The following is a 72,089-nucleotide window of genomic DNA, read 5'->3' as shown; positions in this document are numbered from 1 at the left end:
AGTACATTTTATCTGAAATTATAATAGACTTTACGGATACCTAGATACCATAATTAATTATTTTAAAGAATTTTTGTAATTTTTTACAAAGAACAACTGCCATAGAAAATATTCGGAAACAGAATAGCAGTGCTTACCTCTTTACTGCAACAATCGCAGAATACGACATCCTCATCTGATCTAATAAAGTTCTTTCCTTTAATTCAATGTGCAAAGAGTACACTTTTGAAACCTTTAATTGGAGGCATATTAGAACCACATTAACACGCGAACAGAAAAAACAAACACATTAACCACTTACGAGGTTCAACACTGCAAAGACAGTTTAGCAAATGATTCCAATTTTAGAAGAATCTAAATTGCTAATAGTAGCCTACTGGAAAAGGGAGAGAATTTACAACTTCCTTGAAAGAGGGTACTTTTGACCTAAATTATTTGTCGGCAGGTTCCTTGAACTCTATATATTTCATTTCTACTATTCTCAAAATATCCATCGTAATAAATCCATTTATGACACGCAGTCTGTAGAGGATCGTTGGTAAAGTGTTGTAAAAGTGAACTTACGTCCAGGGAAAGGTCTTGTAATATTCTACGAAAATCTTAAGACTTTATTTCATTTTTATGTTATTTAGTTTTTTCCGTTTCCTTCTTCAATCCTGATTCCTGAAGCTAAAAGAAGGGACATAAAAATCAAGAAACCGAGGTGTCCAATCTAAACCATTAAAACATGCATTTAAACTGAATAGAATGTATATTATATGCACGATTAAGCTAAAAATAGCTTAGATATGTATTATGTATTTTTTTATCCCCAAAAAAGCCGAAACATGCAAATATGCACAGAAAAGTACACATATTTGGGACCGGAAAGTAATAAAATGGATAAGAAATAAGTTTGAGCTATGTCCTATGTTCCTATAAAAACATGCATTTGCATGGAATTCTCGTCTCTATACATGAGTCATTCGGGAGCCAAACCGATTAACTCCACTAAGATTTATCAGAGAAGATAGAAACTAAAGTTGAAACTTTCTTAAAATTTCATACAGTGATCAGCAGAGAGCGGATTTATATGCATTAGCGAATATATGCATGCATTTATGCAGTAAAAAGGTTGAAAATATGCTCTAAAAATTGAGAAATAAGACGCACAACAAATTTTGTTTTGTTAATGAAATTCACAGTTTCTCCATAACTTTACTGTGATAATGCAATGATAAGGGTGGAATGGTATTATTCTTTCATTGATGCTATTTAGCAATATATTAAACTATATATTTTTTTACATAATTGTCATTAATCCAGTATCAAATATCATTCACTAATCATTTCACGATCATTTCAACATCAGTTGCTTTTGTTATAATAAACAGGCAAATATTTGTCTAAATTTTCTGGCAGTACCACAGTCTAGTATATACAGTCACGAAGCTCAATACGTAGTAAATATGCATCCATAGATAGTTGCTAACCACTAGGGTCGCTACTATCGCCTCATTACAGACAATGCAAAATAGTACCGGCACAGTCTATTGTTTCTAGCACCCTCACAACTCAAGCTTCTTGACTGTATATACTAGACTGTGGCAGTACCGCAAAGACGTTATGTCACTGCACTCGCAGAATAAGAATTCAATTGTTTTCACATTCTCGGTGCTTTACCTTGCGACATTAGTTTTTTTTTTTTTTTTTCAGATTACATACTGACTTGTAACGATTTATAACTGCAGCTACCTGAACCACGCGCGACATTGTCACTACGGCGCAAAAGGGAAAGTATTTTATATACAAAGAAATACAGGCTTGTGTGCAAAAGTATTGAATTGCCTTGAAACTTGAACTGGTGTTTTCAGTTTCATTAAATTTTATTCTCACAGTTATGAAACAATTTTTATATTTCAACGATCGCTGGGTAAAAGGTGTAATATAGGCCTATGCATCCATATGCAAATATTTGTGGAATATGCACCAACCCCTTTAATATGCATTTATATGCACTATAAAACTTACCCCATTGATTCTCCATAGCATGATACACATTACTCTCATACATGGATTTTTTTAACCTTCAGGAAATAAAACGTGATGTGACCAGAATATTCTACGAAATAAAAATATAAACACTGGAGATTTATTTTTCGAAGAAGTGGAAAAATTCAAATATCTTGGAGCTACAGTAACAAATATAAATGAAGAAATTAAACACAGAATAAATATGAGAAATGCCTGTTATTATTCGGTTGAGAAGCTTTTGTAATCTAGTCTGCTCTCAAAAAAGCTGAAAGTCAGAATTTATAAAACAGTTATATTACCGGTTGTTCTGTATGGTTGTGAAACTTGAACTCTCGCTTTGAGAGAGGAACAGAGATTAAGGGTGTTTGAGAATAAGGTTCTTATGAAAATATTTGGGGCTAAGAGGGATGAAGTTACAGAAGAATGGAGAAAGTTACACAACGCAGAACTGCATGCATTGTATTCTTCACCTGACATAATTAGGAACATTAAATCCAGACTTTTGAGATGGGCAGGCCATGTAGCACGTAGGAATGGATATAGGGTGTTATTTGGGAGACCGGAGGGAAAAATACCTTTTGGGGAGGCCGAGACGTAGATGAGAGAATAATATTAAAATGGATTTGAGGGAGATAGGATATGATGATAGAGATTGGATTAATTTTGCACAGGATAGGGACCAATGGAGGGCTTATGTGAGGGCGGCAATGAACCAAGGGTTCCTTAAAAACCATTTGTAAGTAAGTAATATGCAAAAATTCCGCCCTCTAGTGATCAGTAAGCAGAACAGATTCTGCGAATTCTGTGACTATAGCTCAAATTATAGGTAATAGATTTGAAGCTCATCAATTCCGTTCTTAGATACGTTCTAAGTAACTCAATTACACAGGAGGTGGAGTTAGTTGATTTGGCTTCTGAACGCACCATATTCGAGTGAGACTAGTGATTAGCAGAGTAGGAAATTGGTATCAAAACTGTTAAATTGTGTGAGCTTGGAATATCTCTACCGAATGAAGAGTAATAGCGCATCTCTCATTGTCAGTGATCCAGAACGTCAAACATGTACAGCCAGGTGGTAACCAAACATGTGCTCCAATTGTCCACAGGCTTAAAATAAGAAAATAATAAACGAATAATATATATAAAAACAATAACTTGTAATTATGAACTAAACTAAAATAATTTACCCATACATATAAAAATAACATACATCGTTTATAATTATGATTCTAGCCTCATTATAATAAACAACAATGAAGATTTTCATTTTATCTAAAGAAATATTCCTTTTATGTTCGGAAAGAAAAATACAATATTTGTACTCTGAAAATATTCGTTCTACGTCACAAGACGTTATTAGAGCAAATCTGAAACATAATACATTATATCTTACTATTATCAGGTGAACAACTGCTGTGTAAATCTAATAGTGTATCTCGTCTGTGAATGAAGTCTATAATTTGTTTTCAAGAAAATTGTCCATTTCTATTGCAATGGCAGCTAGGAAGTCCGTATCGTAATTCCGATGTTGAACTTGGACTATAACGCAACCGAATGCAGTCGCGCACATTGTGCACTTGCCTCTGTGCGATGTGCAGTTCCTATTCCCCTACCTGGAGGGAGTGAATCGGCTTGGAGGGGAACGCGACAGGGCTGTACATTACCTGCAGTTGCAGAACAGCTTTGGTTTCAGTAACACAGATCAGTACGGGTGCTCATTGAGCTGTGATTGTGAATGCGTTATGAAAAATAAAGTGAGTAGTCCACAGATATAACGAAGAAGAGAAATCACGAATCATATAACATAATTGTTATAATGTTTTCCTCAGCCAACAGTAATTATTTTAAAATGAAAGGTTTTCATCATCTCATGTTGACCTAATAGTGATGTGAGAATTTAAATCAGATTAATAAAGTTCTCAAAATATGATATTCGCCAGCTCTTATTTCTTAATCAGTACTCTCACGGCAACACATCGTGACAATAGCGTTGTTTTGGAATCTGTACTAACACAGCCATCAATGGTTAGACGACTTACAACTTTTATTTGATAAGCTGATAAGTGATGAGAATATTGAGTGAGGAATACATATGAAGCTATTGAGGTTGTAAGGGAACGAAGAAAGCAACTATTTATAAGGCGGAAAAATTTTCTGGAAAAATGTATAATGGCGAATTTTCCATCTCACGTTACAATATTATGTTAATATACTTACATTAATAAATCTTTAAACCTGACATAAAGAAAATGTCCTCGCTTCACAGCTTGTGAACTACTCTTTTAACTGATTTCAGTAACGCTCCCAACTTTCTGATACTTGCTCTCAACGTTTTTCAAATAAACTATGTTTAAATTTAAATTCAAGCTTAATTTAGCCGATTTATTAATAATAATGTGACTTTATATTAAAATACAGTAAGGAAATGATTCCAGTGTAAAAGGCTCACAATGTCCTAATGCATGTAATTGGGAATAAAATATTTTCTTTAACATTTGTGCACCAATGGTCCCAGTAATGCTTGACGAACAATAAAAGAATATTACTTTGAAATAATCACTACCTACTACGTAAAACGAAATACTGTGTTCGTTTTTTGTTGTTTCGAAATTACTGCAATATTTATATTTTCTTCAAATACTGTATACAAACCATGTAAATAAACGATTCTTTACAAACTACTGCTTTGTGAATAGTTTCTTGTGCTAATATAGACACTGACAATAGTTGTGTGTTTGTCCTTCTGCTAAGTGTGTTTATAATGTCCAAATGTGAATTTTATTGAACACTAGAAGCGCAGAATAGCTTCTTGTACATCTCTCCGGCTAAGAACTGGTAAGAGCAACACGTGAATGACGCAATCTGCACAGACTGGCGTTCCGCGCACATACACTGGACATTCAGTGTTTGATTTCTGGAATGTCTGGCATAGCAGCACATGACGTCAACATTTAACGAAGAATAATCCAGAAAAAATAAACGTGTCACACACTTATTTGCATAATTATTTAATAACAGAGGAATTCACTTTTTTTTTGTAATCATCCATAATATTAACATTATATAGGCCTAAATAATACAATAATAACAGAACAGCTTACTTCGTTCAGAATCTAAAATATTAATATAAATTAATAATATTCTTCAAACTATTCGCTACTCTACGTAGCTCCACAGAAGGCCACTATGCGTTGTTTATGTGGACATACTGTAAGGAAAGTATCACACCCTGCATGCCGAAACTTGCCTCGAAACTGTAGTGGCATAACCGATGTGCTACGAGAAGACCACGTGCAAACTTTTTGCTGCCTGTTTTCACTGCAAGGCCCCGAAATCGAAGCTGGAATCCTTCTGTGATCAAACGATAACGCAACGCAGCTGGACATCTCTGTCTCACTGGCGAGCGGAGTGGAGTGCGCATGTGAAATGGAGTAAACTCTCTCGCGTCCCATTGTGTCATTGAAGCATAAACAAGAGACAGAAGTGACTCGTATTGATTGAATGTTGAAAATACAATTCTTTTCGGCACCATGCACAGCGAAAAAACACTTCATTGCGGCACTGTTCTTCACATTGTTTTTTCATCGTTTGAAGACAACATTTGAGGGGGACTACAAGTTCAGGAGGTCGTTCTGTGGTGTATCTCCTTGCAAACCAAGAATACCTTATCATATCCCGGAATCGTGGAGATGAAAATTGAAAATGGATAAAGGATTGCAATTTAATTATGGTGTTACTATGAAAAACTTCGGCGTGAATAACTTCGCGCGTCGCTATTTTTCTGATAAGCGGCGGTAAAGGGCTTTTCACTGCCGGAAGAAGAACTTATCGTGCGGTTGGGTTTTTCCCATAGTACCAAGAGGAATCTGGAGCAATTCGATGGTCTTTTAGCATGTTCAAAACGAGCAAATAGTTTCTTCTCATATATAAGTTTTTTATGTTCTATAGAATATGTCGTTATATTTTTCATCTGTTTCTTCCATAAATTTAGTTGTCGCTTTGATGTAACGCGACGGAAGTTCCTGCGAACGTATGATATTGAATGGCGCTTTTTACCACATTCGTTCAGCCAGAATTTCACAGCTTTCCTCTTGTAGTCCATTCTGACACCTACATTTACGTTTTTTTTTACAGGGGCTGCAACATAGCTTGAACTGGGACGATTTGCAGGGGGACTGACTGTTAGTATCACTGGCTTCTGGAGACTCACTGTCTGACTCGAATATCGAACTCGGGCCTGCAACATTACCTGTGGCAGGAGCAAGAGTTTGCGATCGGTATTACTATCACTTGAATCATAATCACTTCCTTCACATACATCGAGAGTTGTCTCCTCATATCGGTCCACTCCTGTACAACTGTTTTCAATCAGTTCAGTAATGAACTGGACCATTTCCTTTTCTTTCGCGTTTATGTTTCCCGAAGACGAAACAATATTCTTACGGAAATAACTCGTGGCGAACTCAAGTATATTCATCGAATTTACGTCTTGCTCCGTGAAACTCATTGCAACAATTCTTCTTTCAAACACAACCCTTAACATCATACTGGATAGAGGTGGGTAAAAAATAACACAACAGTTATTTTGGAACTGTTCCGGTCTCGGAACTGTTGCAAAAATGAACAGTAGGTCGGAACCTCCTGTTCCGAAATAACAGTGTTCCGACTCCGAGCTGCTCACTTGTCCAGCTGTTGCGGGCCCGCAGTACTGCGTTGCGCAAGGCATGTTCCGACTCCGAGACAACAGAGAACAGTCGGAACCTGTTCCATTGAACCGTGACAGCTCCGGCTACACTGTTCTCGTTGTTCTTTATGTTGTACTTGGAACAAGTTGGAACTTGGAACTCTCACGTGGATGGATGAGGAAGCATGGAAATTGAAATCCTTGTAGTGTGATCATAAGTAATGACAGAGAGGGAGGTGTGATGCGAAGTTTAAATTATTACACTTTGGTATAGATGCGTTTCTAACATTTTACTAAGTGTGGGAATTTCAGGTTTCACTACTGCTAATGTATAAATATATACAGTAGTTATATATTTTTATTATGTATCAAATTATAATGTAATTATTATTATCATCATAACTAAGCATTAAGAAACGTAAAAATAAAATTAATAATTTTAGTTCTTTTTTTTACTACGGAACACGGAGAACAAAAGTTACATACTACACGTTTTAAATGAGATGTTAAATTTTTTAGTTGGTTACCGTGTCTTCATGACTTTATATACCAATTAGTGTTGCAATCTGACCTTGTATTAAACAGCTGTTTATCTAATAAACACGAAGCTTCTGTCCGCATACACAGCAAGTTTCCAAACAGATTCGAATGTGCATTGGAATGTCATCTATTGAGAAACGTGTGCTATGTCGTCATGCCGATAACGTATGTGCGAGCTGCTTGGGGAAGAGGGAGTATATACTGTACGACTCCTCAAATGGAGCGAGAGTCAAAGAGATAGCTCGCATCAGTGAACGATTCAGACACATCTCTACTTGTAACTGTTATTTCGGAACTGTTATTTGGAACATAGTATTTTTCCGGAACTGGAACAGCCGGAACTATTCCGGGAAAAGAACAACTCCGCCCATCACTAATACTGGATACATTTAACATTAACCCTGTAGCCGTCCGCTTGTATTACTGACCTTGACTCACGTGCTTCTGTTCGCTGTGCTGGTTGCCACCGTACCACTGGTTTGCACACAGAAAGGGCTGTCCATTCCAACCTGTAGCGACTAGTATCCACTTCCCTATGCTTGTATGCATAATTCCGGAGTTTATTTCTGGGCCTTGCAGTGAAAACAGGCAACTAATATTTTGCACGTGGTCTTCTCGTAGCACATCGGTTATGTCACCAGAGTTTCGAAGCAAGTTTCGGCATGCAGGGTGTGATACTTCCCTTTGTGTATCGTCTGTAGCGGGCGGTAGCAGATCGAGGCGCGGGTGACATCTATATTCCTCGCTGTACTCAACTGAAATCTACTGTTTTTGTACGAACTTCCGAGCCATAACAAAATATCAGATTATGTCTGCAGAAATTGTGACTACTGACGTTGCAGCAACGCAGTAACTGTGTACGCTCAACGTGGAGCACACATCCCCTATTACGAACATAGGCAGTGCGGTTACAAGGTGCCGGGAGTTCAGTTGTTTTGTTCATGCATCTAAAAGAATGTATTCCAACAGAAGCATACCGGATGCAATTGCGAAAGAGTTGAACAGTAAGTCCTTTTCGACAGATGGAGAAGTAATTCAGTGTACGGCTTGTCATTCCCTTATAAGGGGACGGAAACGAAGGTATGTAGCTATATATATAAGAGCACTGCAATACGAAAAACCATAAGAACAATATTGAATTGATGGAAAGTAGGGATATATCAGATATGCCTTGCACGTCACAAACAATACTTGATAAGAAAAGTGACATGTTTTGAGAGTTATGTGAAATGATGGTAAATGCAGACATACCGTTATAAAAGCTGGAAAACGAACACTTTGTGAAGTTCCTGGAGAAATATACAGGAAGAAAACTTCCATCCCGAACTGCAATACGTGAGAGCTGTTTACCTTTATGCTATGAAAATGTGTTGGACAACACTATGCCTGGGTTAAATCCCAAATTTCTCCGCAGTGCATATGAAGAGAAGGCATATATCACTGTTGATAGTGATTCGTCCGTCGGACGGGGACGTTAAGCCTGGCGGCCCCCTTGGTGTTATTCGACAAGAATAGGCTACGTGCCGGCACCGGGTTTCCCCTTCTCCCTTCCTTATCTTCATCTTCATCACTCATTCCAGACACTACACTTACACGAACACTTACACATACACTCACCCTAGTACACGACATAACTCTCCACAGATACACATCATGTACAGTGTGACCCGCCGAAGTGGTGTGCAACTAAAAAATGGATTACAGCCCTGCCATCTATCCGTAATATGCGGAACCTGAATCACGTAAAGTGAAGTGGGTAGACATTGGGTTCATACATAACATTAGAAAATCTGTGACAGACAACAAAATTTGGATATCCTTAGATGAAACCATAGATGCTGCTGGGAGATCTGTGGGTAATGTTGTGTTAGGTATACTTTCTTCTGATGGACCAGAAAATACATTTTTGTTAAATACTGAAGAGCTCGATAACGTCAATCATTCAACAATAGTAAATCTTCTAGAAATATCACTCTATCTTTTATGGCCTGATACAGTTATGCGTGACAACGTCCTTCTGTTAGTGACCGATGGTGCACCTTACATGTTGAAGGCAGGTAAGGAAATACAGAAGCGTTATCCCCAAGTAGTTCATGTAATTTGTTTAGCCTACGGACTTAACAGAGTAGCAGAAACAATATGATCATGCTGTACAGGTGTGGACAGTTTCATATCTCAGTTCAAAATACACCTTCAAGACTAAGAAAATTTAAAGAAAAGGCGTCCAACATATATTTATCTCCAAGATCGATAATAACTCGGTGGGGTACATGGCTGGAAGCTGCTATATATTACGCGACGTATCCATATGATGGCCTGTGTCTGAGATGAAAACGCGTCACCAGGCTCACTGTGTGTCACGTGCATCTCGTGAAGGCTAAAAAAATAAATCAGAATTTATTCTCAGAGGATGAAATCTCTCACTCTGAGTTTTAATGAAATTTATGATAGGGGATATAGACATACTTGGAGAAAATCTGAGCTAGCATCGTTCAACACAAATTCCGTTTTCCTCGTGAACTGAATTCGTGTGTGAAGTAAAAACCGACGCACCAACCATTTCTCTGACGCACTGTCGTTTATGTATTTCTGATTTTGTTACAGATTGAGTATAAGAAAAAGAAGTAAAAAAATATAGCAATGCATATTGTCGGCTTACTTCTAAAAAAACACATAAGACCTATTTTTTCGGAAAGTCGAAATCTGTATACATTTTTAAAATGCGTCTGCTGATAGCATAATGCAAATATATAAGTTATGACAAATGCCTAACAGTTGTTAGTTGGAGTATAAAAATAATAAGTTATTTTGCTCTTATGTGCAAGTTCCTCATATGTAGTTACGAGGTTTTAAAAGTAAACCTACGATATATGTAACTGTTATATTACTTACTTATTTACAAGTGGCTTTTAAGGAACCCGAAGGTTCATTGCCGCCCTCACATAAGCCCGCCATCGGTCCCTATCCTGTGCAAGATTAATCCAGTCTCTATCATCATATCCCACCTCCCTCAAATCCATTTTAATATTATTCTCCAATCTACGTCTCGGCTATCCCAAAGGTCTTTTTCCCTCCGTCCTCCCAACTAACACTCTATATGCATTTCTGGATTCGCCCATACGTGCTACATGCCCTGACTATCTCAAATGTCTGGATTTAATGTTTCTAATTATGTGATGTGAAGAATACAATGCGTGCAGTTCTGCGTTGTATAACTTTCTCCATTCTCCTGTAACTTCATCCCTCTTAGCTCTAAATATTTTCCTAAGAACCTTATTCTCAAATACTCTTCATCTCTGTTCCTCTCTCAAAGTTAGAGTCCAAGTTTCACAACCATACAGAGCAACCGGTAATATAACTGTTTTATAAATTCTAACTTTAAGATTTTTTAGCAGCAGACTAGATGACAAAAGCTTCTCAACCGAATAATAGCAACAGGCGTTTCCCATATTTATTCTACGTTTAATTTCCTCCCGACTGTCATTTATATTTGTTACTGTTGCTCCAAGATATTTGAATTTTTCCACCTTTTCGAAGGATAAATCTCCAATTTTTGTGTTTCCATTCAATATTCTGGTCACGAGACATAATCATATATTTTGTCTTTTCGGGATTTACTTCCAAACCTATCGCTTTACTTGCTTCAAGTAAAATTTCCGTGTTTTCTCTAATCGTTTGTGGATTTTCTCCTAACATATTCACGTCATCCGCATAGACAAGAAGCTGATGTAACCCGTTCAATTCCAAACCCTGTCTGTTATCCTGGAGTTTCCTAATGGCATATTCTAGAGGGAAGTTAAAAAGTAAAGGTGATAGTGCATCTCCTTGCTTTAGCCCGCAGTGAATTGGAAAAGCATCAGATAGAAACTGGCCTCTGCTGTAAGTTTCACTGAGACACATTTTAATTAATCGAACTAGTTCTTGGTAATACCAAATTCAATACGGATATTGTATAAAACTTCTTTCTTAACCGAGTGATATGCCTTTTTGAAATCTGTGAATAACTGATGTAGGCCTACTGTACCCTTGTACGCCCTTTTTTCTCCAATATCTGTCGAATACAAAAAAATCTGATTAATAGTCGATCTATTACGCCTAAAACCGCACTGATGATCCCCAATGAAATTGTTATATTACCTTTATTATCTCTGTAGGCAAGAGAATGCGGTGAAGGATCATTAGAGATTTAATCTGGAAAGTAAATCAGCAGCCTTGATTATGTCATAGTCCAAACTCACGAAAGCCGTCGCTTCCTGGGTGGAACCAGGCAATGGTAGTTTAAATTTTTACGTTAGAAGCGCGAACGATTTAGCCTCTGTCACACATAAGTGCACACACCCACACACATGCACCACACGTCCACCTACACACCTTTCCCTATTCGGTGTTTTCTATCGCATGTTTGAATTTATTTAACCGTGTCAATTCGTCTGTGCCGTCGGTATTGAGAGAATGAATAAGCAACCCATTAAATACTCGTGATAGCTATTTAATTACTTAATCCTTGCAAATCTGGCTTACTGTGCTAATAGTCTGTTTCTACTCGCGTATTATGTCATGCACACATCGTGCTAGCTAGGTGTGTTTGTATTCTCTGCGGTGGAGCTTTGATGTTTAATAGGCCTATATTTAACAACTTATTATATTATATTGTAATAGCGATGATATTGTTAATGAGTTGAACATGTGCTTCGAAGGTGACACACTTTCTCATTGAAAGTTTTAAGCGATTCGTAGTCTAATAATTCAGTTCCTTTATCATGTTAGAATTATATGGCTGTTAATTGTTTATACGATTGAACTGGCATTTAAAATACACAGAAATAATTTTAAACATGATATATTTGGCATATATTTTATAAATAGTACTTTATATATATATATATATATATATATATATATATATATATACACACATACATACATACATATATTAGTGCAGTTGATCGATCAAAATATTTAATCGATTAACTATTTGAATATAATCGATTAATCGAGTTTTGATCGATTTGAAAAATACACACTTATTGTTAAATTTAACTTCTGTTCGGTGATAAGCATAAGTATTAAATGTTGTATATCTGTATATATTGTATCTTTATATTACAAAACAACTATTTTAATTATTTACTAACATACTTATTATGAATCTTATAATTTATTGTGTCAATTTCCCCGGGAATTTTTGAGACAAACATAAATAATGCACGTAGTGCTTTGTGTAATTCTAATTACAATAACAAAAAGTATGAAGACTCACCTAGTTATACTGCTTCATATTTTAAATACAGTGAGTAACAAAAATATTCGGACATCCGTCAACTAACAATTCAATTACATATATTTACATATAAATATATAAAAATAAGCTTTTCTTATTTTTTCCCTAAAAATATCCCATTTCATGTAAAACATTTTCAACACAATTCCAATTACTTTAATTTTCTTCTAATTATTAAAACATAAAGGAAAACATTTAATTTCTAATACTAACAAAAATATTCGGACACTTTTTGAAAACAAAGAATACTATTCCAGCTCATTATTAGTAACTTGTAGGACCACCCTTCTGTTTAATAACCTCTTTTTTAGTCGGCGTGGCATGCTATGTACTATTTTTTTTGTTATGTCTATAGGAATTTTTACCCATTCTTCTTGAAGTCTTCCTTTTAGCTCTTCTTTAGAAGAAATAGGCCTTGATCCAACCCTCCTGTCAAGTTCTTCCCATAAATGTTCAATAGGGTTCAAATCCGGCGATTGTGGAGGAGGATGAAGCACTTTAGGGCATTTGTAGAGCAGAATTTCTTCTACAATATAGGAGTTATGCTTGGGATCGTTGTTCTGGTAAAACATAAATTCCTTTTCAATTCTAAGCTTTTCTGCACTTTCACTAAATTATGTCGCAGGAGATGTAGGTAGTCTTCCTTCTTCATGATATCCTCGATGAACACCAATTCACCAACCCCAGAAGCTGACGTGCACTCCCATATCATCACATTTCCTCTACCGTTTTTAACAGTAACTCGCAAATTCTTGGTTTTCATTTCCTCCTTGGGCTTTCTCCAGACCATTAAGTCTACCATCGCTGCCAAAAACATTGAATTTGCTCTCATCAGAAAAAAGAGCCTTTTCCCACCAATTTTCGCCTTTATTTTCATATTCCTTAGCAAACTGAAGTCGTTTACTTCTGTTCCTTTCACTAACATAAGGCTTTTTTCGTGATATTCTTCCGTTGTAGCCCCGTTTATGTACTGCCCTTCTAATTGTTTGGGCATGCACTTTTTTACCCGTAGCCGATTCAATTTCAGAAGCTAACTTCGGGGCACTTATACGAGGGTTCCTTTTAATCTGTCTGATAATAAGAGATTCTTCTCTGTCTGTGAGGACTTTTCGGCGTCCTGTTTGCTTTCTCAGCTCTATTCTGTCCTCGTTTTTATATCTGAGAATTATGTCAGACACTGTACTTCTCTTCATCTGAAGTAAATCTGCATTGTTTCGAATGGTTTTCCCTTTTTCGTGATGGAATATCACTAACTGCCTCTGATTAAATGTTGTTTGCTTAACTTTACGCCCCATTTTGTGTTCCGGCTTGCTGAAACGACAGCACAAGTAAGACTAAGTACTCTCGCATATTATTGAAACTCGGTACCTCCACCTACGTGTAATATAAGTGATCAACAGGGGTGTACAGTATAGGACCAACAGGACTGTCCGAATATTTTTGTTATGCACTAAATTGTATATTTGTTTATTTTTTATATAAATATATTAACATACCATCTCATTAGCAAGCTCTTTTTATGTCCATGTTATGCAAATTGGTTTATTTGACTAGCCGCAAGCGTAATTTCTGCGTTTTTCCAAACATGTTTAGTAACATACACATAAACATTTGGAATATTAAATGTCCGAATAATTCTGTTATTCACTGTATGTGAGTGGATTTACATTCTCCGAATTAAGTGCCGCTCAATGTTTAGTAACAATGTTTCCTGCATCACTAAACACGAAAAAACTATTTTTTTTCTGTCTAGCACTTCTCCACGATCGTTCAATTTAAATCCAAACGTTTCACCGAGTTTACCTCTCAAACTCTCATATGACACAATGGAGTTTACACTTTTCACAGATCACAGAAAACTGATTTTTTTCTTTATCAAACAAAAAACACAACCTTCATATACAAACTCGGTACAGAAACTGCAACTACAAAAGTACAGCGGTCGAAACAGAAGACTGGCCCCTATTGTAATCGAATTACCAGATTTTAGAAAGAGAAAGAGATAGTTACGCTCTCACTTGCACACAGTGTAGACATGGCTATTTTATAAGGGATGAAGGGGTCGAATCTCAGAGAAGTATGTATTTAATATGTTAGGATGATGAGCTGACAACAAGATGGAAGTTTTTTTGGAAAACCATAAACAATTAATAAGGATTTCGCATTGTGTTTCAACTTTCAGTAGAGGTAGACTAGGTCACTGTCCTCATATCTTAATCTCTTTCTGAAGTGTTTGTGCAAAGATTTTCCCTACACTACCTGCTTTGCAGTTAGAAAATAACAGTACTATTGTGTTTTAAGTAAGCAATTTCCGAGAGATGAATATTGTCGGTATTTTTAGCATGAGTTTGTATTAACAAAATAATATCAACTACAATCGATTAATTTTAATTGATTCGATTATTCGATTAAATATTTTTGATCGATTAATCTTACAACAGAAATTGATATATTAATCGAATAGATTAATCGATTAAATCCCACAACACTAATATATATATAGGCCTATATATAATCTATTTTACACAATTTTTCATGAAACAGCTATAAAAATATTGTAATCATTTCTGATATTGCTATTTATTTATGAAAATCGACATTCAGAAGATATGAACGTAAATAGTCTATTTATGTAACTTGTGTGAAAAGTGAGTTCGGGACGTAACTTATTGTTAGAAGCATCTTCTTCATGAAATCAGAGGTTGTCGTTTGTAGACACAGCTAATTCTGAAATTCATTTTACCAATCAACGACCTAAATGTTAATTTAGAAAAACTAAAAGGGAAAAGCCGCTTGCCATTGTGCACCGCCAGAAGAAAAGCACTGTGGTTACGGAAAATTTTAAGAATTGGATCTCTTGCACGTTTTATATTCCTCTACCTTGTGATCTATTCTTTGACGTTTATTACATAAAAATTAAAGTTGAAGTTGGTAAGAGAGGAAGAGTTAAAAGAGATTAAAGGAAGAAAGTCTTTGCCGTTGCTCATTTTAGAGTATAATTACGAAAAGAATATCCGGCTACACAGTCCAGTGTTTTACCGCCGAGCCAACTCGCCCAGCATTGATTTCGTAACGTTAAGGAGCGACTCAACACTGCGAGAGTTGTCTAACATAATGCATAGCAGTAGTTTCCTAAAAACGCAGTCTATGTTAAGTAAATACGCAGTTATCTCTCCTAACAGTGTAGATTACTCTATTTTCGTGAGCATTCTAATCAATGTTTCAAAAACTGTAATGGTTTCGACTGGGTCAAGGCATCGATTTTTGGACAGTTTTACTAGACACTTCTGACATCTGTTGGCGTTATGCGGACCTTCTAACTTAGCAGGGGTAACTGCTTACAGTGCCGACCGTGGGTACGATAGGAACTATTGGCATAGTTATAGAGCAGTTTCATTCATGACTTCGGTTGAGGTGCGATGATCCATTCTAAAAACATCTGGCTGCCGGAAAGTACACTCTTGTAATGTATAATAGCATTATGCTTCGTAGAGGAAACAACAAGGTAGGCCCTATGTTCAAAATCAGTCCATAGAAATACTCATAAACATGTAATGATTAGTCGATAGTGTATAAATCAATGTAGGCCTATGATTTCTTATAGACGCAATAAAATTCTTCGGTTTTACGTTTATTTAACTACCAAAATGCATGTCATAATAATTAACATGGTTAGATTCCAGAAATGTTTTGTAGTTTTGTGGTGAGCAAAACTGCTGAGGGATAGGTTTTCTTGGCCAATATTCAATATCTCCTCACACCACACACGAGTTTCACGTGCGTTTCGTTATGGGTTAGGTAGGTTAAATGAAGGTATAGCGAAGTGACCTGAGGCCGAGGTATGTGACAAGGTTAGTGGGTTAGTTGAGGGGATATTCAAGTTACGGGAGGCCGAGAAATGTGAAAATGTTTTAATGATTTCAGTACCTTAATTTTACACTATTATGGTCCTGGAACACAACTGTGGTCCACGATACAACCATTCAAATTTTGCACTCTATAATTCGTTTATCCACATATTTGCTATACTGAAGTTTTAAGTCAAGTTACTGCTACTATACTGTATATGAACGGTCTATAATACTTCTACAATGTTTTTTGAATGGTGGTATTGTGGCTGTTGTGTTCCAGGACCATAGTTATGTGAAATTACAATACGTTTTATCTTCCGTGTGTAGTGTGGGGAGATATCGAAGTTTCACCTAAATTCGATATTCATACATCACTATTTTGTTCGTATTTACAGTGGAGCGTCTCGTTTAGGCACAGTGAAAACGCAAACAAAGTGCAGGTAACGTGTGGGGGGAGGACGAGCCGTACGATAAACACGAGGGATGCACAAGGTTTTAGTTACAACATTTATGGAGGAGCATTAATTGAAATTATATTTTCCAAAAACACACAAAACAAACAAACATAAAGTTATCGTATACACATTTTAACAAACAAGCAATTGTAACGTTGAAATAATTCAATATAACAAATCAAATTTTGCTACTTATATGATGATGCTTTCAAGCAGCGTTTTTACGGTCATGAATTTCATTCTCTGTATGACTAACATAATATCACCGTCTTTTGTGGTCGAACTAACAAAACTACAGTACTGTAATAAAATTACGTTTAGAAAATAGTGTTGTCACTTTAGACCCATACACTGTAGTTTTTTAATTCGGCCACAGAAGACCGTGGTATTATATTAGTCATACAAAGATAAAAAATGCTTCTTGAAACCAACATCATATAAATAGCAAAAATTGATTTGTCATATTGAATTATTTCAACGTTACAATTGCTTGTTTGTTAAAATGTGTATATGACAACGTTATGCAATTTGTGTTCTTTTATTTTTTGTGTTTTTAGAAATTATAATTTCATTTTGGAATCCGCCCCTGAGCACGAGTTCAATCTTTCGGGAGTGGGCTAAAATTTAATTAGTTTATATTATATTTTATGTAACAATTATAAATAAATATATATATATATAAATAAATAAGTAAATAAAAACGTAAATAAATAAATAAATGCTCCGCCATAAATGTTGTAACTAAAACCTTGTGCATCCCTCGTGTTTATTGGGCGGCTCGTCCTCCCCCCATATATTACCTATGCTTTGTTTACGTTTTCACTGTGCCTAAACGAGACGCTCTACTGTATTTCTGAGGGTATACAGGCTTAAACGCATTTCTTAAACAGAAACAGAGAAGTAATACGAGTATATCGCCGTTTTGTGAAGAAGTGCCATTTAAGTGTCTGCAATTTCGTAATCATTTCTTAAACTAACATCGTAATATGACAGCACAGAATATAAAAAAATAACAATTTGTTCGTGAACTAAATAAAGCATATTCGAATATATTTTGTCTCTGTTCCATGGTTACCTGCTGTTTCCCTTATCTTGTTACATTTCATGTTGTCTTAAATTTGGTCGTGTTACGTGTTAACCACATAGGCATAGAATCCTTCTACCTCTGGATAGTTAAGATTACGGAATGGCTCGAAGGGTTCAAACTTTTAAGCTAAATATTGATAGTATTGTAGTAGTGACTATATCATCATCATCATCATCATCATCATCATCATCATCATCATCATCATCATCATCATCGTCGTCGTCGTCATCATAAACAACATCAAAATACACATTAAGTGAGTTGTAGCCTATAGAACGTTTACAGAACTTTAGTTGATGCAAAAGTAGAATATTACAGAGCTTAGCTTGGCTTGACTTATGAAGGACTAGACTCGGGACGGATCCATGCACCTAATCACTCATTAGTAGACGGCGGGCTTGGGATACCTTTACGGCGGCAATAGGATGATGCACAACGGAGCTTAGACATCTGACGTTTCTCTCGTAGGTACGGTACATTTTGTTAAGAAAGCAAAATGACTTTTCAGTCGTCCCGTTGCGCGCTGTAGGAACCGAACCTAAGCCAGCATAGTACTGTGCGCAGTCAGAGTGAACAGTTGTCTGACGTTAGTGTCGAGGTTGTTTGTCACAGTGTTTACGTGTACAGTAGAGCGTCTCGTTTAGGCACAGTGAAAACGTAAACAAAGTGCAGGTAACGTGTGGGGGAGGTAGAGCCGTACGATAAACACGAGAGATGCACAAGGTTTTAGTTACAATTAATTATATTAATTAACATTAATTTACATTTTCCAAAAACACACAAAATAAAACAACACAAATTGCATAACATCATCATATACAAATTTTAACAAACAAGGAATTGTAATGTTGAAATAATTCAACATAACAAATCAAATTTTGCTATTTAGTCTATATGATGTTGTTTTCAAGCAGCATTTTTACGGTCATGAATTTCAGTCTCTGTATGACTAACATAATATCACCGTCTTCTGTACTGTACCTGAATAAATTGAACTTTGAAAAGGGATAATTACTATGTTTAGGAAATAGTGTTGTCACTTCAGAGAAATATACTGTAGTTTTGTTAATTCAGCCACAGAAGACGGTGATATTATGTTAGTCATACAGAGAATGAAATTTATGACCGTAAAAAATGCTGCTTGAAAGCAACATCATATAAGTAGCAAAATTTGATTTGTTATATAGAATTATTTAAACATTACAATTGCTTGTTTGTTAAAATGTGTGCATGATAAAGTTATGCAATTTGTGTTATTTTGTTTTGTGTGTTTTTGGAAAATATAATTTCAATTAATGCTCCGCCATAAATGTTGTAACTAAAACCTTGTGCATCCCTCGTGTTTATCGTACTGCTCGTCCTCTCCCACACGTTACCTGCACTTTGTTTACGTTTTCACTGAGCCTAAACGAGACGCTCTAGTGTATTTGGTAACGTGCACAAGTGCAATGTCGAAGCACCGGTCGTATTATTTGCATTCACCATTGACATCCTGTGGTGTTGAACGGTCGTTCTCAAAATATAAAAACTGTTTGAGTGATCGCCGCAGGACGTTTCAGTTCGCAAATCTTCGGATGTATTTTGTTGTTCATTGTAATGGCGGCAACGAAACCGAAGAAGACGGAACCTTGCATGTATAAGGTATGTATTCATGTACTTTATTTTCAATCATAACCAGACTGTACTACCTTTGTTTATATCCGCAGTGTGTGTCCAGTACCGAGTGTGTAAAAGCTATAGTCAATGCTTGCGTTCATTGATTGCTAAAGTATCCCGGTTCCACCCTCTACTCATTAGTCAATTGTGCGCCTTACTTATGCGATAATTGTCCAAAGTCCATGGGTGGCCTGGGTGACATTTGTAAATCCGATGTGTCGAGAGACAGATTCAACACATGAACTCCTTATGTAGATATATGTTACAGTATTGACTGACGTAACGGGCACAGAAAGCTAGTGTTCCCCTTTAGTGAAATTGAAAATACTGTATTTGGGTTGCACTTGATTCGTTTATCTTTTTCCTAAACATAGAATAGTTACTCTGAAAAGTCTCCTGCGGTGGCTGAATGGTCAGACCTCCAGCCTGTTACGCAGGCGGTCCGAGTTCGAGTCCCCGTAAGGTCGGGGGTTTTTCATTGAATTTATCATGGCAGTTGGGTATTTTTGGGGGTTCTCCCGATTTTCCCCATATTAGGCATCTACTTCATTCCGTCACCATTTCTCCATTTCGTCATTATTCCATAGCATTTTCCGATCGCCGGGTGGCGACGCACGAAGGGGGCTGGCCTAGGGATGAGAGGGTTGCCTGTTCGAAACCTGGATACGCATAGAACCTTAGCGTAGTCAGCCGGTGTGGGTTTGGGAATGTGTCTAGTTTGAAGGTTAGCGCAATAGATCGTAACAGGTCGCAGTGCTCGACCATAGTGCTCCCTCTCGTAAATTTCATTTCATTCCATACTCTGAAATGAGTCTTCTGTTAAATGGTGCAACCAGCCCAATATTGTGTGTCAACATCAATATATGAAGGGTTCAGAGCCATAGTGGGCTAAGCGCCATTTGAAGATCTCCCTCAAAGAAGGTTGTATATCATATACTTTTTCATATGATATACAACCTTCTTTGAGGGAGGTCTTCATTTATTAAAAACGGAGAAAGCAAGGATTAAAGTTAAGTGAATACCATAGCTTAATGAAGATTGACATCATTTAGTTTGAATGTGTATACTTTATTTTACTTGCTATATGTGTTCATTAAATTATAGTGGGTCATTCCATTAAAAAAAGTATGCTTTGAACCATGATGTCTCAAAAGTTAGAAATATTGTAGTACGTTATTTTGTATGCTCTAAATATGAATTTCAAGCAATACGATATTTATATTTTTCATAGTTTGGCAGCAATCAGAATTTAAAATATCGGTTTAACAAAGAACACGGTTTCATTCATTGAAGTTTTCTTACAATTCGAAAAAAGAGAGCCTTGTTTATAAATCCCCTAAAATTGAAAAAAAAAAAAATATATATATATATAATTTTTTAAATAGTTACCCACCGTAAAATAATTAAAAAAATATAGAACACAAAATGCAATTCATTTTTACATACGAAAAAACGTGTTTAATTCTTTAGGGTATATTGATTCCATTGTGAAAATTTCAGAATGTTGACTTAAATATCATGCCAGTTTTTAATAAAAATAACTCACCGGTACAAAGGAGCTCAGCAGGTAGGCTCTCCCGTCGTACAGAATGTTGCGCGATCATGGTCAGGGAGACGGACGTTTGAGATTACTCATCGTTATGAAGTCTCGCGAAAGCTGCGACCGCCACACATAGCAAGCAATTTTCAACCGTCGGAACAAAAATTAATAATTTTATTAATTTAATTACTCACAGGTTTCTTGAGATAATGTCACAAAACTTGGGAGATGGATTAGGAATAAGATTTTCTTTAATACGAGTGTAATTCGCATGAATTTAATTTGTTGCATTCGAATATAAAACTATTTACTTTTTTCAGTGAGGTGTTTTTATGAGCATGCCTTAATTTTATTCGGATTAGTCTTTAAGGTATTAAAATATGGTTATTCACGTTTACAATGGCGTCCGTTTAGTTTCGATGATACTTCATATAGGGTGTCTAGAATATTTTAAATGATGGATAACATGTAACTGCCATCCATTTTTCAGTCATCCGTATGACTAAAATATTAATGATATGGCGGTCATAGATGGTAGTTTAATTTATTTTCATAATAACATTACTATATTAAAAGCCCAAAAAAAAAAAAAATTAATGACATCGCTGGCATATTCTTAAAATTTTGTATGGACTGATCCTGCAGTAATAATTTCATTTTAACCCTTGTTCTACGGTTTTAGTAAATGGCGCTTCGCCCACTATGATTCTGAACCCTTCATATATTTTCCATGCGTAGTAGTTGATGCAACGTCGTTAAATAAGCAGCTAAATACGAATATATGTGAAACTTTTATGCTTGATTATAAAATTAATAAAATGTTACGAACATTTCAACATCTGACGTCAGTTGCTTACAGAGGCAAAGAGTTGCGTCGCACTATTCTGACGCAACTTGCTTAGCAACGAATTATTCAAAAGAAACACAGTAATTGCATTGTAATTACCTGAGCAGAGACATAATAATATTGAATAAAGAAATAAATGAAAAATAATCAATAATGCAACACATAAATTGTATTACATTTACTTCACTTTCAACCACATTCACAATCCTTATAAATAAGAACCAATTCCTTAAAAATCTAAATATCAAAATAACACCCACCAAGAACATATGCGTATCACGCAATTATAGGGATCCTATGAATCTCTTGTCACATTATAAATCTGCTATCCATTGCCGTTGAGATTGTTGATGACACATGCGAAAAACAAAATTCTCGGTTTAGTTTAATGTGAAATTTCTGTATTTTGATGTGAATATTGAAACAAATCTGAGAATGGTGTTACTCTGTTTTTAACCTCGAATCTCCCACGATATAATAAAATAATCACAAATATTTTTGAATTATGAAATTAAACTATAAACTCAAAGGAGAGGAACGTAGACTGAAAAAAGAGAGAGAGAGGGAGGGGGGGGGAGGGGGAGAGGGAGAGCCTAAGGGGGAGGGGGAGAGGGAGAGGGGGATATATATATATATATATATATATATATATGTGTGTGTGTGTGTGTGTGTGTGTGTGTGTGTTTCTGTTAGAGTGTGAGCCGAACAGATCTTGATGATATCATATGATGATGTGATGTAATAGGGCTAAGATATAATATAAATGTAGCAGAGAAAGAGTACAATGACATCTTATTAGCTGTAGCCCTAGGAAATTTGCTTTGAAATCACTGTTCATAAAACTGTGGATGAGACCCCTGGCGTACTCTGCAATATTCTGTGCTGTTAATGATGCGTAGGCTATAAGTGAAGGTTTGTATACGTAAATTATATATGGCATAGAACAAATACATACTCGTACATGCATTCCATTTAAATATTATTCATACTCATTTTCAAACAGAGACGGGGGATTTTTTTCTGTGCATTATTGATCTCTGCACTATGAGGAGGTGTTATGGTCACCACCTCGCTCTGCTGGCAGGTAATTTTTGTTATTACTGACCACGGCCCAAAACAACAGAGGCAACTCACAAAACTGCCTCATTTTTTAATGTTACTAGAGTTAGTTAAGATAGAAACACATCAACAGACCAAGTTTATATTTCATCAGATATAAATGATGCAGTAACATAGGCACATAACCCTTTCGTGGCTGAGTGGTCAGATCTTCAGTCTATCATGTAGACGGTCCGGGTGCGAGTCTTTGTCAGGTCTGGAAAAATCCTTAGTGACACTTGTGACGGACAAGGTTGCAGCTGGAGTTTTTATCGGGGTTCTCTCGCTTCCCCATATTAGACATCTACATCATTCCGTCAACAAGTATCCATTTCGTCATCATTTCATAGCATTCCCCAAACATCGGCTGGCGACGCATGAAGGAGCTGGCATAGAGACGAGTGGGGTCAGTTTCTCGAAACCTAGGTACGCGGAACATCGGAACATTTTTTATTGCATTTATTCAGTGCGAGAAGGTTTGCTGTCGTTACGTGAAGATCACAGTGATTTTGTGGACGGAGCACTCCAAGCTATATGGATTCCAGTTTCTATTGTTGACTGTGAACGTTTTTTCACAGTTCTCGTGTGTGCTAACAGATAGAAGAACAAACCTTACAATGACAAACTTAGAACTGTTGTCTGTGTACAATTTTGAATGTTCAACGCAAAACTTTGAATATATAATTATAATTGTCAATTATCTTAAGCAACATAATAATTTAATAAAACGGGGTGAATATTTCAGGTTTACTCAAGAAATTTTCGTTTTCACTCCAGAATTTTTATCCTTTTTAACGAAGAATTTTAGCTCCTTTTAATCAAGAATTTTGACTGTCTCCATGAATTGTAAACCGGAAGGTAGTGGAGGTAGCGGGTTAGATTTCCGAAGGGGTAATGGATTTTACCCATTGATCTAATCCTTCCGACCACACTATAGCCCTAGGGCTCACTCAGCCTCTAAAAATGAATACCAAGAGTATTTCCTTGCTTGTAGAGGCAGCCAGCACTTGAATGAGTTTAAGCTGAGATTAAATTAACTTGTGAAGTAGCAATTGTAAAGGAGATAATATTCAAATTGAGCAAATATTTGAGCACTTTTATATAAATTGATTGAGCATTATTTTCTACTTCTTTGTTCAACATGTTTGCTGGCATTGCACTGCACGCAATAACAACTTTTTTTTACTGAGTCTATACAAATGTGTTATGTAACGTGTATACGTAATACAATGCAAACTGTAATTGTGGAGACCTTGATAACTCTACAATTTGTGACAGAACTCAATTTAAAATATGCGCCCCCACCTAATATTTCTCTCACGCAAGGTATTATAAACTTTTAGGTGAAACAAGTTATCTCCAATACATAGTTTATCTCACATTCATAATTGACAGTTTTCATCCAGAATGATCGAAACACCACATTGATCATCTATATACGAAATAAATTCTGGAGGTTGTGTGGAAAGAAAGCTGTCTTAAAACGTTATTCTAAGAAAATCGAATTAAAATTTCAAGCACGTGTACAAAATCCCCTAAGTTTAAAATATATTTTTATTTTATTGACGTTCAGTTAACAGTTTTTAGTCGAAAGAGATTTTAAACAAAGGATTTGACAAATGTGACTGAAACTATAAATCGAGTTTTCTCAAAATGATGTTTTTTTTTGTCTTAACCGCTTATCCGCACGCAAACGAAAGTTGCTACTTACAGAAGAACGTAGAAGGTATAATTCAACATAAGAATACATTTATTAATTCTGTTTTAAAAGTAACAACGTTGTAATAGAAGAAGATTTGTAAGAGTTTCAAAAATATTGTTGAGAAAACTAACTTTTTATATATGTTTAGTATGTGTCTGTATATTTCACTATCTGGAAGGCATAAAATAATACACTATCTACCAAAAAGTAATTGGGCACTGTTTTTGCCCCTTTAGAACCTCGAGGTTGCACTTCTTGTTGCTATAACAACAGCCACCCTGTCAGGCATGCTCTTCACTAGTGTTTGTGTAGGATAGCCACTGAAATGCTTCACCATTCCTCTTCCAACATGGCACTAAGTTGGACAATGGAAGTTGGCCCCATGTTTCGGCGGCTACTATGCAGTGGTATGCAAACAATGTTTACCGGTTGGACTGGCCTGCACAGAGTCCTGATCTCATTTCCATTGAGCACCTTTGGGACGAACTGGACCAGCGATTGAGATCTCGGGAGATGCGGCCAACTTCCATTGTCCAACTGAGTGCCATGTTGCAAGAGGAATGGCGACGCATTCCAGTGGATATCCTGCACAAACTGGAGAACATGCCTGACAGGGTGGCTGCTGTTATAGCAACAAGAAGTGCAACCTCGAGGTTCAAAAACAGTGCCCAATTACTTTTTGGTAGATAGTGTATATTTACTTTTTGTGTAGGAATCGGGAACATCAAATTACTGTTTTATTAAAACACGTATGAATACTGAAATAAATGCAATAAACCTTTTTATTAAGCAATGTACTGTATGTACAGTATGTTTAGTTAGTTCAAATGAAAGTTGACCGAAGCTTTTATTTGTAATAGGAGTAATGACCGGAATCGCTTCTGGGATATTGGCAACAATAGTTATACAGTAAACTTTCTGTTGGTAGGTGTGCTTGGGATACCTGTCATTGTTGCTTCAAATAAATGAAAAGAAAAGGATATGGTGCAAGATGGAAGCATCTAAAAGCGAATGGCTTGCTCTAATTCGTTTTTTTGACCGCAGAAGAGCGTACACCTGCTGAAATACATCGCAGAATTGTTGCAGTATATGGAGAGATATACCTAAGGAAATCAGTTGTGAAGGATTGGTGTGCGGTTTCGTTCCGGCCTAATATCTCTACAGGACAATCCACGATGAGAGCAAACGCTCAGGGCTATCAGGCCAAATTCAGTTCAACATGCTGATGCTCTTGTCCGAGAGAATTGGAGAATAACATTAAGCAAGCATAGTTTATTACTGGATATGAACCAACGAAGTAACCACAAAATTCTTCACAAATATCGCAAAGTTTGAGCGCAGTGGTGGCACACTCTTTTAACTGCTGAGCAGAGGACCGAACGTATGAGAACTTCAGAAGGGAGATGGTCAGTTCTTGCATCACATTTTGATAGGTGACGAGACCTAGTGCCATCATTTTGAGCCACACTGTCGTCGATCTGGCATGGAATGGAAAAACACCACGGATCTCCTTGCCCTAAAGAGCTCAGGTTGCAAGGAAATGCAGGAAAAGCCATGTTATTATTATTTTTTTTATAATTGAGGCCATTGATAATGAAATTTCTGGAGCGTGGACAAATGATATATGACCAGCGCCATCTTAGACGAAACATCAAAGATAAATGCTGAGACCTTTTCACAGGAAGAGTGAATTTACTTAATGAATGTGCTTGAGCTCACACTGCTGGATCAATAAGGGACGAGTTGGAAAGGTTTAACTGGAAAACACTGTGCGAAAACACTGAGCTAATACATGTACTCACAGTCCAGACTTGCCTTCATGCGATTTTAATTTTTTTGGATATTTGAAGAAAAGCCAGAAGGGAATCACATTTGCAATCGGACGAAATGATGCAAAATGCTATTAAACATCGGTTCACAGGGATCCCATGAATTCTGTATCACATAGGAGAAGTGTGCTAATCATGGCATATATTAAGCAATATGTTTAATTTCTTTCTTTCTTTCTTTCTTTCTTTCTTTCTTTCTTTCTTTCTTTCTTTCTTTCTTCTTTCTTTCTTTCTTTCTTTCTTTCTTTCTTTCTTTCTTTCTTTCTTTCTTTCTTTCTTTCTATTAGCGGTGGCCGGGTTTCATTTGAACGAGTTAATAATACATAATTCTGAAATAATAGTATTATAATGAAGCAAGTTTATATTGGTATAGGCTACTTTATTTACGAATCAATGTTTAGGAAATGAACAAAGCAAAATTAATAAAGAAATAACATCGGATTTATGATAGGTACTTTCATATCATGGTCTATGAAGAAAGAGGTTGCCATGACAATAATGGTGTATTAAATATTATAGCACTGTAAATTGTTTCATAATGCTAACTTTATGACACAAGTTATGCCATCCTAGTAGAAGTTATGACATTTTAATTGGCATGGTAATATTTTTACGACACTGGTACGATAATGTAACATATTATTCACGATTTTCACTAACGATAAAGACGTTATATCTTTACAGTTAAGTAACTAAATTAATGATGTATGACGGATAAAATAATTGCATGAAACCAGTAGTATACGCGATGTGATTATTAAATTCCGAGACCTGTCCCATAAATGGAAATAATGTTATTCTTTTTAAATTTGGCTGCCATCCCCTTCAAAGTAGTCTCTATGGGCAGCTATACACTGGTCCCAGTGCGTCTGCCATTTTTAGAATGCCTCCTGGAAGTCGCATTCTTGAAGCCTGCCAAGAACCTTCTGCTATTCGCGTTGGATCTCTTCCACAGTGCCAAAACGGCAACCCTTTAGTTTGAATTTCATCTTCGGAAACACAAAGAAGTCACAGGAGGTCAAATCTGGTGAATACGGGGGGTGAAGAACGACGACCATCTTGTTACGGGTGCAAAACTGGCGTGTTGCGAGAGCTCTGTGAGCTGGGGCATTGTCATGGAGCATCCATTTGAATGAAGTCGTGAGGATCATTTGAACCTCTCCAAATGACATGTTGACGATGTCAGCAATTTCTCTGATGGTGATGCGTCGATCATCATGCGCAGTTTGTCGAATTTTTTCGACATTTTCGGCAGTGTTGCACGTGTGTCTTCGTCCTCCAGCAATGTTCTGCCATTTCTGAAACGCTTATGCCACTCAAAACACCTCGCCCGACTCACTGCTTCATTCCCGTAGGCTTGCTTCAACATTCCATAGGTTTTGGTTGGCGATTTCCCGAAGAATTTGATGTTAGCTCTCTGCTCTAGTTTCGAGTCTGTCGTGATTTCGCAAATGCGCGGATGCACTTGCTAACAAAACCTTGTGTAACACAGGTCTCAATGAAGATAGCGCTTTGAAAATTTGTGTCGCGTCTCTTCAAGGTCGTCTAACGTCACTGCTGCGCACGCATGTCAATTAAATGATCCCTTCGCTCACAAAACACACAATCTCGAAATTTAATGATCACGCCTCGTATGCCTAAAATATATACCTAAATATATATGATGGGAGTCTAAGTAATATGTAAAATAGTATTCAAAGTAATAGTTCTTAGGTTACTAGTAATTTATAGTAGGCCTATGACAATACAATTTTATTACATTTTATCCGTGAGTGGGAAGTTTAGCGCCCGAGGGTGAAATTTCCACAAGCACATAAAATCTGTTGACTATGTGAGCTATACAATATTTTTTATCCATTACTTGCACCTGAATTTATTGTAGGCCTTTTCTTTGTAATGTGTTGTTTGTGAAGAAGTTACAAATGAATGAATATATGAATTTTATTGTTGCTAATGTGTTGGTTGTCAAGGAGAGTGATTTAGTAACAATTTAATCCACATATGAATTAGACATTTTTTATTCACTGCTGTAAATAAAATCATTTTTTAGGTTACTAAGGACGGTTAAATAAAGACCAGTTTAAATACCAGTCATGGATAAATAAATAAATAAATAAATAAATAAATAAATAAATAAATAATAAGTAAGTAAATAAGTAACTAATAAGTAAGTTAATAAATAAGTAAATAAATAAGTAAATGAATAAATAAATAAATAAATAAATAAATAAATAAATAAATAAATAAATAAATAAATAAATAAATAAATAAATAAATAAATAAATGAGTGGGTGAGTAAATAAATAAATAAGTAAATAAGCAAGTAAATAAAATAAATAAATAAAACGTACGGGCCGTCACAGAAATTCTATCGATAGACGTGTAGGGAATTTTCTACCTAAGAAACTTAATCGAATAAGCAGAAAATTCAACTTCCTAGCCCTCACAATTTTCTAGGTATCAAGGTGCGTGTATAAATAAAATTATAACTGTACCGTGTAAAGTTGTGGAGTCACCGCTGGCGCTCAATTTCACATCCATGGTACATCCATCCATTGTCTAATAAGACGCAAATCAATAACTTTATTTCTGGTAAGAGATCTTGATTGACACTTTCGTTATTCATTTGCTAGTGACAAGTGCAAGAAGTGTAATCTGTAGCCTACATACGAAAGCACGAAGCATACTGCCCTGATAGTGTTTTTTTTTTTTTTTTTTTTTTTTTGCAGACAGTTTGTAACTCCACATTCTCAACAACAGGATATACTGTAGTGCAAAAAGATAGTGTCGCACAGAAGGAAGACCTAGGACATTGTTTATTTTAAAATATTGACATGATTCTTTTTGAGTAGGATAGGTTATAGAAGTTTGATGGTTGTGTTTGGTAACGAATAGACAACAGCGGATACGGGTATTGTAGACGTTGAAGTCACCATGGTGACTGGAGATAACGTAACAACTGGGCGTGTATTTTGCATCATGACATTTAAAAAAGACAAGATCTAGAACACTATTTTGACATAGTTTTTCTTTCAGTAGAACACGCCCTAGGAGTTTGTAAAATTTTGTAGCAATTTGTATGTACGTGGGCATACAAAGCAAACCACTCTAAGCATAAAAACATATTATGTAAATTAGTAAATACAAACAATATAGCATGCAAATACAGTGTCAATTACAGATGACTGGCGCAACATTTCCAAGCCTACTTTGATCACACGTGCAGACCTCTTGTGCTACTTCGAAATTTTAACGTGGGCTAGAAATGTGCGATAAATATTTCCTGGAGCCCTCTAATTAAGTGGCAGGATTCTATCACTCTCAGCAAATCTACGAATAGTCCTTGCTGCTGATAATAATTAGGCCAGCTATCATGTAAATGAATAAATGAATGAATAAATAGACAAACAGAGAGATGGATCAGTCAGTCAGTCAGTCAGTCAATAAATAAACAAACAAAGAACAAACAAGCGAGCGGATGAACGAACGAAAAAACGAGCCAGCGACCGAACAAGCAAGCAAACATACAAATAAGTGTAAGGTAAATCGAAAGTCCCTGCGGTGACTACGTGACCTAGACCACCAGCCTATCACAGGGATGGTTTAAGTTCGAGACTCGGTGAAGTCTAAGACTTCTATTAGAAACATTCATAGTGACATTTGTGGCTAAAGAAAGTCGTAGTTGGGGTTTTTGAAAGTACATAGAACGAATACCATGCTTAATATGGCGTAGTCTTCAGAGAGGAAGGTCTCGTAGATAAAAAATAAAAAATAATTTCCAAGTTAAATAAAAATATTTGAGAAATATAACCAATAATTAGTTAATTACTGTTGACAAATGAAATTTCTACGACGACAATGCTGCTAATGCGCTCTGATTTCATAGACACAAAACTGAACGTTGCGAACATGAAGTCACGTGTTGTGTAAATTGTCATTTCAACTAGTTTTACTGTACAACCACAGTCTAATATATACAGTTACGAAGCTTGAGTTGTGAGGGTGCTAGAAACAATTGACTGTGCTGATACTATCTCGTATTGTCTGTAATGAGGCGATATTAGCGATCCTAGTGGTTACCAACTATCTATGGATGCATATTTATTACGTATTGAACTTCGTGACTGTAGGCCTATATACTAGACTGTGGTACAACCAAGCTTACAAGTATTCACCGGACACATCACGTAATGTCGAGAGATGGTTCTGGGCATTTAAACTAATTTTGACAGATCATATCAGAGGAGAAGTTTCACAGTAGAGAATCTGGAGAGATCGTTGGTTGTTTACTGCCATAATAATTACGTGAATTGTAAAGAAAGTTAAAAAATAAAAGCTTGAGAGTTAGAAACTTAAGGTTATACCAATTCAATTAATGTGCGTAAAATTAGTAATTAATACATTTATAGAAACAGTAGATTTAATAAAATAGTGATGGCTTAATCATAATTGTGACTTTAAATTATTATTCTCATTTACATCATATTATTCATCATCATCATCATCATCATCATCATCATCATCATCATCATCATCAATAGCTATCAGGGTTTATGCCATTTGGCCTGTTCCGTCTCAGGTGAAAAGCTAGTCTCTCCATCGCTTCTTTGGGCGTCCACGACCTCTGTATCCAAGGGGTCTGTAATTTAATAATCTCCTGGGTAGTCTATCATTTGGCATCCGTAGAAAATGCTCCGTAGAACATATTTCTACAGTTTTTACTGCATAGTTGCATGCATATTTTCAGGTTTTTTTTTAGTGCATGAAGTTCCGTGGTCTAGTCATCTTTCTGTTGTATCCACCGATCTGCGTACGGAAGCCTGTACGACCACTTGCCGTCCGCCAATAGATTTTGTTACTTAGAAGTTGGAGTGGGACCGGTCTGCATAGGAACTCTCTGTAATGTACAAGTTAGATAAGTTATTAATCTTACATTTTTTCAACTGACCTGTCATGTAATAGCTATTAGGTTAGGTCCATTTTCGCCTTCCCCTTCGGAATTCTTCTGTAAAGTCCCTTCAATGGAACGGCGAAACTCGGTGTGAGACAAGTCGCCAATAGGGTTGGAGGTCACATATTCAGTTTTTATCAGCCCCAAATTTCCTTGCCTTGCCTCGTTTCGCATACTTTTCCCATTTGCCTCATTTACAATGACACATTTCAAACATCATCATGGAGCTTCTATGACACAAATATAAAAAACCATATTGAAGTAAGATGATATTGGAAAATTACTGAACAGAGCCATATTTTGTAGTGGTAATTTCGTTTAAATTTAGCTTAAAATTACCAAAAATTCATTTTATACATTATACTGGGTGTTTCCGGGTTGGTGTTACAAACTTTCAGGGATGATGGGGAAGGGCACATGTATCAATTTGAGATAAGGAATCCTGGTCCGGAAATGACTGAGTCCAAAGTTATAAGCAAAAATAGTTGTGTGGAAATGGAATTGTAATTTGACACCACGTGCCCTCCTTCCCTTAATTTGGAACAGTCGTAGAAAGATGGTACTGGCCGGATGTCTCCTACGTGGGTACATGGCCCGATACAATCTATGAGCTTGTCTACTGTTCCCATTGGCTCATCCGTATTCGAAAATCAGGTCTGTATATTCCGCTCTCGTGTACTCCTCCATTTCACTAGGACTGATCGACTGGACACTGCAACTTGTACACATACACTGCTGTCTACAGACGTGCATATCAGGACCGACTATGTCCGTTACACATTACGCTATCTGCATTGCTTTAGTGTAGTTTCCTGTCCCCACCCCTCAGACAGCGCACTGAATGGAATACTGTAAGTAGACAACGTAAACAACGTCAGATGAATACAGTATGTGTAAGATGTACAGATAAATACACATAAGTAAGGTGTGCAGAGGAATACAATTATTTCATTTCCACACAACTATTTTTGCTTGTAACTTTCGACTCAGTAATTTCCGGACCAGGGTTCCTTATCTGAAATTGATACATGTGCCCTTCCCTATCATCCCTGAAAGTTTGTAACACTAGCCCGGAAACATTCTGTATAAAATATTAAGTTTGGAATGCTATTGGATGTGATTTCATATAAATCTTATTTTCACTCAAATCTCACATTACAAAATGTTCACATCATGTTATTTTTATATAAATAAAATCCATCACTGTGAAACAGATTAATTAATTAACGACGCTGTATCAACTACTAGGTTACTTAGCGTCCACGAAATTGCTGATAACCAGACGGTATTTAGCAAAATGAGGAGGAGGCTTCGCCGTGTGGTTGTGTGATATTCGTCTTGCAGTTGGATGACATCTCGGAAAAAACCCAACCAGGTAATCAGCCCAAGCGGGAATCGAACCCATGCTCGAGCACAACTCCGGGTCAGCAGGAAAATGCCTTACCGCCTGAGCTATGCCGGTGACAGCTGTGATATTTCTCCTCCTTATTTGATATGGTTGGTTCGTCTCCACTAGTTTTCATTATTATTTTGTAGCAGCAAAGCGGAAAAGATGGAAAAGTTATGTGAAAACCAGACAGGATAAAAGTAATACTTCCATCTATTTCATAGAAACAATTTAAATATCGCTCCTTAATTCCTACCTACTGGAATCGGGGAGACTTGAAAAGATTGTTTCAGATGTGTGGTGACAATAATGTAGGCCTACATATGTAATATTTATGTAGTATGATGAAACAAGCTTATCCTATTTTTTTCTGTTTAAGCATAGACTGTATTTTATCAATTCGCAAAATAGCACAAGTTTGCTTTAAAATGTAACCTTAGACAGCTTATGATTCATGTGAAAAATGCACGTAAGCCTACTTCTTAACTGATCAGTAAATTTTATTAATGTCCGCGTTTATAGCCATTATAAAAACAAGTGTCCATTACTGAATCACCGTAGGTTTTGTGCCACTGTGTTAAATTACTCTTTACACATCGTGAAAATCATTCAAGGAATATTAAGAAAATCTGAATGCCTTTAAGAACAAAGCGACCGGTGTTACATAGGACGGGTCAGGCAAGTTGCTTGAGATGTCTTTAATTTGAAGGTCACCGGATTTGAAGGCCGCAGAATATATTCACTTTGCAATGTGTTTAGAACGCACATAAAACTGCTTTTATACGAGTGAAAAATGAAACGTTGCGTCGTACGGAATAGCTACTACGTAAGGAACGGGTTATGTGTGATTCAGAAACTATGTACAAGCTTCAGACCTTGAGTACCGTCATTTCCCATAATTTGGCCCACAATACAACCATTCAAATGTTGTACTCCATAACGTAGTACAGTAAAACCTTGCTAAAACGTAGCCTCTATAAAAAGGAAATCTGCACAAACGAAAAATATATTTGGGAACGGAATGATTTTCTATGTAAAATAATACTTTAAAACGGAAAACTGCCTAACGCGAAAACGGAATCATTTTTGGGAACCATTATGTATAAAACCTGACTAAAACGGATAATTTTAAGCGTAATTGTTACTAAATTCTTTCAAACCATTTTTAATTTTGTGATAATACTGTACGAAGCATGACATAATTTTTTGTGTGTCTGAACATGCAATGATCTGGAAGACTTTCGCTATTCTCTGTCAGGCGTTGGGGTTGAAGCTTCTGTAACCATGTCACTATTCTGTGCTCATTGTCAAGGACCCGGGCAGGTTACTGACCTCTTGTACTGTTACTTCTTCCAATCCTCTTGCATATTCGTCCATTTTTTCTCAGTTTTGTGGTAACAAGCCAATACAGTGATAAAGGGCAGTGCGAGCAGAATAAAACTGTGAATAATTGTAGTGTAGTGTCAATTTAGTTTCATATTTCCGTTTATTTATTCTGAGTTTTGTGTTAATATGTCAATACAACGTTAAATAACAATGCGAATAAAGTAAAACTGCGATTTAATAAAAAAGCCTAGATGACCAGTTCTATCATGGAAGAGTGGCTTCATAATTTTAATGGAGCAATGAAACGTCAAGGTCGCAAGATCATACTGTTTTTAGACAATGCTATCTGCCATCCGAGGATTGATTTGTCTAACGTGAAGTTAATCTATTTTCCATCAAACACAACTTCAGTTACACAACCGATGGATCAGGATGCAATTCACACTCTGAATTGATGCAGGACGCGAAGGAAATCCTACAACGTTCCCTTAAAAAAAGTCCTTTCACTTCCCATGTATTAATATTAATTTTGTATATCTCACTGAACTTCTTTTCATCGTTAACGTTATTGGCTTGTTGATCATCCTTCTCAAAACGGACAGTGGAGTCAAGAATGAGCCTTCTTTGATTCCGGCGATCGATGGCTATAATGTCTGCTCTTCTCGTTGACCAATTCTCAGCCAAGCAGTGCACTTCTTCGTAAACCTCCCACTTTGCTTTCCGAAGAGTGGCTGCGATAGAGCTTCTCACTTTATGATGGCGATTGTTCCTCAGTAGTTCTCCTTTAGGGCAATAACCCAAAACATGCCCAAGGGTTTCTACTTTGCTGCATCCTGGATGACGACAGTTTCGATCTTGAAAGGAACGACCTGGCACAGATCATACTACTGCAATGTTTTTGGACATCTTTATGGCATTGGTCCACTCTGAGGATAATATCCCTCTTTTATTACTAATCCAAGAGTTGTTTTTTGGATCTTCACTGTAAGTCACCACTTCTTTACCTTTTTGTGGAAGACGACACCATCTCTCTCTTACATCTATTAACGATGCGTGAGATAAGTAGATTTGTTGCGTTGGAAGCAGTATGAAGAGACCAAAATTTTGAACCAGATTAAATTCTGTGAAAATGTTAAATCATGTAAGTGAAAAGAAGGCCAACAAAATGGATATAAATAAATAATTAATAGGCATATAAATAAATAAATAAATAAATAAATAAATAAATAAATAAATAAATAAATAAATAAATAAATAAATAAATAAATAAATAAATGTGATAATAATGAGACTGAAATGCGTGAGAGGCATATTTCTTATTCCTATCGTTATTTCCACGAGACACCTCAGTTTATTGTAAAAAAAATGTGCATTTTATGTCATTGTACGAGACATCCAACATTTTCAATACTGTGAGATTTACCTACTTTCCCAATGTCCGCGCTTATGCCTATATTCCGAAATGTCAGGAGTAATCTTCTAAGAATGACTGTATGCCTTTCAGACGATCACGCACGGAGGATCTTCCTCTTGAAAAGAGTGCAAGAAAAAATTCCAGGGAGTGGAAAGACCTGGGTGGGGCTGATTTGAAAACTTGTTCTTCGTCACAGCGTTTGGCAAACTCATGGTACAGTAAACTAAAATAACATGTCTTGTTTACATTCATAGGCTGTACAGTGTCCAGTGCTGCCTCTTGAGACTTGCTCAAGTACTGCAACTCTTGAGAATCATCGTTGAATTAGTATTCATCTCGGTATGCTGTATCATACACAAGCAAATTTCACAATAATAAATCGAATATAACCGGGGTTCGATGTCAGAGAATGAAGAATATCGTCACTGCAGGTTTTAATTTTTGAAATAGTTTGCAGCTGACACTTCTTATATGCAGTAGACTATATATGTATGTGTATTATATACAGAATGAACCGTAAGTAATATCATTAATTTCAAAATGTTGTTCTTTGAGATATTTCAAACAAAAATCTTACTCCAGCTTTGTTCGTTTTTGCTTCCTTTTCGAGAAAAAATTATTTTACATGAAACGTTTCATAGCATATTTTGGGAAAGCTAGCCTATTGAATTAATTCTCAATGTACTCAGTCAGTTTAAGAGAGCAGTGTATTATGATAATAAATGTTCGAAAGAATTTTAGTTTAGTCTTTTAAATGTTCAGAAATTTGATCCGAACAAATGTACGTTTTTGTTCTGCAAAGTAATTTTAAAACATGATGCACTTTGACAACACTGTAAAGGTTATTACCTGGAGAGATGCAGCTCGCGTATGCGAAGAATGGGTGAGACAACGAGAAATGTAAATATAACACACACAATTGCTTTTTAAGATAGCTGGAGAAATTTGATTTCTTGTATGTAAATTTTACCGATTACTACTTTAAAAATTAAAATTCGAGAGAACTATTTCTAATTGGCCCGTAGTACGAAAAACTGATATTTTTTAATAATAAACTCGATTCGTATAATGTAAAACAAGCTTTTCTTATTGCCTGTATTCACGCAATATTTAATTAAAATTAAATCGAAGAGTTTAAAAATAATATATTTTTATATTCTGTTCTTTACTTTAACGTAAAATAAGCGTATCGTGTTTTTATTTTTCCCTTTAGAGTTTTAAATGTTTTAAAATTTTGTTTTTATAACGTGAAATATGCATAATTGTTTACGATCTCTAGAATATTCAATTTAAGTGGAATAGTAGAAGTAAATAAATAAATAAATAAATAAATAAATAAATAAATAAATAAATAAATAAATAAATAAATAAATAAATAAATAAATAAATAAATAAATTCTTAAAATGAATTGGACGCTAATTTTGCTTATATACGGGGTGAATCAAAAGTCTGGAACCATAGAAATATCTTCCATATGCTTGATTTTCGATTACTATAGATGTTATCAGTATTTGTAAGACCAAATGCTCTACCAGTGACACATTCGATTCTAGCCCTCAGCTACCTCAAAAGCTGTCATTTTGGATGCAACTTTGAAATTTTAAATGGAAAGAGGGTCATGTAAGTATTCCAAATCATGTGAAATTTTCTGAAAAAAAAAAAAAAAACAATGGTGCAATCTGTTTTGAGATATATCTCTAATCGTTTTCAAGTTATTAACTTTTCCTGCTCTACTGTTTGGTTCTTCGTCTTCGCTTTCCTCCGCTTTAATTTTACCGTTCTTTCTCATTCTGTCTATCTTCCTCCATTTCATTTTTAGCGTTTTTTCTCATTCTATTCCTTACCTTCCTCCGCTTCATTCTACTGTTCTTTCTCATTCTGTTCCTCGTCTTTCTCCGCTTCATTTCTGCCACTTTCCTCATTCTGTTCCCATCTTCCACCACTTCACTTCTATCATTTTTTCTCATTCTAATCCTCGTCTTCCTCCGCTTCAGTTTTACCGTTATTTCTTATACTGTTCATTTTCCTCTACTTCACTTTTGTAGTTCTTTCTCATTCCGTTCCTGTTCCTCATGTTTCTATGCTGTATTTTTACCATTCTCTCTCATTCTGTTCATCTTCCTCTGCTTCATTTTTATGTTTTTCTTATTCTGTTCCTCACCTCCTTCATAGATATATTTTTTTATCCCCAATGTTTCGCGTTACGCTCCTTTTTATTTCAGCCAGTTTTCTATTCTTTATTCTTTCCCCACCTCTTTTCTTCTTTTCTAGTCTTCTTTGTCTTTTCTCTTCTTCATCTTCATGTCTTTTTTCTCTTCTATTTCGCGTATTTTTCTTCTTATTTTATTTTTCTCTTTGTTTGCCTCCGTTTAATTATATTCTTTTTTCTTCTTCCTTTCCTGCCTTATCTTACTCTCTTCCGCCTCTTTCCGTTTTACCCTTCTTCTCTCCTATCTTATTTTTGTCCTCTTCCTCAGGTACATTCTTTTTATTTTCGTTCTCGCTTGCATGTCTTACTTCTCGCCTTTTTCTTCAGTCCTTTTTGTTCTTGACGTCTTATCTTCCTCTTTTCTGTTACTCATTTTCCCTACTTTCCCTCATTTCCATTCTTCGCCTCTTCCTTATTGGTTTTCTCTTTTTCTGTTAGCACAATCAACACTTGTTGACAGCACATCTACAACTTGTCGATATTTTAGTGACAGATTCGGCTTCTGTCTTCACTTCCGCGTCTATACGTGTATATACCTAAAATTCCTGCTGTACCTCCCTCTCCTCCCTAGACTGCAGAGACATCTTGTCTTAGCCCTACACTGCTGCCCACACGTTTGTGCTGCTGTCCCACGCATCGCAGTCTCCGTGGATATACTCTGCGCCACAATGTTTTATTACACCAGCGTTAATTATGGCAGAGAGCAAACTACCTCGAGGTCATTCCATTGAGGACGAAGCATGTGGGCAACATTTAAATGTAAGAAAATGATGATTCAGACGTTGAACATGTAGCTTAACCTCCGTACGTGTTGCATCGTACTTCTGGAGTGTTGTTTATTGTAACTGCATGGAGATGACTTAAAATGGAAAAACGAGAAAATAGAAACAACAGCTTTTTAAGAGGTTCCCAACGGGAAAAGTTGTCGGTATGAAACTCAGCGTAACATGGAAGGCTTAAAATAGCTACATATATTATGATTTTAGTTTAAGATTGTTGTTTTGATAGCTGTAACTATACAATTCTTTTTAGCCGCAGCAAAAATACTGTATTCCAACTCATCTTGCCCATTACCATCTCGCTATCAGCAATCCCATCGACGTCAAATAACAGTGCAGTTATTAAATTATTGTCTTATTTAAGTGATTTTGAAGTTTTGTAATAATAATAATAATAATAATAATAATAATAATAATAATAATAATAATAATAATAATGGTAAGGTATTTAACCTGTCAGAGCTGAGGTCAGCAGACCTCTTCCGTCAAGCCAGATTTTTAATGAATACAATAGCCTCACCTATTACTACAGTAATTATTACAATAATATAGGGTAAAGGTTGGTAATACTGTGATATGAGTAATATTGTGAGTTATTTTTGAGAATTTATTACGATTTTACTGAGAGAGAAAAGGACCGGTTTTGTGCAGCAACTTGTCCACGAACATTTCCTTAATACGTTGACGCAAAAAAACGATATTTCTCTCGCTCAGTAAAATTGTAATGAATTCTCAACAAGAACTATCACAATATTACTCATATCACGATATTATCAACCTTTACCATATAGAACGTAACCTATAACAATAATATGATAGTGAGGAGTAAAATTAATAATAATAATAATAGTAATAATAATAATAATAATAATAATAATAATAATAATAATAATGATGTGTCATGAGCAGACATCGAATTCTACGGCAATTGCCTATTTTGTTTCTTTAGGGGAAAAGTAAAAATAATTATTAATATTTGTGTTTCATGGGAATTGAAAGGTATTCAAAGAGTTTTATAGTGCCCTAAAATGCCCTAAAACGGTTATTAGAGCCTAATTTGTTAATATTCGCCTAAAAATGCCTAACTCACTGTAAAGTTTCGCCTTTTACTCTTACTTTTTATAATTTATACATGCATTCACTGCGAAATTTAAGGCACTTAAAAAGTGGAAAGTTTGCTTCACACCGGCCATGAAACCATTGATAAAGGAAACAAAATGTTTTGAATCTCACGACACTCGCAATAGATTTCACCGAATTTAACATGTTTGGCGGCATAAATGCCGACAAAGAACCAACCTTAGTTTTGAAGCAGGCAACAATCACAACATGTGCTGCTACCGATTCAGAGATATACTATACTATAAAAATGACTGTTTTCGGTCTGAAACCGATTAGCTGTACTGTCCTTCAGAGTGTCATAAAATCACAATTTTTGGAGAAAGAGTGCTTTTGAAATATTTATGAAAAGTCGTAAAACTGCGAATTAGTAGGGTAAACCGTTACAAAATATTTAAAAGAATGGCCCTCCTAGTGTTAACACTACCAGGAAATGCAACAATAAGTGGAACTTTGTATTTTTGTCCAATTGAATCTCAATAACAACGGTTCATTTGAATGCTCGTTAACAGTTGCTCTTTCCCTCACCTTATTTGTGTTGAGAAGTTTTGAGCGGTAGGACGTTTTCCTGTGAAGTTTAACGCGATAATGCCGAAAAATATATGTGCAAAATCTACATTGATCCGGCAATGGCTAACAGAATATTCAGAATTCACTTATGATGGAAAAATAATATTCTGCAAGATTTGTAGCAAACAGGAATGTAACAATAGTTGAAATATATAAATTCTATTAATTTTAATGAGTAGGCCTATAATATTTATACATTGACTGAGCTATCCTGAGGTATAATTCTTTTTAAGACCACTACACTTTAGCCTTTTAAATTCCGATAGTTAAAGTATTTGCAGGTCATTAAAATTTTGATTGTTCGAACCCACTAACTTTGCGATAGAAATACGGCAATACAACAATTAGGATTTTATTTTAATTCAGTTTACTTTACATTTTTAGATTTCGCAAGAAAAGAAGTGCCACCTGAAGCAGCATGTGCAAGGAGCGGCTCATAAGGCTAAAGCTCAGCAGAAAAATCAACTGCAACAAACTTTACTAAAACAGCCTACTTCATCCAATCTCAGCAGCAATTTCTATGCTGATTTAACCAGAGCGTTTGTTGCTGCTAACATTCCCTGGAATGCAATTGAAAATCCGGTTTTAAGACAGTTTTTACTAAAATACTACAAACAAAATATCCCATCTGAGTCGACCCTAAGAAAAAATTACTTAGACAGAATATACAATGAAACTTTGGCTTCCATTCGGGAGGATATAGGTGATTCTTACATATGGATCTCTGTGGATGAAACCTCAGATCCTATGAATAGGTATATAGCAAATATGGTAGTAGGAAAACTTAGTCCTGATGGACCTTCGATTCCACACCTCGTATGTGTTAAGGAACTTTCGAAAGTGAATAGCCAAGCCATTGCTTATTTTGTAAATAAAGGCCTACAGTCTTTATACTCAGGTAGGCCTAATATAGACGATTCTAAAGTTCTGTTGTTTTGTACTGATGCTGCCTCATACATGGTTGCTGCAGCTCCACTTCTTAAAACATTTTATCCTAACCTCACGCATGTAACCTGTCTAGCACATGGCCTTCACAGGGTTTCTGAAACAATCCGGAATGAATTTCCTCTTGTCGATTCGTTTATTTCTAACACAAAAAAATGTTTTTGTAAAGCCCCATCCAGGATTTCAATATTCAGAGAGAACTTTCCAGATATCCCACTCCCACCTCAGCCGGTTGTTACACGATGGGGAACCTGGATTCAGTCAGTGGTGTATTATTCTAAGTATTTTAAAGAGGTGGTCACAGTTATTGATAAATTACCTGAAACTGATAGTGCAGCGTGTGTGAAAGCAGTGAAAGATTGTCTGAATGACTCACGAGTGAAAAACGATATTGCCTACATAACATCAAACTTTTCTTTCATACCTGCAAGCATTGAACAATTAGAACGTGAAAAACAATCTCTTTGTAGCCAAATATCAATAGTAAAGGAAGCTCAAGTGAACATACATTCTGCTTTGGGCGAAACTGGGAAAAAAGTTAAAAATAAGTGGGACAACGTATTAAATAAGAATATAGGATTTTCATTGTTGGAAAAAGTATCAAGAGTGATATCGGGGGAAAGTGTAAATGTTCCAGTAAGTATTGATGTTTCTATTGTACCTAATTTAAAATTTGCGCCTCTCACATCAGTTTCGGTTGAAAGAAGTTTTTCTGCTTTCAAAATGATTCTCAGTGACAAAAGGTAAAGGTTAACTGTGGAGAATTTAGAAAAAATTGTGGTGGTGTACTGTGCAGATAATTATAATAAAGTCTGAGCATGGAACTGAATTTCAATAACTTAAAATGAATAATCTTGATATCAATAATCATTATTTCATTAGTTTCAATATGTTAAATTTGTGCAGCTCTGTTTATAAATATAATATAGTATTCTTTTTTAATGTTTGAACATACTTTTTTGCGCGTATTTTAGTGTATAACTAAAAATTTCAGTGAAAGAAATAAGTATGATACCTTGATGTGCCTAAAATGCCTATTTTCATTAAAATAGAGCCTAATTTTACAAATTTTGAGCTTATTTTAGGCGCCTGAAACTGCAATTTTTAGTGCCTAAAAATCCGATGTCTAGTCATGAGGTAATTTGAATGCCTATTTTATTATTTATGCATCAGGATTAAAACGTGAAACAATTGAAACAACTACTATTGATAACGAGAATTAATTGATAAATTTCTTTCTTGGTTAATTTTTAAAATTCGTTTGATGTCTTACAGTCTCTGAGATTACTCGGTAGGGAATTCCAAAGTCGAGGAACTGTTACATTGAAAGAATATGAGTATGCGATTGTTCGATGGGAGGGTAAAAGACATGTAATATAAATAGTCGAAACAAGTCGTTTCCATATCTAACTTGTAACTTGACCGTCTCTCTTCGTGTGAAATGGATTCATCTTGTACTTTCATTTTTAGACGAGACTCTCTATATATGATATGGACTCGTCCTAGACTTTTGTTTGTTTCCTATTACATAATCTGATAACAGTACTACTGGGGATGTTCTGTTATCACTATATGACCTCTGCTTCTTGTTACATACGAAAGTGACATTTTTCTGTTAATACTTCCATTAAAGACGTAGTCATGTAAAAATAACATATTTTTATGTGACATCAGAAACACAAGATGGCAATGAATTTGAAATGCACCAATTTATTTTCTGCATAAAATGAAGAACTAAATAAAATGAGCTGGGTGGCATGTCCCCTGCCCCTACGATTCTTAAAACCCTGTTTTTATATACAGATACAATGAAACCTCTCATTTACGGACATCGAAGGGACGTAACAATCTGTCCGCATCTAGAGGTGTCCTTTATTGGGAGGGAGGCTCCCCAACCTAACATTAAATTTATAATATGCATTATGTATCCCTTCACGCTTTAAATGGAATTTATTACTGTAGTTTAATTTTAAATACAGTATACTGTACTACAGTAAATTTTTTGCAACTTTGAACTACAGTAGATAAGACCGAAAAAGGAAAATACAGTACTGCGCCACGCAATTTTATTCTACGTCTACAGTTACGCAGTACTGTAATTTACAGTTTTCATCTTCACCTTTACGTTCAGGTGTCATGTCTCTCGAAACAGAACAAATGATTGAAGTGAAGAGAATAATCCTACTAACCCCATCATGTACAATTTCACGATCGCGGAAACCCTGGACTAATCAGACAGGTTAAATTTTATGGCTTTGTTTATCCATCAGCTTCCAGCTAACAAGGGGTAGTCGGCTGGACTAGTGGTAGCCTACGAGACTCTTATTGTCTTTTTTCATGTTAAGAAATTTCTGTACAATTCTCAAAACTAAATTTTCCATTTTTGTAACACATTAAGTTTTGAAATCCAAGTTCTGTCTGCAGACAGGAGGTAAAGCAAGCTTTAGGACTGTGAAACGGCTGTCCGTGTCCGTGCCTGAGAGTGTCCGTAAACGAGAGTTAAATTTATCATTATTTCTATATTATTTCAGTTTGGTACAGAAAAATCTGTCCGTATATGAGGAGTGTCCGTATCTTGGAGGTGTCCGTAAGGAGAGATTTCACTGTATACTTTTCGTTGTGAATCTTCTTCGCTCACGAACATTAACAGATCTCACAAGGTGCAGGTTACCGATGTATAGTCGCTACCCTTAGTGTTGAGCGCCTTACTGCTACAGGATTGGCATCTCGTCATAAACACGTCATTTGTTTTGAGTGAAAATAAAAGTCAGGTAATCTATCGCGAATCCTCAGCCTCATCTCGTCAAATACCATCTTACTATCACCAATTCATCGACACTTAATTAATTAACCTAGTGTTGATATAGCGTCGTTAAATAAATAAAAGTTAGTAGTGAAAAATAATATAGAATTTGAAAATAGAACAAATATTATAACTTATTAGATTCAAAATAGAGGAAAGAATGGGATGATCCTACAGATATAATTCGTATGGAAAATGGAAGACTCGTAAAGATAAGAAAAGAAACGTTTCTAAATGTAAAAAGAAGCGTAAATTGGCAAAAAAAGAGAAGAAACTGGAAAGATGATACAGAGATAATGCATTGAAGAGGAACAGGAAAATTTCTACGTATATTTGGAGTATAGAAGAAGAATATTCCAATATCAGGTGAACATATGACCTGTAGGATTGCCAATGTTGTTGGGTCCGTTATGCCAAGATAATAAAAGACTGAACCTTTATTCAATATTTTAAATTAAAGAATTAAATTAGTGAGATAATATAATAATTAAATGGCAATACAATGATACTCGTGAAGGGACTTAACGTACGAATAATACCTATCACTCAATCATCATATCTGTAGAAGTCAGATAAAACCCGCCGGAGATCGAACTTAGGTTTCATTTATCAGAAATCGCCTCCTGAGTTAGTCAGGTTCGAATTACACTATCAAGTAAACCTACACGCAGTGCTTTTATCGAACTTTCTCTCATAACTTGAACAAAATTATGACGCAACTTTCGTTACTTTTTTCGCAATAAGCAACCTAAGTACGTGTGAAGTTTCTATTCTTGTACCCAGTTATTAAGATGTTCCCTATTACAGGGATTATGTGCCCTTGCAGTTGTACACATGTTAGCATTTCTTGAGCGTATCTACTACACAATCATTAGTTGCACACATTACACGATTCTTAATCGACGAACAGCTTGTTCACTTTATCTGCCACATCAGTCCTCACGCAACTCTTAACTTACAAACATTTCGACATGTACGCTCATTTTTTAAACGCCTGCAATTACGAATAAAAACACGTGTTCCGCGGATGTTGCGGCTGGATCGGACTCCCAGACAAGCACCAACAGCGTATTAGGAGAATGGACACTTCGAAATATCTCATCAACATGGATGAGCGTGACGGGCCCCCCGCGCTGAACCACGCAGATTGTGTTTCGCTGTCTGTACAAGGCAGTGTCGTCCAAGCCGCTTGCTGGGAGAATGAATCTTATACCTGTCATTTACTGTCAGCTGGGGACAACAGCCTGTTTGACATTTCTCTGTTCCTCTCCCAGACTTCATCTTCATTCACCAATCCGTAATTTAGGCTAGAATTGCTTTCAAAGTAGTCTAATCTAACAACATAATATCATTTAGTATGTACAGTTGGACCTAGGATTGTTCATTAATGAACGTGTGAAGTTACAGATTAATCGAAATGATTAATGTATTATTAATAATAGTAATAATCAGAGGGCGGATCAGAGTGACCAGGTTCGGTGGCCTCATGTTACTGATGCAGAGAGCATAATGGCTTGGCATGTGTTCCCTAGGTACAGACAGTGGGTAAAGAATTATACAGTACGTAATAAGAACATCACGTTCCGCTTCGCAAACAGGTGGCGTATGCCACTACTAGTGAAAGCAAATGCGAAGTTATTATGTGGGAATACGAGGTAACCGATGAACTACGCATAGTAGTGGACTTACAGTTAAACAAGCGTGCGCTATTGGTGTTGTTATTTATAAACTGTCAGAATGCCTAAGGAAAAACGTGTACAAAGTGAAAAAGTGAACGCTTGTACACCAGTTCGGAGGTAATATCTTCAGCAGTGAAGGATAAATAATTACATGTAATATGTAAATTGACGTTAAGAGCTACGAAAAAATGGCACTTAGAAAGGCACTGCAACAGCAGACATCACAGGGAATACATACAAGAGAATCCGTCAACTTCGGATGCAAATGTAATTGTAGGAACATTTATATCTAACTCTACTGGAAATAAATATGTACTAACGTGTGACACGATAGAAAATGTGAACCACACAACAATGGCAACTCTATTTTCTAATGCCATGAGTATTTTATGTCCTACTGGTATCAGGTATAATAATGTACTTCTTTTAGTCACAGATGCTGCGCCCTATATGATAAAGGGGCCAAGGACATAAAAATAATATATCCTAAGTTGGTTCACCTTACTTGCTTAGCACATTGACTCCATAGGATAGCGGAAGTAATTCGCTCTTCTTATAGCGACGTCGATAGCTTTATAGGCAATGTTAAGAAAATTTTTCTGAAAGAACCTTCCCGAATACAAAAATTCAAGGAAATCGCTCCCAGGGTTCCCCTTCTACCAAACCCCATAATAACAAGATGGGGTAGTTGGCTGGAGGCTGTCTTCTATTATGCCACATATTATGTTCAAATTGTGAAAGTTTTCAATAGTTCAGATTCTACAAAGGCACATGTAATTGAAATAGCAAAATCCCTAATTTCAGATGATCTTGCGAGCAGTTTAGATTTCATACAGAATAACTTTTATCACTTCCCGAAAGCCATAACGTTGTTATAAACATCTGATTTACACATGCCAAAGGCTATAAACATATAGAAGAAATATCTGTAAAACTCAAGGAAACCAAAGCCGGAAGTTACGAAAAAAGTGAACGAGAAACTTCAGAATGTGTTAGCAAAAAATAATGGTTTTTCAATCATGTGTGGCGTGCGAGATACGTTGCTGCAAAAAACAAACAGAGCCCTCGAGATCAAACAGTGAAAGAAATATATCAGACATTGATATTGATATTCCTGATATAGTATATTAATCGTATGCACCTATTACGTCTTGCGATGTCGAAAGGAGTTTCTCACGATATCATTTTTGTTTAAGTGAGAGACGCAGAACGTTCACTTTCGACTATCTCCGCATGTACATTATTGTCCACTGCAATGCACAGACTATGCAGTATTCACTTTACACGTAAATACAAGTAGTGTTTTATAACGGAGTACAAATTCACAGCCGTCATGTACAGCACAGTGTACGCATTCTTTTGACACAACTGTACGGACATTGCAGGTACGCGCCCGTTGTGTACTTCTGGTAATAATACTTATGTAAGGAAATTCACAAACTATTAGGGAAAACACGAAAATTTTACTTGAAGCAAGTAAAGAGATAGGTTTGGAAGTAAATCCAGAAAAGACAAAATGTATGATTATGTCTCATGACTAGACATCGGATTTTTAGGCACTAAAAATTGCAGTTTTAGGCGCCTAAAATAAGCTCAAAATTTGTAGAATTAGGCTCTATTTTAATGAAAATAGGCATTTTAGGCACATCAAGGTATCATACTTATTTCTTTCACTGAAATTTTTAGTTATACACTAAAATACGCGCAAAAAGTATGTTCAAACATTAAAAAAGAATACTATATTATATTTATAAACAGAGCTGCACAAATTTAATATATTGAAACTAATAAAATAATGATTATTGATATCAAGATTACTCATTTTAAGTTATTGAAATTCAGTTCCATGCTCAGACTTTATTATAATTATCTGCACGGTACACCACCAGAATTTTTTCTAAATTCTCCACAGTTAACCTTTGTCTTTTGTCACTGAGAATCATTTTGAAAGCAGAAAAACTTCTTTCAACCGAAACTGATGTGAGAGGCGCAAATTTTAAATTAGGTACAATAGAAACATCAATACTTACTGGAACATTTACACTTTCCCCCGATATCACTCTTGATACTTTTTCCAACAATGAAAATCCTACATTCTTATTTAATACGTTGTCCCACTTATTTTTAACTTTTTTCCCAGTTTCGCCCAAAGCAGAATGTATGTTCACTTGAGCTTCCTTTACTATTGCTATTTGGCTACAAAGAGATTGTTTTTCACGTTCTAATTGTTCAATGCTTGCAGATATGAAAGAAAAGTTTGATGTTATGTAGGCAATATCGTTTTTCACTCGTGAGTCATTCAGACAATCTTTCACTGCTTTCACACACGCTGCACTATCAGTTTCAGGTAATTTATCAATAACTGTGACCACTTCTTTAAAATATTTAGAATAATACACCACTGACTGAATCCAGGTTCCCCATCGTGTAACAACCGGCTGAGGTGGGAGTGGGATATCTGGAAAGTTCTCTCTGAATATTGAAATCCTGGATGGGGCTTTACAAAAACATTTTTTGTGTTAGAAATAAACGAATCGACAAGAGGAAATTCATTCCGGATTGTTTCAGAAACCCTGTGAAGGCCATGTGCTAGACAGGTTACTTGCGTGAGGTTAGGATAAAATGTTTTAAGAAGTGGAGCTGCAGCAACCATGTATGAGGCAGCATCAGTACAAAACAACAGAACTTTAGAATCGTCTATATTAGGCCTACCTGAGTATAAAGACTGTAGGCCTTTATTTACAAAATAAGCAATGGCTTGGCTATTCACTTTCGAAAGTTCCTTAACACATACGAGGTGTGGAATCGAAGGTCCATCAGGACTAAGTTTTCCTACTACCATATTTGCTATATACCTATTCATAGGATCTGAGGTTTCATTCACAGAGACCCATATGTAAGAATCACCTATATCCTCCCGAATGGAAGCTAAAGTTTCATTGTATATTCTGTCTAAGTAATTTTTTCTTAGGGTCGACTCTGATAGGATATTTTGTTTGCAGTATTTTTGTAAAAACTGTCTTAAAACCGGATTTTCAATTGCATTCCAGTGAATGTTAGCAGCAACAAACGCTCTGGTTAAATCAGCATAGAAATTGCTGCTGAGATTGGATGAAGTAGGCTGCTTTAGTAAAGTTTGTTGCAGTTGATTTTTCTGCTGAGCTTTAGCCTTATGAGCCGCTCCTTGCACATGCTGCTTCAGGTGGCACTTCTTTTCTTGCGAAATCTAAAAATGTAAAGTAAACTGAATTAAAATAAAATCCTAATTGTTGTATTGCCGTATTTCTATCACAAAGTTAGTGGGTTCGAATAATCAAAATTTTAATGACCTGCAAATACTTTAACTATCGGAATTTAAAAGGTTAAAGTGTAGTGGTCTTAAAAAGAATTATACCTCAGGATAGCTCAGTCAATGTATAAATATTATAGGCCTACTCATTAAAATTAATAGAATTTATATATTTCAACTATTGTTACATACCTGTTTGCTACAAATCTTGCAAAATATTATTTTCCATCATAAGTGAATTCTGAATATTCTGTTAGCAATTGCCGGATCAATGTAGATTTTGCACTTATATTTTTCGGCATTATCGCGTTAAACTTCACAGGAAAACGTCCTACCGCTCAAAACTTCTCAACACAAATAAGGTGAGGGAAAGAGCAACTGTTAACGAGCATTCAAATGAACCGTTGTTATTGAGATTCAATTGGACAAAAATACAAAGTTCCACTTATTGTTGCATTTCCTGGTAGTGTTAACACTAGGAGGGCCATTCTTTTAAATATTTTGTAACGGTTTACCCTACTAATTCGCAGTTTTACGACTTTTCATAAATATTTCAAAAGCACTCTTTCTCCAAAAATTGTGATTTTATGACACTCTGAAGGACAGTACAGCTAATCGGTTTCAGACCGAAAACAGTCATTTTTATAGTATAGTATATCTCTGAATCGGTAGCAGCACATGTTGTGATTGTTGCCTGCTTCAAAACTAAGGTTGGTTCTTTGTCGGCATTTATGCCGCCAAACATGTTAAATTCGGTGAAATCTATTGCGAGTGTCGTGAGATTCAAAACATTTTGTTTCCTTTATCAATGGTTTCATGGCCGGTGCGAAGCAAACTTTCCACTTTTTAAGTGCCTTAAATTTCGCAGTGAATGCATGTATAAATTATAAAAAGTAAGAGTAAAATGCGAAACTTTACAGTGAGTTAGGCATTTTTAGGCGAATATTAACAAATTAGGCTCTAATAACCGTTTTAGGGCATTTTAGGGCACTATAAAACTCTTTGAATACCTTTCAATTTCCATGAAACACAAATATTAATAATTATTTTTACTTTTCCCCTAAAGAAACAAAATAGGCATTTGCCCTAGAATCCTATGTCTGCTCATGACTAGAACATAGTACGAAATGGAAATAAATAAATTGAAAATTTATCCTTTGAAGATGTGGAAAAATTCAAATATATTGGAGCAACAGTAACAAATATAAATGACACTCGGTAGGAAATTAAGCGCAGGATAAATATGGGAAATGCCTGCTGTTATTCGGTTGAGAAGCTTCTGTCATCTAGTCTGCTTTGAAGAAACCTGAAAGTTAGAATTTATAAAATAGTTATATTACCGGTTGTTCTGTATTGGTGTCAAATTGGACTCTCACAGAGGTTAAGAGTGTTCGAGAATAAAGTGCTTAGGAAAATATTTGGGGCTAAGAGGGTTGAAGTTACAGAAGAATGGAGTAAGTTACACAACGCAGAAATGGACACATTGTATTCTTCACCTAACATGATTAGGAACATTAAATCCAGACGTTGAGATGGGCAGGGCATGTAGCACGCATGGCAGAAATGCGTATAGAGTGTTAGTTGGAAGACCTGAGGGAAAAAGTCCTTTCGGGAGGCGGAGACGTAGATTTATTTTTTATTTTAGTTCGTTATTTAACGACGCTGTATCAACTACTAGGATATTAACGTCGATGAGATTGTTGATAGCGAGATGATATTTGGCGAGATGAGGCCGAGAATTCGCCATAGATTACCTTGCATTCACATTAAGGTTGGGGAAAACTTCGGAAAAAACCCAACCAGGTAATCAGCCCAAGCGCGAATCGAACCCGCGCCCGAACGCAACTTCAGACCGGCAGGCAAGCGCCTTAACCGACTGAACCACGCCGGTGGCTGGCAGAGACGTAGATGGGAGGATAGTATTAAAATAGATTTGAGGGAGGTGTGATATGCTAGGGAATGGATTAATTTTGCTCCGGATAGAGACCGATGGCGGGCTTACGTGAGGGCAGCAGTGAACCTTCGGATTCTCTAAAAGCCCTTTATAAGTAAGTATTAATACTTACACAGGTTTAGTAAAAAGTCCTGCACCATCTAAATAACTTTTGAAGCATATAAACATGTGACATGAAACTCGCTTAACCGGAAGTAACTCCAGCTCTCTTATTTTAAATGGTTACCCGATATATATATATATATATATATATATATATATATATATATATTTTTCGAGTAATGCTCATTAAGAGATTTTCAAAAAGTGTCCACACTAGATACTTTTGTACAAATTTATTTTTACTAAATCAAGAAAACAGGAAAGTGTATCGAATAATAGAATGATAAAATGCTCCTTCCTTAACAAAACCAAAACAAAGCTTGCGCATCATCTAAATTCTGTGTTCGAACTGGTAGACCTCAGCTGCATAACAAAGTGCCAGTCGATCACAGAAACCATTTAAGGAATTACTTAACCAGATTTTTGGAATATATTGCACCGCTTCCATTATTCGATACTCCAGATCTTCTAAGTTGTTGGTTCTTTCTCTTTATACTACTGACTTTAAATGGCCCCACAAAAAAGAAGTTCAAAGGCGACAAATCTGGGGATCTTGCTGGCCACTCTATGTAGGCTAACCTCTCCTACCAATCCATCGTTGTGGAAAATCTGGTTTAAGTGCTGACGAACATTCTGTCCATAGTGAGCTAGAGCTCATTTCTGGGTAGCCCACGGTTGACTGGTTGTGGAAACAAGTTTGCGATTGACGATACTAGGTGATTTCGAATCAAATCCAGATAGCTATTAGCATTTAGCGTTTCTATAAAGAAATGATCAGTGATATGATCACCAAAAATACCAGCCGGAACATAAGTTTTTGTCCTGTAAAAACTCTGGAAGAAAACTGAGAAGATTATCTTGAAAAGTATTAAATAAAAATCCCAACAATATTAGAAATTAATCTTCACTAAGCGTATTGATAACGACTAGTTCACTTTTTTGGTTTCACTCGCTCTAATTTCACATACATATAAGCATTAACGAAACCCCATATCGGAAATTGCTGTCCTTTGAATTGCTGACATTTATTGATAATTCTATTGCTTCCCTGTGTTCCTGTTACAACCACCCTTGTTACTGAAAATCCTGCGGTATGAATACAAAATAATAAAATATTCAGTTAAAATAGGGATGAAAAGATTCATAGAAGACTCGTCAGTCTGCAGAGTTCTGCGAATGAACTTAAAACCCTCAACATCTTACAGCGTCGAAATAACATGTTTATTCAGATTTGAAAATAAGGAAAAATAAAATAGCACAGATATTGGCTGCTCTTGAATTCGTGTCTTCACATTGTCTGGTAATGGTATCTCCATATTTCAATATTTTTCGTTGTATTATACTTCCGACATCAAAAGAAATGTTTGGAACAAGAATATGATTTTACTATCTTGTATCTGAAAACATTTACCTTGGAAACAGTGTTGTTGTTCCTGACTGTAGTGTCAGTTTAGTTTCATTGCACAACATTCTATTTTTTAATCAGAGACTCGACAATCCATGAAGGACCAAGGCGTCAGGAGAAGTGGACGATAATCCAACCAGAAAGTGGGAACTTGTAGTCAGAACAATGATTCCCACAGTCGTTATAGTTTGTTTTCGCTACCTATCATAGAGATCTATTTAACCCATCTTCTATGGGATCTTCAACAAAGAAGGGACTAGTCTGGAATAGATCTCCTATCAACGGGATAAAGTATGTGTCATCTTCTGATACCGATTTTTACATTTTAGATTGTCACAAAAACCGTCATTATGTTGATTCTGTTATTTTATTTTATTTTTGTCGTCATCTTCTGGCCTTAAATAAGAATTTCATTCATTCATAGTTTTCTGCTCAAGGATAGATCTTTCACTGCAAATCCAGCATTCTCCAACCTTTCCTATTTTCTAATTTCCTCTTTGTCTCCATATATCTTAATGTCGTCTGTCATTTGATATCTCTTCTACCCCGAACTCTTCTCCCGTTCACCATTCCTTCCAGTGCGTCCTTCACTAGGCAGTTTCTTCTCAACCAGTGACCCAACCAATTCCTTTCCTCTTCCTGATCAGTTTCATCATCATTATTTCTTCATCCACTCTTTGCAACACACTTCATTTCTTATTCTGTCTGTTCATTTCTCACGCTTCATTCTTCTCCATATCCACATTTCAAATGCTTCTAATCGCTTCTTTTCACTTCGTCGTAATGTCCATGTTTTTGCCCCTTACAATGCTACACTCCACACAAGCACTTCACTAGTCTCTTCCCTAATTCTTCTCCGAAGGTCCTCAGATGATGTTCCTTTTTCTATTAAAAGCTTCCTTGGAGATTGTTATCCTTCTTTTGATTTCCTGGCAGAAGCTGATTAATTTACAAAATTTTATCTCTGTTTGAATTATTTTGTTTATATTTACTTCAATTGCTCCACACACATATTAACAGTCAACGATGTCTAAATTTTTAGTCTTTAAATAAAACATTTCTTATTGAAGACAAATACAGCTACTGTACTCCAACCAGGAGAAAGTCTCAGGGGAATGAGAAGCAGCAAGGTATTGCTATAAATGAATGTTGATGTCATAAGGTCACTCACGTGGGTACATGCATGTCCATTGGCTGACTCTCAAAGGACAAACGATAACACTGATACACACATACTTATACTACCCTAGTTATAAAATTATATCACGGTTAATCTCTTGGTCTTTTAATCTCTCCATACAGGAAATAACATATGCAGGAGAGCGCATTTTTTTAAACTGACGTTATAATGGTACTTCACTCCAATAGATGACGCAATAGTGAGCACATTCCTTTCACGGTTAATCTCCTGGTTGGAGAACAGTATTGACTTTCTCAACTATTTTTAATTCCTTTAATGGCTTTTGTAAAGCGAACCAATAATTTATGTAATCTCCCTAAACGAAGTAGAGTATTGCTATAGCGTCCCCATAGAGAGATATTGTGTCTTTCCATAAACGCGTCGTTGTGGAGGATAAACAAATAACATCGAATATCATTTCTACTACACGTCCGTTGTAAATTGACCGATGTTGATTTCACGAACTAGCAGGATGCGTCATCTTCCTCCACTATAGCGGTTTCAGAATAAGAAGGCATATGGCCTAAGCCAATTGAGTGCTAGCAACAGTTCGACGTTGTCACACAGTGCACGGTGCACGAGACGTGAAAGACAGAGACAACAGATAAGGACAGAACATATCAGCTGCAGCTCTCTCGCTGCGCGAGCGGGTCGAGACCTGTTTCTTCATTGTGTGTAATGTTTAAATATAATTACTCTTACTGAAGTAATTCTCATCTCAATTTTTATTACTTCTTCGCTTCATAGATCAGTAGCTCTTGGAGTCAATGACTTGCGAAATAAAGTGACAGATACGTAGAAATTTACTTTGCTGATGTCTGAGAAAGAATGTTTTAATTCATACTCAGACTTCCTTGTACAGCAAAGCTGAATTTATTATTGTTTATTTCTCCAGAGGAAAGATAAGGTACAGTTTGTTTGTAGGGGCAGCCTAAGAATCTAGCGATAACAAAACGAAAACATATCTGTAGATACGTAATTTAGTATTGAAGTTAGAAAGTATTTTATTTTTCCTCCGTTAAATGAAGCCTATATAATTTAATTTAATTCTCTAGCTTATACCTAGGGGTCCAGGGTTCTACATTCTGGTTACGAATCTGGCTATAATGCAACGTAATCATAATGTGTGTTCATACATAATTCAGTACTCATACTGGAACTGTAGATTATTTTATTTTTCTCTGATAAACTAAGTCTATCTAATTTTATTTTATCATATAATTTTTACATATATAGAGGTCCAGTGTTCCATATTCTGGCTAAGAATCCGGCTGTAAGGATATAAGCATATCTGTTCATATGTAGGCCTAATTCAGTACTCATATTGAAACTGAAGATTACTTCCTTTTACTTTATTAAATCAAGCCTATCTAATTTAATTTAATCCTCTAGCTCAGGCGTCTAAGGCCAACGCATAAAAGTTGTCCCAGAGAGCGAGTATAGATAACATAGTCAGCTGAAGAGATAAGCGCAATACCCGAAGATAGCCGATCGCTGATTAATGTTACAAGCATGAGCGAGCTAAGTTGTAACTGTCGCGGGAGAAATGCTACAAAGCTGCACTTTTGAGTTGTACTGTCACAATAGACGGTTGTTTTCGGAAGGAATTTCTTAAGTAGTTTGCAATAATAATAATAATAATAATAATAATAATAATAATAATAATAATAATAATAATAATAATACATTTATTTTCTAATTATATACTATCAATGAGTAAAAAGAAGACATCTGAAGCATGAAGAACCATACATGTTACGTAATTATTTAAGCAAAAGGAACTGGCCACCTTAGTCCATTATTTCCTGGCCTAGTTGACTCATAAGTGGTGCCTTGTTGGTATCACTTGTGAGGTTCAGACCTGTCTTCGGACAGTTGACCAAACAATAACAATATTTCATTTCTAGTAAAGGTTTTTGGTATCGCTCTTTTTTTAAGTTTATACTATATTTAATAAAATAAAATTCAATTAAATAATAATAAAATTACAATTAAACCTGTTGGTTGTTAAAGTAAGTATTCTTACGTTACTCTAATATGAATATATTAATTACAATAATAGTTAAATAATATATTTCGTAATGTTTTCAATAATTAAAAATAACCTAAACATCTTAGAAATTCACAAGCAATTTTTTTAAATTAGAACTATTCAAATCTTAAATCTGGTCTGAAATTCTTTTCTTAAGTCCTTGAGTATTTCATTATATTTGTTACACTGGTCTTGATTCAAATCAGGTAATAATTTTAGATTAATAAAGTGGTAACAGTTACCCACTGAAACTTGCGTCTCCCACAATTTCGCTTCCTCTATGAAAGCTTTTATTTCTTCATACATTTGCGGTAATAAGAACATTCTTTCCTCGGAGATGGACACAATGACTGACTGTTACATCACAGTCTACTATATACAGTTGCGAAGCTCAATATGTAGTAAAAATGCAAACATGGGTAGTTGCCCACCACTAGGATCGCTACTATCGCCTCATCATCGCAGATCTCTCTCCTAGCAGACGACAAAATATGTTACACTTTCGTTGTCTTGTTCTTTTGGAAAAATTAACACCTTCCTTCCATTATTGAAATATTAAATGCATGAAGTTATACTTGTTTTTTCGAAAGATGGGACATGACAGTTAAGTGGCCGAGCTTGGAACTACAGTGCTATGTTGCCAATATGGACTACCACGCTGCCAGCTGATGGAAGCTAGCAATTGACGTTAAGATGGCTGACTTTAAAACATTCATTGACAATTGACGCGAAGGTAAGAAAACAATACAAAAATCGACAGAGAATCAAAGACGAAACGTACCAATGCTAACATTGTGTGCACAATAAATGTCGCCAAGAGAGCTATTAAGCACTCGCCATGTGGGAATGGTAAGTTTGGCAACTCAACCGTTGTTACCATAGCAACAGGCCTATCACGCTACGTGACATTCAGTTGTTTTTCCGATCGCAACGCTCCTGTCATGTCCCATCTTTCAAAAAAACAAGTATAATTTATTATTTTAATGAAGTGTATTAAATTCCACCATAAACTCGAAGATACCTGCAAGAAATAGGTTAATATTATTTTGGTTTGTGCAAAACGAACTGAAATTTACTATAATCGCTTCACTCATTCAAGATTATAGCGATAATTAACTATGAAACCAATAAATATTAATTTGCATTTCCCTTTACAACAATAATAATGGAAATATGAATTAATGGAGTAACTTACGTGTACCGGTACTTGTAGTGTAGGCTTACGTAGTTAACAAAGTGGGATGAGGTTAAGCAATAATAATCACACCAGAATTGGAAATAAAACGTGATCAATAAATTTTATTGTAACAGACTTTTTCTACGTCTCTAGTAAAGTAACAAATAAAAATAACAAAATTAACAGCTATAATTAAAAACATATCCTTTGAAAAAAAAAGTAGGCCTAAGCAATAATAATCCCACCAGAATTGAAAATAAAACGTGATCAATAAATTTAATTAAAACAAACTTAATTTTTCTACGTCTCTAGTAAAATATTATTATTCCAATTATTATATTTTAGCCATTAACATTTTCATTACAACCAATAACGAACATTTCACAAGCATCAATGTCAAATACGCAACGAGATAGCTCTCGATGGAAATACGACACAGTCCAAAGTCGACCGTGGACAGTCTATTGTTTCTAGTTGCTAACCGCTTGGAGCGCTTTATCTCGAGATTTGCAAAAAAAACACCTCAAGCTTCGCGACTATGTATAGTAGACTGTGGTTACATCGTAGCGGTTGCAGATGTCTATTCAAACGTCGCGGTCAATGACGTCATCCGGAGATACACGAACTACTCCTGCATCTTGTTCCACTCTTACATTGAAAAAGGGAAAGAGGAGGAAGTGCTCTAAGAAGGCCCTATTGAGACGTCTGCTCTAGCTTATACTTACCTAGAAGTCCAGGATTCTATGTTATATCACTCTGGCCTGTGGCAATATAAACCTACGAGTGAAGGTAGTTGTATAGAAGCGAATATGAAAACCGTAATCCAATAATATCGTTAATATATTGAAGATAAAATTGTATATTAGAAAACATCGTATAAAGTGTAATATATAACGAAAGGTTTTTAAAATAAAAATTGAGTTTTGGAATTATAAAAGCTCCTCGTTCCTAGCATGCTTATATTTATTTTAAAAGTGAAATGTAGTTAATGTGCTTCATTTTATAAAGTTTTCTAATGCTCTTAAGGAAGTGTTGTTAATGCTCTCCGTATAATTCATGGAAAAAGAGGCAGGAGTGTTTATGTTTATAATATCATCCAAATATCTCATGTTTATGCAATATTTCGTCTTATACCATGTATAATATTCAAATGAAAAGTAAAAGTCGTATCTATGATTATTCTCAGCTTTCTTCTTCTTTCCACGTTCTATTACAATGGCACTGCTAACACATACTACTAATGTATTTAAAATATCGTACGATGAAGTAATACACGGTTCTGAAAATTGTACAAATAATTAACACTTTTGTTTTGCGTTATTTTCCAGGAGAGGTAAATTCAAGTATACCACCTATTTTAATTGTCTCTTTGTCCTGTCCGAGAATATGAGATAACGTATGCACTTCTAAACCACACGTCTCTGCAGTTAGATTCTTTGTTTGTGAAGAACTGACACGCACTGAAAAAAATTATGTATAAAAACACAATACCCCTCACCTGTGAGTGTAGAACTATCCCTTTGCGTATAACAGATGAAACACCAGAGCCAATTGCAATCCCTTCAAGAGACATTGTTACGGTAAGTTACGCATCACACAAGAGAAAACAGTCCACATCTGAATTTGAAAATAAACAGATTCTATCTTCGTTTACAGAGACGGAATTCAGAGCAAAATATGTTCTATGCTGTAGGTTGGATATCTCTGTTTAGTCTTAAAGCGATAACACGCGAACCAGTTGACATACAATTGCCATTCTTGTACTGTTGGATTCAGAATTCGGAGCTCTATCGAATGCGATAGCTTAAAATTCATTCCTAGCCATAAGTATTGTGCGCGCAAGAAAGAAACTAATACGCGACGCTTCAGCGAGACTTCGCGACGATTTAACTAGGCAACACCGCTTCACTGTCACTGGCTAGTCGACATAGACCGGCTTGAACTAGCTCCGCCTTATATGCCTTCTTATTCTGAAAGCGCTCTAATACCTTGATTTCCTCAATGCTTCGTGCTTCGTAATCGTCTGTGATGTCTTGCATACAACGACAGTGGTCAGGTAACATTGAAGATTGTCTGATGAAGATTATCTTTAATTTTTGTGATATAGTGAGTCCTAAGTTTTAATTTTGTTATAAAAATAATTAATTATTTAAAAATCACGGATGTTTTTATTGTAGTACAGTGGAACAGCGAAACTCGAGTGAGAAAAGTGGCCAACATGCTTGGAGCTCACGTATACAGGGTGTTTAAAAAGTATGGGGCATAATTTCAGGTATGTATTTCCCACATGTAGACAATAAAAATAGTTCATTACAACATGTGTCCGGAAATGCTTCATTTCCGAGTTATGGCCTTCACAACATTGAAATTCACCGGAACGTTTTTCTTTCCGCAGGTCGTTGTCATTACAGAAGATGTTCAAAATGTCCACCTCCTGCTTGAATACATACCTCACATCGATGTCTCATTGACCTGCGAACACGATCCCAAACTCCAGGAGTATTGCGTATGTCCTCAGAACATGCCACAATTCGATTCCGAAGGGATTCCAAATCAGGCACCGGAGACGAATAGCCTAAACCAATGATTTTAAATGGCCCCACAAGTAGAAATCGAGAGGGTTCAGATCAGGTGAGCGTGGAGGCCAAGCAATTGGGCCACCTCTACCTATCCATCGATCAGGAAACCTTCGATCCAAGTACCGGCGAGCCGCACGACTGAAGTGTGCAGGAGCGCCATCATGCAAGAAGTGAGTGTGTTGACGATTGATCAGTGGAGTGTCTTCTAAAACATGAGGTATAGTGTTTTCCAGGAAGTTTGTGTACGCCTGCCCCGTAAGTCTGTTTACAAGTACATGGGGTCCAACTAATTGATCACCAATGATACCGCCCCACATGTTGAGGGAGAACCGAACCTGGTGATGAGATGGAACAGTTGGACGTGGGTTTTCATACGCCCATACATGCTGATTGTGGAATTTTGTTATGCGATCTCGTGTGAACTGTGCTTCATCTGTAAATAATACTAAGGTAGGAAAGTTCGGATTTACACCACACTGCTGCAAGAACCACTGACAGAACCTAACTCGTGCAGGGTAATCTGCTGGTGACAGGGCCTGTACACGTTGCAAATGATAAGGATACAATTGATACTCTTTCAACAATCTCCAGACAGTCGTATGAGGAATATTGACTTGCAACGCTACCCTTCGTGTGCTGATAGAAGGAGTCATGTTCACAGCCTCCAGAATCTCCTCCTGTACTTCTGGAGTTGTAGATCTTGGTCGTCCCCTTCCCAAACCAGGAGAGTTAAATTTTCCATACTCGCACAGACGGTAATGGAGACGTACAAATATCTTCGATCTGGACATTGTCGCTGTGGGTACCTCTCCTGGTACAAACGACGAGCCAGCGCAGCATTGCCGTCCGCCTTACCGTACATGAAGTGTATCTGTGCCAGCTCTTGATTTGAATACATGTCGCACAGTCTAACGCCTACACAACACTGAATGTAACCTTCGCCTCGGAATGAACTGTCAGAGCGCCCTCTTAATGTCTCCTTTGACGGCAACGACCTGCGGAAAGAAAAACGTTCCGGTGAATTTCAATGTTGTGAAGGCCATAACTCGGAAATAAAGCATTTCCAGACACATGTTGTAATGAACTATTTTGATTGTCTACATGTGGGAAATACATACCTGAAATTATGCCCGATATTTTTGAAACACCCTGTATAATTTTTCTCAGCCCCGGTCTCCCTTTCAAGGTCGCGTCTTCGAGTACCTTTTAATGTTTTTCATCCCATTACCCTCTTCATTCATTCATTCATTCATTCATTCTAGTACAAAGTGCATTTATTGCGGTTAATAGTGGAACACTACAACACAAAAATGTCGTCCACCACTGCTGACGCACTCTCCCTCTTTCGGCAAAGTGTTCAATGACCTTCCCACATACTTGCGGCTCAATTTCGTCAATGACACGTTGAATCTCCTCTTTGAGCTCAAGAATTGTTCGTAGATTGTTGACATAAACTTGAAATTTCACAAATCCCCCCAAAAAATAGGCACGGAATATAAAATCTCAAGACTCTTTAGCCAATTCTGGTCGCCGTTAAGTGAAATGGGACGGGCAAGAATTTTTTATCGCATCAAATCATTTGCTTCGCATGCAGTGCGACTGCTTACGCGTCCTGCTGGAATCACATGTCTTTCAGATCCATAACGTCCAATTGAAGCCATTTCCGGAAGAAGGGCACATAAGACAATATGGTGATTCGAGTAATCCTAGTTTAAAGATTTTGTTTTAATTTGTTTCAATGGACACTTTATGCCTGCATACAAGAATAAATTACATATAAGTAGAATACCATTAAGAACCCACTTTCACAATATAAAGCATTTTTATCAATATATTTAATTTTAAAATATTATTTGTTATAAGCCATTATGTGCCCTTTTTCCAGAAATCAGTCTAAATTTGAAACTATAACGAATACTACGTTCTTGGATGTTGATAAACTGATTTAACTGTCAAAGCATAGTAAAACTTTACATTACCGGTACTATATGGTTTTTACAGAATACTTCTATGTGTAATATGAATATAGCATTGCCCTATATCGCATAAGATTATTTATTTTTCTGGTTGCTGAAACAATGTTCAAACCATTCTGTCCAGAGTGGAGAGATATTTCAGGCAAGTTTTGGTTGCTGGTAGCTTTCTTCAAACTTGCTGTTCAGCCAGGAACAGCTTTCAGCGTCCATGTAGTGAAACAAATCTCTGATATCCTCTTCTTTTTTGGCTTTACTGGATTGAAATACACCATGGAAAGTTTAATGGTTTTCAGACCTTCAGTACTGTATTTCTGTTTCCAAAGCGGGAAGGATGTGTAATTACCTGTATACGTTATTGAGGCTAGTACAAACCATCGGTAGTATTCAGCAGAACATACTTCTGTATTTGAAATACAGTTCCTTTGACCATCGGTTGAAAAGTATGGTTCATGACCTTCTTTCCAGTTATTTTATTAGGCTTCTGTCCATAAGAACAATAAAGAGAAACGGATGACTTCTGGCGATCATCATAGCTGACAAGTAGGGTTTAGCAGTAGGTATGGTTTCTTCTTTCTTCACTTTTGACTTGATAAGGCCAAAGTTTCGATCGCATTGACCAAACAAATGTCCCCGAACTGAGAAAAGGTGGATAACCTCCACATTAATAACTTTAGCTATTCATGAAGAAAATGACATCACCATTGAGATCTTATTCTGACCACCACATGCATCGGAGAGCAGAACAACATGCTTCACGTTTGGAAACTCCTTCATTTCAATGCATCATGAATGAATGATGCAACTGAGTTGGGATCTTTTTTGGCTTGCATTTCCATGAAATAGTACATAAACAAAGAATCGTCGTTGTGTATGTGGACGTTGACAGCATTTAACCACAATAAGTGTTTATAAAATTAGCTAGACACATTTAATTTGGGTACAGGAAGATTCTGTGCGTAATCGAACTCGATAATAAGATGAGTACACTTTTAGCTTTGCGAATGAAATTCTGCTTTATTTTTAGGTATGTCTGTGCATTTCTTCTGTGGATTATGTATTCTTCTTTGCAAGTATCATTTTTGTTAGCATTAAGTTTCATTTTACAAGCAGTGCAAAAATCACAAACATCAGTTTTAGGCTCTTTGAAGCTGTAGTTATAGTGTTGTTTGAAATATCTGAAGTAAGTTACGTAACTCATTTGGAGCTTTTTACCTGTATCCTCTAAGACTTTCTTCGAGAAAAGATCGTACAGTATTCTGACACTTAGATTCGGATCTTCAAAATACCTCAGAGAAGATTTGTGTGAGCAGTAATGGCTTTCTGGCTGGGAATTGTGTTCAGGTGTTCTTCTAAAATTTGTCAAATATTAGCCTCTATTTTGTGAATGTTTGCCTCTTCCCTCCACAAATGAATCATTGGCCAGTGTTTTATCTTGAAAACTCTGAGTTTTTTTTTAACTGATACCTGATATAGCTTTAATATCAAACCACGACAAACTTTCAATTTAGTGCCATCTGTATGGAGAAAATATTCCCAAATATTTCCCTGAGCTTTTTTGGATGTAATGTTGCCTTCCGATTGTGTGTACCTGACTTCTTGGACATATATTGGCTTAAAAATGAATCCTGTAATTCCTTACCTTGATCACTATAGAACGTTCCAAAAAGCTCTTCTTACTCACTGATTGGTACCTTGTGTTAGCACTTTCTTGACAACATGATGACACTGCTGAAAATGTTCTTTCTTTTATGTCAATTTCATTCCTTGAAATGTAGGTCTGACCGATCAGCCGTTTTCTCTTCTTTTCTTCTTTCTTGCTATTAGAATTGTCGTAAGATGGTCTTTTTCTGCCCATTAGTATGGTAGGAATAGAACGGCTATTGCACTAACAACCGCAGCCTGAACCTAGTGTACACTTGCTGTATTAGCAATGAATCTGAACAGCTTCACGCTCGCAAAGAAAATGCTCTCCTGTCCTCTAGCGTTGAGATAATGAAACAAAAGTTTGGTGGAATAATCTACCTAATATAGCGGTTACGTTTAAACAATTTTCCGAAAAAGGGCTTATAGGACTATAGGCCCATCTTCCGGAAATCGCCTCAATTGAGGCCACAAAAACTTCACAGGATGATTGAATGCCCACAATCGACCCTTTCTCCTCGAGTTTCTTAACCAGTCTCTGAACTGTTGGCTTACTAGGTGCATTTTGTTGACCGAAAACTCCACAAGTCTTCGGATTGTCTCTGCATAACATTCTCCGTAAATGTAATGTATATTCACAATAACAACGAGTTGTTCCTTCGTGTAGTGGTTCATAAGATTCGCCGAAGAAACTCCGCTATGCTTCCTTCTGTTATTTTTCACAATAACAACGCTCCATGAAAATCACAACGAAAGCAGATGACTATTCCCGGTCAATTTTCCGAACTCATTTTACCGAACACTCTTTTTCTCTAATGCTGTTAACCGCAGTAAATGCAGTTCGTACTGAACTAAATTATCTGTAATATTTCAATAATTAATTATTTATATCACGAAATTAAATCTTTGTTCTCTATTACAAAATACTTTAATAAATATAATAGAACGCAGGAATGTAACATAATATAAGCTAGGTTAATTCACTTGAACAAAATTTGATAATTTAGAAATTTGTAATGAGATATAAAGAGAAATTATAATCTTTAATTAACAATCTTCTATTACAATAGGAATATAAATAATATAAAATCTAAAGATAATGCAATATCCCGGGAATGGGTAAAGAGTAACACGAACAATTTGGAACTTCAAAAGTACCTACACCGAAAGGAAGAACAACATGTTCTATTTAACCCACTTCCTATGTGGTCTTCAACAAAGAAGAGTTTACTCCGGAGGAGATCTCATATTATAAAAGTGACCAGTATTTCCAACTAAAAAATCCTGTAAGTCGCTACAAAGATGCCAAAGAAGTTCTGCTACAGGCTTTCGGAATTTAAGGCTTTTATCATAGCTATAAAAACGTTATTCCTCTGTAGTTTTTGAATAATGTTTATCAAGTCAGATCTTTTACTAGGTTTGTAATATTACGGATCCAATATTAATTATTTGATTTGTCCGGATGTACAATTTGCAACCAACTGGGGAATATGTCTTATTTTAACCAACCTGGGGAAAATGTTGATGCTTAGTACTTGATTTTTTCCTTTATAGAAATCACTTCCATGTAGTCTTTTATTTTCTAGTGTGTAATCGTCCTCCATATACAAATTAAAATTATATATTATATTGTTGCTGCTTGATAAAATTTAATATATAGGCCCTATCACAAAGAGATAAAAGTAAATTATCTCATTCCCTGCTAAGTTTTTCTTTGTGCGATGAAAATCTAGAGATAACCGGCAATTAAGGATTGCACAATAGTAATAATGCTGTTAATCTGAACGATTTGAAAAACTTAGTGTACCAGTATATCTGAAGAATTTGTATTTCAGCTAATGAAAAGAAAACACTTGTCGTAAATTTAATATTTCTGGTTTTGATTTTCAAATATTGCACCCGGTAAGAAATACGCGTTTGTTGTAAAATTTTGAGAAGCCTCTCAAGTTTTAGCGAGCTTTCTGTACATATATAGTGGCTAGTTGTTATAGTTTCGAACCCAGCGGTGGCTGAGTGGTCAGATCTCCAACCTGTCACGCAGGCGGCCCGGGTTCGAGTCCGAGATAGTGACACTTGTGGCGGACAAGATCACAGTTGGGGTTTTTCCCGTGATTCTCCCGTTTATCCCCATATTGGGCATCTAGATTATTCATTTCGTCATCATTCCATAGCATTACCCGATCGCCGGCTGGCGACGCACGGAGAGAGCTGTCCTAGGAACGAAGGAGTTTGCCTGCTTGAAACCTGGGTACGCAGCGAACCTTAGTGTGAGTTTGGAAATGCGCCTAGCTTGAGGGTTAGCACAATAGATCGTAACAGGTCGCACTGCTAGGACATAGTGCCCCCCTCCTGTAAATTCAGTTTCATTCCATATTATAGTGTCAGCACAAGCAAAAATGTCGTTACGTTTTAGACAATAATTTTTGATAGTTTCTGTTACCTTGCGTAAGAAGTAAAATTCCGTTACAGCTGAAGTCAGTGAAAGTGACCCAACTATATCACAAGGAAAATAGAGGCAACCGATAAGTCGAGTGAGGGGAAATGGAGACTAAAGAAGGGGTGACGGCTGGAGATATACAGGATGTTAAAAATTATCCAATATTTTAGGAGGTGATAGTATGCATCAAAACAAGAAAATAATGTCTAATAAACATGGGTCCTACAACACATACTTTCTGAGGTCTGAACACTTGTTCATGAGCGGTGCTCAATGTGACGTCCATTTATGGCAATGCATTTTTCTGCCCTACAATACAGCAGACTACCAGATAATCATACCGTAGTTGACACCCCTGGCATGGAATATTGACACGTCGCAAGGAATACTGAAAACAAATGTCTGGTTGCGGATATGAGCAGGGTTCAGCAGAGATGGTGTTGTGAATTTTCGTAATGAGCATGTGTAGGCTGATCAAAATCACCATGCAGATGAAGAAACAAGGCATCAGCACCGATTCTCAATCAACTTATGGGCAGCCGTTCTTGGTGACAGATTAATAGAGCCATACGTGCTATCACAGAGATGAACTGGGGATCGTTATCAGTACTTTCTTATTAACGTATTAAAACAAATTCCAAAGAGTGCATGATTTCTTACGCTGAAGGGCAGGGGAATGCATTGCCATGAATGGACGTCACATTGAACACCTCCTATGAACAAGTGTTCAGATCTCAGAAAGTATGTGTTGTAGGACCCATGTTTATTAGACATTAATTTTTTATTTTGATGCATACTAACACCTCCTAAAATATTGGATACTTTTTTTTAACACTCTGTATAGAAGAAAAGATAAGAAAGTAATACGTAGGAACTATAGATCACTAACGGAAAGGGAAAAATGTGTAAGGGTTACAATGTAGCATACTCAGAATAAAATTAATTTTGTTTTAATCATATATACCAAAATTCTAGATGCCTTTGAATACGGGTGTCTGTGCTAATAAACCGGTACATTAGGCAATCGGATAACGGTGCGTCATTTAAAAAATAATATTTATTGAAACAAGGCAAAAAAATAAGTAGTCTTTGTGTGCAGGTATTAATTAACTGTGTTGTAGACAGCTGAAGTTCTGTTTTACTCGTAGCAACTTTTTCTGATAGGTAGCCTTGAATAAACGGCTTGTTAATATATTACAAGTTGCTACCCATTTTAAGCCTTTAATAAAATTCTAATCTCGGCATTTCTTGCCTGCTGCATTATAATTAATATACTATTTCACTGACATTTAAGGTCGCTCAGTATTATTTATTCGAAAATTGTTTAAAATAACATTTAAATTGAATGGTTTTTTTATATTATAGACAACTCTTGCATGTTCGGGATAAATTGGAAGACACTAGACTCGTATCGTAACAGTACATGCATAGGATAATATCCGAAGACTGCAGCTATTCAAACTTTGTTTATTGTGTAGTCCTTGTAGAAAATTGTATGACTTTTTTTAATTTTTAATACGTGCCCATTTTCAGAATTAAATCTTTCTTTCAATTAAGAAAATTAATTTTGTCTGCAGTTCAAATCGTCATTAAAACTACTCGTAAATGATTTCCATATACTACCGGTTCTTTCATTCATACAAAACTTTACAGTCAGTCGTCCTATGTGGTCAAGTGGTTACCGTACTAGTTTCTGAATTGAAGGGATGCGATGAAAAATCTCAGCTCAAGGCCATTAAATTTTAAGCGAGAAATGTGTGGATCCCATCGGATGAAGAAGAAAAGCCATTGGCTCCATTTGGCTCCATATAGTAGATTCAGTGCATGTAGAAGATAACATTATTCATTAACTAAGATAAATTGAAATAACATGCCATTATTACGTTTTGAACTCTTGATAACATACGTGACTTCCAAGAATGCGTTTAACAGACTTAACAATAACCACTAGCAAGAAAACAACTAAGTAATCTCCACTATGCAATTATACAAATAACCAACACAACAGAAACTTAAAATATACAATTTCCTAGTCATAAATAACATCTGTAGAAAATGTTGCACATATACATCGTCATTTGAGAAACAGCAGTAGCCTTATCATTCAAAATAGAAAATTCAGATTGCCTGTGAAAATGATACAATTTATTGTTTTATTAAGTGCTTGAACTGATAGTATTCCACATATCTATGTCTTATTGTAAGATCCACTCTAGAATGATCATGTAGTTAAATTTGACTTCTTTGTCCATCTAATAATGATAATGATGATGGTGATGGTGGCAGTAGCAGTGGCAACAGCACTAGTATACTAGTAGTAGTAGTAGTAGTAGTAGTAGTAGTAGTAGTAGTAGTAGTAGCAGCAGCAGCAGCAACAGCAACAGTAGCAGTAGCAGTAGTGACGTTGGTAGTAATGGTGGTGGTGTTGGCGGTAGTTTCACATTCTTCCAAGAGAGAACGCCACTCGCATGTCTTCATGATCACTGAGACATTTGAATGTCTGTAGAGTAGAAGCTAACTCATTTTGCCACGTGTTCTTGTTGTGAGAAGAAGAAAAGCAAGAAAACAGCTCATTTTTCTGCTATAAAATAATTGCAAAGGTATGTTGAAATTTTAATACATCCTTGAATTCGTAATAAGTGTCACACTTTTCTAATGGATATTGTAGTAAAGGTTCTAAAGTTTGTATTGTTAATAACCAACGACCTTGTTCCGCCATCTTAGGTTGCGTCACAGTACTAGGCATCTTACTCCGATAGTTGGGGAAGATGAAAACTTGTTGCAAGAATTTTATTTTTTATTTTATTGCAGGGAATGTGTAAACATTACGTAAGATCCGTGATGAAATGTCTTGCCAAATATTTTATTATCTCTTCATTGTGATTTACATAGGCACTGTCAGTACTGCTATTAGAAGAAGTAATACACTGTGTCCCGCTTAGAGGGATCGAGAAATGAGTTATAATTTCAAGTGTAAATAATGGTTTTGTTATGCCCCAGGGCTAAAGAACGCCCTGTAGCATGATTTCCGTTTCTCTGTGGAGTATTAAATTTGAAACGTGGAACCGTGTCAGCGGAATACACGGTCGAGCTGCTTAGCCAGCGGTATAGAGTCTTGTCGGGCGTGTGGTAAAATCACTGCCTACAACGAAAGTATTCTTACGCTTCAGATCGTTTGCTGGCCCAATCCCATTGGTCCAGTAGGACAAAGCATGCATTTTAATTGGTTGAATTATGTCACGCATTGTTCGGACTCTTTTCTTGCGCGTAATTTCATTATGGTAACTTGTCACTATAATGCACTAAATCAAATTTAAGTATAAGAAATGATTGATTAAGACGATATTTGTAAGTACGTGAAGTCAAAAGTGTTTTAAGACCATCTCACTTGGTGGATGGTATGGTCGGTAACCCGGGCGGGAAACGGGTACCGGAACATAAAAAAGTGTTGGAGAGGAGACGCGTGAGGCAGTTGGGTAGTTGGAGAAGACTGACAGAGAGTGTGAATTTGAGAGACTCAGAAGCGGCATGGCGTCATCCGATGAAATAACCTGTAAGTAACTTGCATATTTTTTTGTAAATATAGAATAAATCAAGTAGTGTTACAATAACGAAATCATTTTCAGACTTAGTTTAGTAGCCATGTAGTTTCCTATAGTATCCAGTTATTCCCGAAAAGTAGTTTCCCATTGTTGTGTACAATGGTGGTGTCGGAAATCCTGACGAGAAAGAGCAGAAGACGAACGCAGTAGCCATCCGGCTAGCAATCAGTGCGACCTAAGTGACGGTCGCACAACAGTTTATTAACATACTTTTTTACGTAACTTCATGTAAAAATTCTGCGACTTTCGGAGAATGCTCAATGCAACTCGATGTGTGCGCCTTGAGTTGCTCTGCAGACGTCTAAACGGTATTCAACCTCCGCCAAGTGTTCTGTGGCATTTGTGGAGTCACTAGTGCAGCTGCATTTGTGATGCGTTGCCTCAGTTCCTCCAAAATGTTAGCTCTGCTTCTTTGGTACACAGCATCCTTCACAAATACAATGTTAAAATTGAAATATACCGTCTATACTTATTTAGTATTATATGATTAATTATAACATAAACGTTTTCGGCACTAATGTGCCATTTCCAAATGTATGAAAATTTGCCTAATTACATGTTCAAATAGGTGCACATGAACTGTGTGAATGAAACTTATAATGTGTACCCTGGTGATTTCATGTCACATGTAAAACAATCTGTTTGTAGATAATTAATGATTAAAAATTAAAAACACACACTTATTACTAACATTTAAAATTTGTTTGCTGCAATTATCCATCAATTTGTGGAACACTGGGGTTGTCTTGACGTATTGTGTGGTCAAATGCAGTTATTCATTTACTTGAAATGTTGTAACCTTACACTAAGATATTCACTATTAAAATGTTAAAATTCTTTATGTTGATTTGTTATTATTGCACCAAGGGTCCTTGTTGTTTGTTCACTTTCACATATTGGAGCACTTTACCATAATCGAATGTGGTGCGTAATATAAGTTACATTGATACCTGGTTATTGTTTTCCTTTGGTTGCTGTGGTTGGATTATTACATATTCAAAGTTGTCACCGTCCGATTATCAGTCAAGCCTTCTCGAGCACGCAACACGTCCAGCCATTTGTAAAGGCTTGACTGATAATCGGACGGTGACAACTATGAATATGTAATAATCCAACCACAGCAACCAAAGGAAAACAATAACCAGGTATCAATGTAACTTATATTACGCACCACATTCGATTATGGTAAAGTGCTCCAATATGTGAAAGTGAACAAACAACAAGGACCCTTGGTGCAATAATAACGAATCAACATAAAAATTTTAACATTTTAATAGTGAATATCTTAGTGTAAGGTTACAACATTTCAAGTAAATGAATAACTGCATTTGACCACACAATACGTCAAGACAACCCCAGTGTTCCACAAATTGATGGATAATTGCAGCAAACAAATTTTAAATGTTAGTAATAAGTGTGTGTTTTTAATTTTTAATCATTAATTATGTACAAACAGATTGTTTTACATGTGACATGAAATCACCAGGGTACACATTATACGTTTCATTCACACAGTTCATGTGCACCTATTTGAACATGTAATTAGGCAAATTTTCATACATTTGAAAATGGCACATTAGTGCCGAAAACGTTTATGTTATAATTAATCATATAATACTAGATAAGTATAGACGGTATATTTCAATTTTAACATTGTATTACAACTTGCTTATCGGATAAATCATACAACATGAAATCCTTCACAAAGCTCCAGAAAAAAAAGTCCAAGGGGTCAGATCGGGTGACCTGGGTGACCTATCGGGGAATTTTTCATCCAAGAATTCACGCACCCGTTGATGATAATGAGATGGGGCTCCATTCTGCTGAAAAGGCGATCCTGGGAGAAGTTGTTCAACAAAGTTCCGCAACATGTCCAGATACACATTTCCTGTGGCTGTAACCTGTAGGAAGAAGAATGGTCCAATGATTCGCGTAACAGATGTTTCTTCTGCAAGCCATAGCACGCACTGAACTTTCTGTTGTGGTGTCCACATGGTGTTTACCATAACGTGTTCTCCTACAAAATGGCGCTAGGCTTGTTTTAGTGCCTTAACAACAAAACAAACGAAAGTTACGCATGCAGCTGTTTTCAACATTGTAGCACAAACTTGGACAGTTTCTCTATCTTGTCAGATGTAAATCACAACGATATCTTTATCTGATTTTAAGTGGTGAGCATTTATTACTCGATCCAACTAAGCGGGACACTGTGTATAACTAAGGTGTTATTCACAATGAAAACTTAACGGTAAACTTATCGCTAATACAAGAAATAGAAACCACATAGACATACTTAGAAGCTTGGTAACTCAAAGCTTCTGTTATGTTTAAGTTTATATCGAAACGAAGAATTCGGCCAATCACAAGATAGGAACGACGCGGTAATGAAAGATGAAAAATCGAAACACAAGATAAACCTGCTGTCATATTTTCCGCCATCGAAGATACAAGCAACCAAAATTCAATGAAAAGCTGTTACATTATCAGATTTAGTGGCGCTTCTCTATGACACAGAATATAAACACACTCATTGTTACGGCAACATCGCAGAAGTAATTCCTCTCCATAGTCGAGCCCATTAATCGATATTTCCACTGGAGAAACAATAGGATTGATCAGTTCTTGCGGAAAGGTTCCTTTTTGTGAATGTTCCTAATTTTCTTACTTGTCTTATAAAAAGTGTGATAGGCATAGAAAGATCAATGTCTAAAAACACAGGAATACTGTATATCCCTCAGAAGTCTTCATAAGCATTCACACAGGCGTCACATTATTTGGGGAAGCGTCGGATACCGTCAGTGAAAAATTACCTTCGCTGCTCCTTGAACTACTTCAGCACTGTGATTTTCACTTCATCATCTGTACAGAATCTGTGCCCCTTCAGAGCTTTCTTTAAGGTCCGGACAAATGAAAGCCACGGGGTGAAAAATCGAGACTGTAAGTTAAGTG

The sequence above is a fragment of the Periplaneta americana genome, chromosome 4 (assembly GCF_040183065.1).
Source record: "Periplaneta americana isolate PAMFEO1 chromosome 4, P.americana_PAMFEO1_priV1, whole genome shotgun sequence".
In the NCBI taxonomy this organism is placed as follows: domain Eukaryota; kingdom Metazoa; phylum Arthropoda; class Insecta; order Blattodea; family Blattidae; genus Periplaneta; species Periplaneta americana.
The sequence above is the reverse complement of the archived record's forward strand: the minus strand, read 5'-3'. Positions refer to the sequence as shown.